We start from the raw sequence: 72,089 nt of genomic DNA on the forward strand, positions 1-72,089 counted from the left end.
GCATAGCTTTGTTTTAACAAAGCCTATACCATTCGACCGGCGGTGATACCAATGAACTTCCCCCGTGCCACATATGACTTATGGTTAATAACCAGTCTTAACATAGGATATGGTAGACCGGCTTATATATGCGAATCTCCGTGGCGTTCAACATTAGACTTTGGATATTTAATAATCTTCCTAATGGCATATAGTCACAACAACAGTTTTAACAGAGGCTTAACCCCACACCATATCCGGCGGTGATATCAAACATTGGCATATGATTTTGTCATATGGTTGTTTCCCACCAAGTTGGAGACTCCGTTATGTCGTTTGGTAGCGCATTAAAACAAATAGTGGGTTTGGCGAGGCCACCGGATGTGGCGCGCTCCACCAACCCTTACCCTATAATACCATATAGCAAACTTTGTATATAATATTACGCCAGTATTTTAATAATGTAATGTTGTGGCTTGTTGGTGTTATTTGGTGGTGTTGTTTCGGGGTCGCAGGTTCGTCCCCTGACTTGGTAGTTTTCCATTTCTGCTTAGTTTGACTGCCACGTGTCTTGATGTTAGACTGCCACATGGCTTGTTCTTGCCTCCTGTTTCTCCAAACTTTCAGAGTGTGGGAGGCCATTTTGAAAACCGGATATACTACTGGAATCAGCGATTTTGAAAACCGTTGGAATCAAGGTGACAAGCTCTTCGAATTAAAATTTCAGAGTGTGGGAGGCTATTTTGAAAACCGGATATACCACTGGAATCAGCGATTTTGAAAACCGTTGGAATCAAGGTGACAAGCTCTTCGAATTAACACTAGTTTCATCGATATACCATTGGAATCAAGGTGACAAGCTCTTCGAATTAACACTAGTTTCATCGATATACCATTGGAATCAAAGTGACAAGCTCTTCCAATTAACACTAATTTCATCTGGATATACCACTAGATTTGAATTAACACTAGTTTCATTCGGATATACCATTGGAATCAAGGTTACAAGCTCTTCGAATTAATACTAGTTTCATCAATATACCATTGAAATCAAGGTGACAAGCTCTTCGAATTAACACTAGTTTTATCCAGATATACCACTGGATTCGAATTAACACTAGTTTCATCCGGATATACCACTGGAATCAGCCTGACAAGCTCTTGAAATTAACACTAGTTTCATGAGAATTTGAAAACAGGATATACCACTGGAATCAGCCATTTTGAAAACCGCATATACATTTCTATTTTGAAAACTGGATATACCACTGGAATCAGCCATTTTGAAAACTGGATATACATTTCCATTTTGAAAACTGGATATACCACTGGAATTAGTGTGACAAGTTCTTCGAATTAACACTAATTTCATCCGGATATACCACTGGAATCAGCGTGACAAACTCTTCAAATTAACACTAGTTTCATGAGAATCTGAGACTGTTGAATTTTGAGCATTTTGAAGATCTTCCTCGCTCAGATATGGTTCATTGTTATACGATGGATGGGCCAAACCATTAGACCATATTCCATGGTGTATCCACAGAGTTGGTCATGCCACAAAGTTGATAATTATTGGTGGCGGTTGAATTATTGATGCAGTGAGAAGCTTTGTTAAAAGATATCTGCCAAAGAGTTTTGGTAATGTTCTGAATACTCGGAAGGAAAAAGAAAGTACAGCTGAAAGTGGCAGAAAAGAATACAGTCAGGAGCGTTTGTATCCCTGAGGGCATAATGATATAATCAATAAGTTGGAAGCCTTTGTTTTGGCCCATGTGGTTGCGTAGATGAGTGCATGGAATATCCACAATCCACGGAGGCATGCCATGATCCATGGGATTGGTGGTTTAATGGATACAAAAATGATTCTGGTGGCTGGTAGTGATCCCCAGTGGGTGGTCCACGCAATATGGTTCAGGCAATTCCATTCAATGATTGTGTTAATGGTTGTCATTGACGGTCAAATCCATGGGTTTTAAGGGAAGTTGGTGATATCCAATCCATGGAGTTAGTTACAGATGCATTCACAGTGAAAAATCATCAGCAGGTGGTTACATGTTGGCTAGGCTAGGTTCACATTGAATGGAGTCCACTCATATCTCAGCTACGGTTCAGGTTCATTGGATCCACGATAAACCAATGGTGGCTATGGCACAATCAACACAACATTCATGTTACGTGTTGGAATCCAATGATGTGGTGGTTATGATATGTAAAATCAGTGGGTGGACATCGTTGTTCAGCATATGGATCAACGGAGTGAAATGAACTCTCTAAAGATTTGTTGATGAAACTGTTGGATGGTATTTTGCGCAAAGGATTAAAGTCTTCAAGGTTCAGGGATAGATTTCAGTTATTCCTGCATGTAGAAGGTTGAAGGCCCATTGAAGAACCATAAGTTAGGTTGAAATTCTCACTTTCAATTTGAGTCAACCATGTCTAGATTTCTCTACGTTTCAGTAACAATTAAACACACAACGAGAATAATGATTATGTTGCACTCAATAAAGAAAGAAACCATAAATTCTGAAGTGAAAAATTCCATCTCGCATGGTGGTGATTTGGTCGCGTGCCCTACACTAAAAAGAAACGTATAAGCATGTGGCAATTACGTGTTCGCCCGGATCTCTTCCATATGTATTACAAACGAGGATAGTTTTCAAGGTCTGTGCGTGGATATGAAACGAGATTATTTACATAATGGATACTTAGTAGAGGTGGTTGACAGGATTCATTTGGATGGTAGCTAACATTGACGCCTGATGTTTGTTGGGTTCAATAATAGTCACTGGATTTCATACTATTTATAATTGTTACCAAAATCCCTAACAGTGGAATGTAGCTGAACAGATTGAAAGAGGTCAGACTTTATTTTATCATGATTCAATTATTGATTGTCTCTATGTACCGTATGGATGTTACAGTTAGCGGAAAAACAATGGTAACACAATCAACGATCCAGCGGAGTTGTGTGGCATCGATATGCAAATGAATAATTGGGCATATTCCGTTGCAGTTTTAAGCAGGTTTCGAGGACAAGAAACGACTGCGAAGCTCCAATATTATACCATGAATTTTTGGAATTCATATTGCCATAGGTAGATTACACCTTTTTTATGGCATTCATATTTACAAAGTGTCCATTGTGCTTGTATGCGAGTGATTGGAGTGATTGGATATCCTCCAGGTCAGTCCAACAATTAAGTGCATCGTCGAACACATGAAAGCCAAATGTCGACGTTGATGATAGCAGTCAAAAGCATTGAGACTAAATGGATGGAAATCCACTTTTTTTTAATGGAGATACGTGGCCACGGATTTTCCCAGCGTCGGTGCATTAAAAAGAAAAACAAAAAGAGACATCGTGCTAGAAGTAAGCAAATAGTTTTATCCACCACTCCAGTACTATTTACTATTTATTACCTTGTTAAATAATCTTCATGATGGAATGAACAAAACTCTGCTATCTATGCTTTCAGTATACTAAATCCATAAAATGAAGTTTAGCTGATGCAATTTTTCATATCGGGTATTGAGATGTTATTCTCTTGACAAAGTGTAAGCTCTTTGTGAGAGATAGCATAGCCAAGTCCTTATGCTTCCATTAAGCTACTAATTCCAACAGCAGGCGCAGACTATAATTATTATATTGGGTCATTTCATTCATATATATGCAGAAAGTTGCAAACAAAGGGCAGAGTTACAGGTCATTATTCGAGCAGTCATAAGTAAGAATAACATATTATTCATCTTTGTAATTAAATTGTATCTAATTATGCAGAAAATCGATGTCTTGGTAGCAGAATCAGTGATTCCTGCATAGGTTGAAATTCTCACTTTCAATTTGAGTCAACCATGTCTAGATTGCTCTATGTTTGAGTAACAATTAAACACACAACGAGAATAATGATTATGTGTGCACTCAACAAAGAAAGAAACCATGAATTCTGAAGTGAAAAGTTTCATCTCGCATGGTGGTGATTTGGTCGCGTGCCCTACACTAAAAGGAAACGTATAAGTATGTGGCAATCACGTGTTCGCCTGGATCTCTTCTATATGCATTACAAACGAGGATAGTTTTCAAGGTGTGTGCGTGGATATGAAACGAGATTATTTACATAAGGGATCCTTAGTAGAGGTGGCTGACAGGATTCATTTGGATGGTAGCTAACATTGACGCCTGATGTTTGTTGGGTTCAATAATAGTCACTGGATTTCATACTATTTATAATAGTTACCAAAATCCCTAACAGTGGAATGTAGCTGAACAGATTGAAAGAGGTCAATTTGACATAAGATTTGTGTTGGTGAGGCATGAGCACTATAAGTCCCATGTTTAGACATCATAGTGGTATTGGAGTAGTTTAATCTTTAACCATGCCACAACTGCCAATACTTTGAAGGGAATCAAACCTAAAATGAGTAAATAATTGAAGATAGAGTAATCAGAAGACCTAAGTTCCATTAATGTGTAGAATCAAGAGGAGAATTGCACTTAAAGAGAAAGGTAAAAATGTTTGGCAATAAAAGGGCATAGAATCTATAAAAGGGCATTGATACCTTTTTGATAGTTATATATTTCTTAAAGAATCACTTTGTTGAACATCAAGACTTCCTTATTATTATCATGGTAGATTGGGATAAGTGAAAAATTCCTCTAACACAATTGGAAGTGAAGGTTGTTTAGCTGGATAATTGGTAACAAGAGAGGTTCACTTAAATAATAGCTTAGTTACATCAAGAGTTGGTAGATAAGGAAGAGGAATTGGACAAATTACAAGAAAGTTTACAAGAGATTGGCAAAGCAAAGAAACATTTCATTGCTATTATAGAAGTTAGAACCATGACTGAAATAATCATGTGAAGGTTGACTTCCTTGGAACTTTCTCAAGAGGACTTGGTTGATTTTAAAATCAACTAGGGGAATTAGTTCTAAGCTATTAAGATAGGTGGGATACAATGGTCAAAGTCTAGGAAAGAGAATTCAAGGCATCATAAGCCCCATTGTGAACCAAGGGTTGAGAATGAAGGCCTAGGTTTTGGAGGCATAAAGGAAAGGTCCATGACCACCAAGATTATTTTGTGAAGGAAAAATATGTTGTGGGTTTTTATTCTCATTAAAAGAAAGTGTAATGATAAATGAATATGGAAACATAAGTTGTCCTTATTTTGGTGGATTGTATAAGTGATTCAAAAACTTAGTATACACAAACACTCAAAATAAGTTGAAAGTAGATCAAATAGAACAATAAGAACAAGAACAATAGGTGTACATCAAGTAAGACATCCCTTGTTTGTCATTGCTACAAGAATAAAAGCCACAAATATATTAACTATTCATATTTTGAAGCATGTTCTATGGAAATAAAGGCCACCTTAAGGCATCTTTCTAGTAGAAGCAAGCAACATGTCATAAGCCTAAATGTTTTATGAGGAAGAATGGATAGAATACTTCCCCAATACAGCAACAAATTCATTTTCACATGGAGAAAAAGGGGTATATTGAGCAAACCATTTAGCATTAATAAAAATTTGAGTGTTGCAAGTTGAGTGGCCATTTGAAAGCCAAGTGTTGGATGCTTCTTCTAAAAATTTACCCAAGACCCACACCATCAAGAGAAGATTTTGGAGTTTGAAGAGTAAAGGGAATGACAATCTCCTTGCATCTCTATTGCAAGAAGTGGAAGTTATCCAAGGAGTTACAATAGCATAAGATGTCATCTTCACCAACAAACTGGATATTGGGTTGATGTTGACATCAAGGGAATCCTTAATCCAAATGTTTTCTTTAATATTGCAATAAAATATTCCTGTCTTGGACATGTACCAAGATTGATGCATGGAAGTTAATGAAACTTGGGGTTCCATGAAACTCCATAACGACCATCAAAGAAAATATAAAATTAAATAACTAATGGAGTACATATGCATTAGGTAAACCATTGTTACAATAGTTTCTCCAAGCCATCTGTAAGCCACTTCTTGCACTTTCCAAATCTTGAGGCATTCCCATATCATAAAAGACTATAAGAATTAACTTAACTGACAACATACATTTGCATGACTTATTATCTATTTTGGGAATGGAAGGTGTTGTGATTACATATGAAGGATGTAATTCAATAGACATTTCCACAAAGATAGAGAGTCATGTAAGCACATGCAAGCAAGATGTATTATTTCCATGTTTGAAATAAATTGATCTTAGCAAAAGAATACAATTCACACCTCCTCTTGTGGATTTATTGTGTGATGCAATATTGATTGTTGTATCTCACTAAATAAGTGAAGACTAGAATTTGACTTAGCTTCCATTAGCTGCCAAGACAGGTTGTCTCTAATTCTGTGAGTGAAATACACACACACAAACACGAAATATGGGGAATGAATAATGATTATAGATCATTTCAAATATGAACACTACTTAGAGTAGAGAATTAATTAGCAGACTTCTATGAAGTTAAAACAAGGGAAGCTAGAAATACAACTAACTTTACATCTAAAATTAGAGCCAAAAGTTATATATGGGGCCAATGTCAAAATTGTATCCAAGAGAGAGAGTTGAGAGCCTTGTTCCAAAGAAGCAAACATGAGGCACATTGAGAAATTAGTTAGATATCCTAGAAGGTTTTAGAGACAAAAATCGTCTCAATGGGGAGGAGTGATATAAAACAAATTTGTAACAAACATGAATGGTTTATAAAAAATGTATTACACACAAGCAATCAATAAATGATTAAGCATTGGAAAAGAAGAAAGGAAGATCTAATAATTAAAAAAAAAAAAAAAAAATTGAGGGAGAGAGAGAAGTAAATGGAAAAAAAATGCAATAAGAGTGAATAAATCATGGAATGATAAATGAAAGGAAAAGGATGAATGGCATTCTATTTTCCCCAACACTACATGTATCTTCTTATAAATTGGCTCACAAATGATCTTTTGTGGGAAAAGTGGAGAGGATGATAAAGAAGAGGACTTGGCTATGTAATTGGCGGATAGCCTAGAGAACCTTGAGCTTGCATTGTAATTATGCAATTGTCAAAATTAAATATTGAGCAACCATTAAAAGTTGTTTTCTATGTTTTAAATGTTTTTTTATTGTGCAACATTGTTATGTGAGCTCATTTTGTGAAATGTGATCAATAATACACTGTAAAATGCATTCAAGGTGAACTGTATATGGATAAAACTTATTGGAGTGAGCCATGGTGAGGGTGGAAATGTGGTCATATGAAAAGTCAACAAAACTCTAAGCCAATACTATTAAAAAATCTAGACCAAAAGTTTTATAAACTCTTACTTGAGAGATGCCGAAAACACAACAACCTTATTAGGTAAAAATGTGGCAAACTTTGATGGTCAAAAGTTTACAATTAAGAGTATATAAAACTCTTACTTGAAATGATTTCTCAACAAGTTTTTGTCAACTAAAGGCTACAAATTTTAAAGATCATCTGTCATGCTTCCGAGTAATGGATTCATTTTCAAATCTAAATTGTATTGATATAATAATTGTGGCTTTTGCTTAAGCCTTGCTATTTATTAGTAATTTTCTACTAAACTTTTTCCCTAAGAATTCATTATCCTAAAAATCACCTAAAATGAAAATTCAATATCACTAAAATCAAAATACCAAAAAAAAGAAAAAACATTGCTTGCTTGATCGTGTTGTTCCCCTCAAGATGATATTTTAGTTTTATTTGTAATAATCATATCAAACAACAATTGGTGCCCAAGAATATGTGTCAATATGACACAAACTTTTCTTATTTTATTTGCATCATCCTCTTCAAAAGGATATTTTATTTTTCTTGGTAATGATCACATGAAAAGTAAAATTTTTGCCCACAAAAATGTTTCAATATGACACTTTTTTTTAATTATATATTGATATATAATAAGAAAAAAATTTGAAAATTTGAAAATCATAGAAAACATTCCAGGCACAATTGTAGTATGTGTAGCTTGTGAGCATATATTTTTTCCCATAAAATGAACAACCACATATAAAAAACTTGACAACCATCTAGGTCACTCATTATCCCTACCTAAAATTTTAAAGCACATCTAGGCAATAAAAAGAAAAATTATCCTAATATGTATCTATAATCATTTTGTTAAAAAAGTACTAAGGTGAAACAATTTTCCACTTATCCAAGTGGATATTGGTGGCCAGCTGCCTATTCCACTTGGACCCCAAACATTGTTTTCCTTTTAGTTTCCTTAATTCTAGCACAACTTTCTATTTCTTTAAGTTTTTTGGGTCCTAAACTTCCATAATCGTTTTGAGGTCTGTTGTCGTCGCTACAACACCCTCCAAAACTTCACTACATTCAAATTTTGGAGCCTACCAAATTGTCACATCAAGTGTCGCTTTAAGTCATTCCACATGTTTTAATTGTTATTTATCATTTCTAAGCGTCATCACATTATTTATAACATCTCTAGTGCACTTCATGGTTATAATACATTTGTTGTTATAAAACGACACTTTTGGTCACAGTTGCACACACTTTTTCTATTATGCTTGGAGAGTGTTTGTAAACTAGCGTTTTGATGTGTATTTCTCATTGGTCAATATTGTCTAAGTCTTATTGATGAGCTGGTATGTGTCACATTTGATTTTATGTCTAAACTCATTGTGTTTTCCCCTTATTTTATCTTTCAAAGTTAGACAATTTTTGGTTGCACAAGTTATCCCACTAAGTCTAGGAAAGTGCATGGCGCACTCTTAAGACTTAATTGAGACCCCTTCCCTATTCGGAGTGTGCCCTACACCCTCTAAGAGTGCATAGTGCACTCCTAAGCATCATCCTCTCCTTCCATTTGATAACTATGCCCTTAAAGTAAGCCTTCCTCTATGTTGAGTGCATGGAGCATCACCAAGCAACATCATTGTCCCATCACCCTTTAGCCTTGTTCCCTGTGACTTTCTTCCAAGCCTCAGTGGCATTTCTCCGCCCTTCATATGTGTGCCTTGCGCCCTCCCTTGAGCTTCCTCTCTCCCAAATGAGCTCACAACACATCCTTAAGCCTTATGCACTCAATATTTCCTCCTTGGTAGTGTGCCCTACACCCAAAAGCATCCTTATTTTTCTCAAGATCACTAATAAGTCATGAACAAAGAGTTTTCATGAAACATGTTAGAATAGGAGATTTTTTAGACTTATGTTTGCTTGCCATGAGTGATCTCAGTTGCAGGTATTCTAGAATAGCATGGCAAAGATGCATGAAGATATATGACAAAGAGGACAATTAAAGGAATCATTCAAGAATGAAGAACACGTGATGTGACAAAATGAAGAACATTGAAATCATGATGATTGAAGCAGCCCAAAATAATCCATATGATCAAAGACCCTTTGGAGGGTGAATACATCAACAACATGGAAGTTGCATGCAAGATTGAAGATACAAGTGGCAGCATTGTCACCTATCAAGAAATTCCATGTCATCAGTCACTATGAGTCCAATTCATCAATATTAGTGACTTGTCATGTTCTCACCACATGATGATGTGGAAATCATGATGTAATTGTGTAATTATTGTAAAGACAAAGAAGTGGAAGTCCAAGAGTCATGTATGGACTAAAGATGCATATATGGAAAATTTTAAGAACCCCCTAAAATTTATATGTATAATAAATGGGTGAATCCCCATGATACATAGGAAAAATGGAAGGTGATTTTATCAATAATATAATATGTATATATAATTCTTTTGGCGAATCTCTTACCAAATTATATTATCTTGTAAAATCATGGCGAATCTTTCACTGAATTATAATATCTTGTAAGATCTTGCTAAATATTTTACTGAATAGTAAAGCAATTTGAAGTCTTGGCGTTTTTTTTGTTAAAGTATGAAACCATATATGATAATAGGAAAACATATTCATTAAACTGTGATATATTAACTTAGATGTTTGGAAAAAAGAAAAAAAAAAATCTCTTCCTATAAACAATGTTGCAAGCTTCAGTGGGCGTGTTTGTCAATGTTCTTATTGTACACTCTTGCATATCCCTCTATTAGTTTTGATAATATTCCACCACAAAGTTCTTGCATATGTTGATCTTGACCACCACTTATGTCAAGGTAGGAGAGATTAATCTTTTCTCTACCACTTCTCTCAAGCTATGAGAGATTAATGTTTGCACAAATCATGGCATAAAAACACCTATTGAGTTTAAATATTTTGTTTACTAACAAGACATAGAGACTTTCTATTGCTGAGAACTTTAGATCATAGATTCACTTAATTTTTTTAATCCAAAAATACAAAAATTCTGGAAGCCTTATTCCAAAATAGAGATGCCTACCAAGATATTCAAGCAATATGAAAATATTAAACATTTAAACATCGTTTATAATTATAATTGAAAGATATATTTAAAGTTAGGGATGCTTCCAATAATCGTGACAATTTGATGAGCAATGAACATAGTTGTACAGGAACCGCTCCTCTTTTTGGTAAGTTGGGAACATGAAGGAAGCATCCCTTTGTTTGGAACTTTTTAGGGAATTTGGAAACTTTGTGAGAGTTACATTGTTAAAGAAATACTTGAAAATAAGTTTATAGTATAAAGAATTTTAAATTAAAATTGTATTTTGGATATTAATAAGTATTAATTTTCAATACTATTAAATTAAAATGTAACTATTTTTATTTAATTATTATAAAACTTAATTTATTACAAATTATTTTATTATATTTTAAAATATTATTATAAAACAAAATTAAGTTATATATAAATATTATTTAAAAATGATTCAAATAAATAGAAAAAATCATGATATTCCTTTTTTTAGTTCTAGATATGAATAAGTTTTAATGATATAGATACATTTTAATGTATGTATGTTTACTTTTATCTAAGTATATCATTCATTTTTATTATATTTTCATATTCAAAAAGTAATCTTATTTAGTTTACGTAACTCTTTTCTAATAAAAACAAAATACTGATTCAAAGATTCAAATTTATAAAAATATTTAAATTTTATACATTAATTTTTTAATATATATAATAATCACAAATTTCTAGTTTATATATTTAATAAAGATTAATATATTATAATACAAATACTATGTATTATAATATAATTATAATATGAAATATAGTTGAATAACATTTAAAATATATTATTATCTTTGTTTATTGTAATCTAAAATAATTTTTAATTTTTTAATATTTAATATAATAAATTTATTATTCTTTTTTATATTTGTATACTATGTACAAATACTAGGTAGCAATTCCAATATGAAGTATAGCTAAATAAAATTTAAAATTCATTATTATCTTTATTATCTTTATACATGGTAATTTAAAATACTTTTTTATTTTTTAAATATTTAATATCATAAATTTATTATTATTATTATTATACTCATGATTTTGATAAAAAATTTTAGTTAACATATATTTGTAGTATTTAGAAAATGTTAGCAAAGTGCTAATATTGTTGTCCTTGTTATTCAAAAGCGTTAATATTGTTTGCTTTTGTGATTCAAATCAATATGAAGTTGTTTTTTTGGGAAATCATACAAAAAATGTTTTGATAACGCCATGACCATTGTAGTGGTATTTGTTTAAATGAGCAATTTACTATCTTAAAACATGTTTTGTACTATACTTTATTAAAAAGGAAATTTCAACTTGAATTTAAGTTTATTGAAACAACTCAATTGAATTTTCTATTTATAAAAATATATTACATATATATTTGTATACTTAATTTTATAGTATTTTTATTTATAGATTTTGGAGTAAGATTTAAAAAAAAAAATTGGTTGGTTAAGAATTTGTTTTCTTTATATATCTAGTTAGTCATTTTGTATAGCTTAATTTTTCTTGAATGATGATGATAAATCAACTCACATTCACGCATAAGAGTTAGTGATCATTGTCCTCAAAGGTGGTTCACAACTGATTTATTATAAGGTTTTCAACCTTAAAAAAGTATTTTTTCTGCATACAAAAAATTACTAAAGAAAACACATATCTAGGATTGCCAAGTTTCTCTAATTCTTTCTAAGCCTCCAATGATGTCAATCATGTTGGGTCATTTTTCGGGGGCTCTTTAGTGCATAAAATCCCAATACTCATAAGTTCAGTAACAAGCCCTGCTTTTATTGGTAGTTCATTTGTGTCATCACTGGGTTTTCTCAATAGACTATTGTAAACAACTTCCATTTTATTTGGAAAATTAATGGTTATCCATTTTGGAAGATTCAATCCCTCCACAAATATGTTGTTGGTTGGTTTCTTCTTTGTTAAAATCTCCAACAATACTATTCCATAACTATATACATCTCTTTTTGATGAAACACTTTCACCCAATCCATATTGGGCAAAATGATTCAAACCATTTTAACAAAAAAAAAAAATCAAATAAGAAATCTATAAATATGACAAAAAGTAAGACATGAATGCATATAACTAGCCAAAAAGTCATACCTGGGGCAATATAACCAATGGATCCTTTAAGTGTATGTGAAAAAGTCATTGAATCTATAGCGTTTGCAAAAATTATTCTTGCAATACCAAATTCTGCTATATAACCTATCATGTCATCTCCTAAAATCACATTACTCGGTTTTAAATCACAATGTACCACTTGCACAAAACATTGGTGGTGTAGATATGCCAAACCTTGAGCTATGTATATGGCGGTGTTATTGGGTAGTGGAAGCCCTGCGCAACAGTTAGGAGGCGCGAAGCCGGACATTTTGGGTAAAGTTAGGATAAAGACTCCACTGAAAGCGCGAAGTGCGAATTATAATAGGTCGAGTCAAAGGGTAGTCTACCAAAAAATAATGTAAATAAATGTAAATAGAGTTGGCCCACACAGGATCGCGAGCCAAGGAAGGGTATAAATAGAGCGAGGCTCTATGGGTAGAGATAGTGAAGTTTGGATAGAAAATCTAGAATATGAAATGTAATGGGTTTCTGAAGAAGATAGTCGGAAAGCATCTGTAAGTCCGAGTCGAGGGTTGGGATAGTAGGTAGAGGCTCTGCAGCTATGTGCGTAGAGGCCTAGAAAGTCCACAGCTGTGTGCGCGGAACCCTGCAGCTGAGTGCGCAAGGCGGATCTGAATGTATTGAGGATAAGTGGAAATAAAGATAAGTTTCTTCTGAAATTCTGTGTTCCTTCCGAGCTGTCGCGAATCTGACTTTCATAATATATGTTTAATTTAATCTACTTATTATATGAATGAATGTAAATCTAGGTTCATTTTAATGTGTGAATCAGTTGTGTTGGTTAAATGTTTGCTTAAAGACCATGTTCATTTGTAACTACATCCTCCCATAGAATAATGTGCTAATAAGGAAGCTATAATCAATCTGGATCTGTGCGAATACCGAGCAGCAGTGCGCAAAACCTCCAGACCACACCAAGACATCCTAGGTTGCAGAAACCTGGTTCCAGCACCCTCCCCTGCTACCTTGGGTGAGACCTCAGTCCGTGCTCCGCGGGCTGTTGCTGAAAGGGCCAATAGCTGTGGAAATTGTTTGTCTAAATAACTCTTCCGAACCTGGGTCAGGCCCATATAAGCCAACAAATGGTTTTGTTGTCGGGACTAGGATCTGCCTAAGGGGTGTCTAATGTGGGAACACTGGAATCCTACGAAGAAATAGCTTTAAGATTAGTGGGATCTAAAGCTTCACGAGTTCACGGTCTAGGAAAACAGAAACTCGTGGATATCAAAGGAACAGTGGTTGGATCGCTATATATTCTCAGATATACACGAGATCTTCTTCGTAACATTTCTGATAGAATTGTGCGAGTGGATCGCAAAGTTAGCTGATAGCGTGGGGAGGTGCAGATTAGACCAGTTGATAGTGTGGACCCCAGAACTGGTGCGCAGGCTAGAAGCCACCGAAGATAGACTTGTGCACACGGTAGACCACTGGTTAGATCGGATCATAGGGGGATTTATCACTGAATTTGTGATAGATACAACCGTAAGTTATAGTGAAGCAGAAAGGCAATTTCTCCAAGGACCGCGGGGTAGGTACATCAAATCATTGAATACTTGGATTAAGATGTTGTTGTGCGAAAAACAGATTCTGCGCGTATATTGATGTCTGGAGTAACGGGAAGGGAAGGGGTTATCAAAGAACAGGAGGAGTAGAGAACAGCCCTTTGATTTCTATCTCGCGGGAGAGTGAGGAGGATCTCACTAGGTTCTCGGCAGGAAGTGTGGTCCAATTGATTAAAGAGTGCTTCCCACTGATACCACCTCCATCTACACCACCACCTGCTTCACCCATGTCAAGTCCATCCACACAAACACCACCTCCACCCCCTCCACCCATGAAAGTTGGGATGGAAACCATGGTCAAGTTACCGACATTTCAGGGTGTAGGGAATGAAGAGCCGAGTCGATTCTGGTTTGTGATAAAATCTGTATAGGAGGCGCAAGGCATAACAGATGAAAACATCAAAAAGGCCACGCTGGTCAGTGCACTACAGGACCGCGTGCTAACATGGTACATAAAGTACTCAACTGACCATCCGAAAGAGGGAATAGCGGTGATCCAAGATGCGCTTAATAAAGAGTTTGGCTGACCAAAGTCTGAAGCCGAGTCGGTCATTAGGTTCAAGGAGATAGCAATGTTGCCTGGCGAAACTCCGTGGGATCTAGACCAAAGGTTAAAGAGTACTATTCGTGAAGCTAACATGACTTTGACAGATGGGCAGCATTGCGTGTGGTTTGTGGCATCATTGACACCCCATCTGAGGATGGCTTTGTCACAACATAAGATCTCAACCCAAGCCGAGGCACTGGAAACAGCAATGAGGTTACACGCGACCCCAATACCGGACCTAGGGTTGGGAGTTCAGCAAATCCACGCGCAACTTCAAAACTTGAGTTTGGAAGTGCAAATCTTGAAGCAAGGAAGAGTGTCCCGACCAGAGGTACGCCCGGAGGTAGGCTGTATTAAATGTAAGAGCCAAGCGCACGACAAGGACCATTGCCCTATCTTCGCGAACTATCTGGTGGGAGGAGACTCGATGCTATTAAAAGTGGAGGTACAAGCAAGGCCGAGTGCCACGCTTGCGCTCTAGTGTGCAATTTTCTAGGTAGGAGGAAAGCATGCCATGAACAGCTGCCACCTATTGCCAAGCTTACGAAAACCTCCTCAACACTTATTTTGTAACTTCTGCAGAACGATGGGTCACGAGGAAAGGGATTGTCGCATGTTGATGGATCGACCACCTACGTATAGGATGCAAATAGAGACACCCGGGTAGGACTCGCTACACCATTCACGTGCGGGGGATTCCCAGTACGTGGATAGGGTCGCGGCGGAATGGGACCTGGGCGGGGATGGGGACAATTATTCTGTTATAATTGTGGAGGGCTAGGGCATTACGCTTGGGATTGTACGAATCCAACCAAAGCCTATCGTTTGTCATGCTACCAGTTTGATCACGATGTAGTCAATTGCCCTACGTGGATTACTCAATTGCAGGAAAAAGGAGTGCTCCCAACTAACCCCAGTCAAAATGTCCAAACGATGAAGGCTGAACCACGCACCGAAGACCCCAACATAAATATGATGCTCAGAAGTGGCGCAACTACAGGGGAAGATAAGGGGAAGAAGCCGGAAGAGGATACGTGGGTTCGTAAGGCTCCCGTAAAACAACCAGAATTTGATTTGGCACAAGCGAAGGAAACCTTTTTGGAGGCTAAGAAAAATTTCACAGAAGCATCGACTTCGAGTAGTAAGGGGCAACTGGAACTAGAACAGGATAGGTCTTTGATAACTACCTTCTTAGAAACTGTATGAAGCTTTTGAGGGATGCTAATGTGATGAAAGGGTTACAAGATTTAATAACTAGATGTGTTGGGGCAGACGAACCGCGCTTGATTCGAAAATTGGGCAAACATGTTTTGCGTACCGGTCAGGAGATGTGACTGACCATCCAGATTGGCAACTATGAGATGGACCAGGTCATTTTAGATCTGGGGTCCGATGCAAATGTCCTACCAAAATAGACTTGGGAATGCATGGGCAGGCCTACACTACAATGGTCCCCGATCCAATTACGGATGGCCAACCAACAAAAGATTCTACCTATGGGAAGGCTGCAAGGGGTTACCATGGACATCGATGGTGCCAGCACACAAACCAATTTTGAAGTCATTGAAATCGTGGATGACAGTAACCCATATCCAGCATTGCTAGGGATAGATTGGGTAACAGACATGAATGGAATCATCAACCTCAAGAAATGGAAAATGATCTTTGAAAAGAATTCTCTTCGAGTAGTGATTCCATTGGATCTAGCTGAAGGAGCATGTTATACTAAACCTATGTGCGATGATGACAGTGATGGGGAACTAGACTGTATCTATCAACTCACAGCGCGAGATCGAGATAGGGTGAATCCAACAGCGGATGGTCGACTCTCATGGGACCACGATAGCTCTTGCACGTCGGATTCAGATGAAGAGGTTGAACGATGGCAGAACCGACTGCATGAAGTAACCACATTAAATTGCAACAAGATGGTCGTGACAGGAGCCGTAGAGCCACCCACGGAGGAAGCCGAAGAACTGGTTGCCTCAATGAAATCGAAACCAAGTGCGCCGATAATATCTACGGTAGCACCCCGAACGACCTTGGCTTCAACAAAAAGGGCAGTCGTAACAAAGCAAAGGAAAAAATGTGGAGGTCGCGGACAGGCATAGGCACAAGTGGCCAGAAAAACTAAGGGAAGCAGCCTGAAGTGACTCTGGTCACCAGTAGTTGACAACAGGATCCACAGGGACTCAAGGGGCAGCACACATCGTGGCCGTCCAATGACACAAACCTCTTGGAAGTTGCAAATACCACGGACTAGATGGGTCTGGAGTAAGCGATGGAAGAGAGCTCAGAGGAAGCCGGGTAGCTGCAGGCCCCATGTTGACAGCACACTCTGGGTACGGTCGGGAGACCAAAGAGCGATATGCGGGAACGGATTCAGCAGAATGTCACACCGTGACACTCACAACAGTGTAGCCCCTCTACACATAAGGCGATTCGGACCGCTTAGGAATACTGCTAAGAACGACCGAGTTGTGACCCTGCTATCATGGCTGTGCACACATCCTCGGAACGAAAAAATGGCTACCCGAGCGATCGAGTGGTGCTCGCAGCCCGGCTGGCAGGGACATTACGACGACACACCAGCGGTGCGAACACCTGACTAGTGGTCAATGCTACAGTCTCAGTGCCCCGAGCAGTTGAAAGAAGGCATGGGACTATAAACAAGTCTACAGGAAGCTGGTCTGGTGAAACACTTCCCTCCCAAATTACTCTGCCCTCTCGATCGCAGCAGCGCCCGATGGACTGTGCTACCACGCAGACCAGTCAAGAGATGACCATTAGCACCACTATTCATGACAAGGATGTTACGGTATGGCAGGAAGGAGCGGGCGGTGAACCTTTAAGGTGAAAGTTTCGAGTCAGATCTGCTAAGATCTGCCAAGGGAACATTAGTACTAAGCTAGAAAAGGAGGGAAGGAAGTTGTTCAAAACTTTTTCTTTATTTTATGACCTAGGCACGACACAGGCATATTGGCACTATACATCAGAGTAGAGCAGCAAGTAGTTGGCTCCCAGACAACCCATGAGTACCATGGCCAGAACCCAAGCACGATTTGTGGAAGAAATGAAGCTGAATCTGAAAGAGCTAGCGGGCAGGAGTCAGGCACCTGGGGTTTTGAAATCCGCATGCAGACTGTGGAAGAAGAAGACTAAGTAGAAGACAAGAATAGTCTGAGCCTCACCACAATTCACCAAGCAATCCGCAGCTGATAAGGGCAAAGCCATTTCCACCGAAACTGACGAGGATGACGATGCTCTCCAAGAGTTGCTTGACCAGATAGATGCACAGGTCGAGGAAGAGGTGGATGCATTCCAACTCCCATCGTTACCTCCATATCTCTCTCCATGGTGAGGGTCAACCAAGCTACCCAAGGACTTAGACATTGCGAAGACTGAGCTTCAAGCCCCGCTTCTTCCAAGATGACATAAGGTTTGAAGGCTTGCCATTGGGGCACATCCCGAGTACCAAGTTTGAAGATTGGGATCTGGTCGACCGTGATAAGTTCCCTGAGCTGGCCAAAGACATGTTATTGCCATGGGTATGGCTACTAGGTGTGGAGAAGGCGGGCATCCTCAACCTCAGATGGCTACCTCACTACCATCGCATGACTATTACCACATTTGTAATCCGGCAACTACTATGTCTGGTACATGATGGATTCCTGTGGTTGGAAGAGCCGATCCCGATCACAACTGAACTAATCCACCAAATAATGCACCTACCATTGAAAGGAAATGACCCTGCTGACACCGCAGGAACCAGCAGCGAGGTAGGACTCGCCGAAACAACAAAAACACGATATCAGCTGGAGAAAGGTAAGCGCGGATATGTCATAGCCAACATCAACAACCGAGCTGTCTGAGTGGCTACCCAACTCCTCGCTTGTAAACTCATGAGGAAGTGCCATGTAGACGAAGTACCCGCTTCTGTCATTGCACTGGCTGGACAGTGTGCCAAAGGGGTCCAGTTCAATTGGGCACAGTTCTTATGCAATGAGTTCCTGACCAACTATCAAGAAGCACAGGAAAAAGGTAAGACATTTCACTATGCATGGTTGCTTTTTTCAATCCTCTTGGTTACAGGTGAACTACCGTAGGATAGCCAGTTCCCCAGCATTATAGATGACCTCCTTGAGGCAGTGCGGTATATGGTGCTATGCGGTACAAGGGATGCGACAAGGGTTTCTGCAATTCGAGCATTTTGGACCTCTATGGAAGGAAAGATAAGGACAAGGATTGCTCGATGACCACGAATGTCTCCCATGATCTATAATAATTTCCAGAGCACGGCCAAGTTTAAAGCCGACATGCATCACTTGTACATCCGGGCGCGGAAGGATCCGGAACAATCCTGGGTCACACTCCCATTCATGGCAACAGATGAGGCAATTTACATAGTTTTGGCAGCGTGGCCACTCAAATGGCACGCCCCAAATAAGGCCGTCCTCGACCAACTTTTTGCACAGCAGCAAAAGAAGGACCGACAGCAGCGGCTCATGCACCTGGCAGAAAAGGCACGTCGGGAACAATAGATGGCCTCGCAGCAAGAGGTGTCCAAGAACCCACCAGCAGAAGAGATCACAGTAGAGCAGGTATTGGAGTCAGACCAGGAAACAGAGACGTAGGACCACGCAAACCAAGTCAAGCAGTCGCGCACATAGGACTCGCCAACTGCCTGGAAAAAGTCCTAAACAGCAAAGACTTTGGAGAAATAATTCATAGAGACTCCTCCCACTACCAGTGCCTTGCCCGCTCTAATTACAAAGCAAACAATTTTGTTGGGGGAGATCAAGATGCAATAGGAGGTAATACAGGCGCACTCTCTGGGTAGGGTCCACCTCCTCAACAATCCAACTGCAACTGAGCAGATGGTGTGTGCGCCCACACCGAACACTGTACCATTGCTAGCTGATGCTATCCTAGTCAAATACACTGGTAACAACCGTAGTTGGGAGTTAGATCTGGCTACCCTACCTAGTGGGTTACTCTACCAACTGCAGGAAGGACTCACTAATGAACTCCAGGCTAGGGAAAGTCACGCCCTTCACACTTTAATGGAGCAAAAAGCCGAGTTAGAACAGGTAAATCTTCAGCACGCTGCCTTGGTTGAACATTATCAGGACGTCGAACAAGCCGTGACAGAAGCATGCAGCACGGTTCTGGTGTTAGCTATCCTCGTGGACCTTCCAACCATTACCAAGGTTCAACACATGGCCACAGGAGCCCGCACGACCCAAGAGGCGGCTGCAAAAGCACAAGGGGAGCTTACTCGACAAATAGTAGAGCTCAGACTCTAAGCGCAGCAACCATTGGCAGATCGTGAACAATGCCGCGTAGAAATTCAAGCAGGCATGGAAACAATGAGGTGTATTGTCCATGAATATTCGGGGCTCTTAGATCAGTCTATTGGTATACTTACATCTCTCCAGGAGGACCCCACCATACAGCGCGTAGAAGTTGAGGCGCGCGCACTGCAACAGGCCTATGATACAGCTCGCGGAGATGCACAAATGGTCGCTCTCACACAACGGCTGGCCAAAATGCGGGAGGCCCAGGCTCTCAAAGCCCAAATGGACATTGCACAACAACAAGAGGCAGAGCTTAAAGAACGCATTCAGCCTTGGCTCAATGAAGCATTTTCTATCTCTACAACGATTGAGGGAAAGTTAGCACATATGCAGGTAGTATGTGATTCCAAGCAGGCAAATCCAACTGACACAGATGCATCAGTGACTTGGGTGGAACAGGTACAATGAATCGCCGCAGAATTTGTTGAGGAAACACATGTTGTGCAGAAGTTGTTAACCGACCTCTATGAGAAGATCGCCGCACCAGCCGAGTGACTCGAGACGAGTCACGATGATTGTGTTGGGGGACTGTTGGGTAGCGGAAGCCCCACGCAACGGTTAGGGGGTGCGAAGCCGGAAATTTTGGGTAAAGTTAGGATAAAGACTACGCTAAAAGCGCGGAGCGCGAATTATAATAGGTCGAGTCAAAGGGTAGTCCACCCAAAAATAATGTAAAGAAATGTAAATAGAGTCGGCTTGCGCAGGGATCGCGGGCCAAGGAAGGGTATAAATAGAGCGAGGCTCTATGGGTAGAGATAGTGAAGTTTGGATAGAAAATCTGGAATATGAAATGTAATGGGTTTCTGAAGAAGATAGTCGGAAAGCGTCTGTAAGTCCAAGTCGATGGTTGGGATAGTAGGTAGAGGCTCTGTAGCTGTGTGCACAGAGGCCTGGAAAATCCACAGCTATGTGTGCGGACCCCTGCAGCTGAGTGCGTAGGGTAGATCTAAATGTATTGAGGATAAGTGGAAATAAAGATAAGTTTCTTATGAAATTCTGTGTTCCTTCTGAGCTGTCGCGAATCTGACTTTCATAATATCTGTTTAATTTAATCTACTTATTATATGAATGAATGTAAATCTGGGTTCATTTTAATGCGCAAATCAGTTGTGTTGGTTAAATGTTTACTTAAAGACCCTGTTCATTTGTAACCACATCCTCCAATAGAATAGCACGCTAATAAGGAAGCTATAATCAATCTGGATCTGTTCGAATACCGAGCAGCAGCGCGCAAAACCTCCAAACCACACCAAGACATCCCTAGGGTGCGGAAACCTGGTTCAAGCACCCTCCCCTGCTACCTCGGGTGAGACCTCAGTCCGCGCTCTGCGGGCTGTTGTTGAAAGGGTCGGTAGCTGCAGGATTTGTTTGGCTAAATAACTCTTCTGAACTTGGGTCAGGCCCATATAAGCCAACAGGTGTGTAGTATTTGATTGAAGCTCAATTGACATACATCTTCACCAAGGTATAACCACTTTTCTAATCTGCCATTTTGCAAATAAGGAAATACTAAAGCTTTGATATCAAGGTTTGAACAATAGGTAATGATTCTGATCAAATTCTGGTGTCTAACTTTTCCCAACTCATTACATTCACTAATATAACTTCAGTGAGCCTCTTCATTTTGCAAATTGAGGACCTTGATTGCAACCAACGTGCCATCGATCAAGACTCCTTTATAGACTGATCTAAAACTACCAACTCCTAACAAGTTCGCACCACTAAGTCGGTTAGTTGTAGAAATAAGTTCCTCCTGTGAAATTCTTGGAGGGCCTGAATTCCAAGGAATAGCTTCTATAATCTCGAGGAAATCTCTCCTCGAACCTGTCCCTTGCCATGTTTCCAAATTAAGAATCCAATGAATAAAATGCATATTACAACAACACAAATTCCAAAAGGAATTATTACCCTTTTCACAAGCCAATGATTATTGTGAATATTGGCAATAGGTGATGGACATGGTGGCAAATGTACCCATTGTTTGCTTAGATCGAAATATTCCATGAATGCTCCGCTCATATGTCTTCGGAAAATCCTGCCTTTAGGAACTTCCCCCATCAACTTATTGAAAGAGAAGTTCATATGGTGATGTATTTTAAGGTTTTCTAGGGACATTTTTATTGTGCCTAATAAAGTGTAGAAAAATAAATCCAAGTCCTCCTGAAAGCCCATTTTCCCAAGTGAATCAAGAATTGGGACATCAAATGAGTTCAACGACAGATTGAGATATTGTACTTTTGTGCAGCTTTCAAGTTGGCTTGGAATAGAACCCGTTAACTGATTGAAAGAAACATTTATTTGTTGAAACATGGTCATTTTGCTAATTTCCAAAGGCAGAGGACCTTCTAATAAATTGTTGGACAAGTTGAAGAAGAATTGAAAATTTGGAAGCCCTGCAACTGTTCGTGGTATATTTCCATGGAACCTGTTGTGAGCCAGGTCCAACATCTCCAATCTCAGGCAATCTCCTATGTTGGGGGATATGTTTCCAAATAATTTGTTTTGATCAAGGTAGAGGTCTCTCAGCTATTTCAGTTGACCCAAAGAGTGAGGAATTTGTCCATAGAACTTGTTTTGGCTTAGAGATAAGAGTCCTAATGTTTGTATCCTACCAATTTTCGTTGGGATCTTTCCTTGTAACTTGTTTTTTCCTAGATACAATCTTTCCAGCTTTTGAAGTCTGCCAAGTGTTGAAGGAATAGATGCATTGAATATATTCCACTCTAAATTAAGGTATGTCAGATTAGCGAGTTTTCCAATCTCTGATGGTATTTTTCCACCTATTTCATTGTGGCTCAAATTGAACACAGACAGTGGGGAAGTTTTTCAATGGAAAAAGGTAGGGTGTCAGTAAGATGGTTTTCTCCTAAGTGTATTTGTTCAAGGAAGGAGAAATTAGTTAGAGCCGTAAGAATAGGTAATGTTGTGCTAATACCACTTACGAGTTGATTTCAAAAAGAGGCATTCCAATCTGAATAACTAATCCAACTGCACAGGAATTTCTAGGATGCACATAAAATATTGGGGCGTGACCAAATAGAGACATTCCAACAATTTTTTGCCTTTGTGTCAGTTTACAGGAATAAAAAATTGGTACAATTGGATACAAAAACTAACCTCCAACTACTTATAAAATAGTTAGATATATGTCCATCTAGCTAAGGTTTAGTGGCAAGTCCAACTGCTTGTTGTGAAGATAGCTCAAGTTCAAATCCCGACAGGTGGGCTCCAGTAAAATTTTCATCTGAGGCTGGAAAAAGTCCCAACAACCTTGACAACAAATGGATGCAGAGAAAAATTAACCAGTGCCCACTATAAGCCCAAACGTTCCTGTTTAAAAAAGAACAATTCAGTTAAAAACTCAATTATTGCAATCATTGGACTGGAAATTGTGGAGAACAAGAACAAGAAAAAAACATAACTTTATAATGAGAATATGATTTAAAAGGGGGATGACTTTCAAGTGAAGTATTTTCCATACCATTCATTCTTTCTTTGCAAATTACACAACTTCTTCAACTTGAGAAATCCTGGGAATAAGATATCTTTCTACATTTGCGCATCTGCCATAAACTAATCCAAGTTGAAGCCTCCATATTTCCAAAACATTCATTGTATCTAAAATTATAGAGTGTATTTGAAATCTACCAACTGCACCAAATGACCACCCAGAATGACACTTGTCTGCTATGTTACTCCCAATGTCTCCAAACTTTCTTGTCGTAACCAAAAAAGAGGACCAAAAAAGTAGAACTAATAGAAAAACTAGTAATTATTTGATTGCAACCCAGTTTTTAATCAAGGAACAAAAGGTCCACAGGATATCATCTGGAATTTGTATCTTCTAACATCAGATATTGGACTGCTCACAATCAGAGTTGGGCTTCTCTGTAGGAAAACAATACTAACAAAATGAAATTAGTTATTGAAAGAATATATCGCAATTCCTATTGTGAACACTGAAACAAGTAGTCTCAGAGATAGTGAGACAGTTAGTAGATGCTTGTTTCTCCATGTTGCATGTTTCTGGTTGGGCTCATTTCATCCTTTACTTTGTGTTTTTAGTTCAATGACGTGATTCATAATAGTTTGTCCAATAGGAAAATTGTAACTCAAAGTAATTTGCATCAACAGATTGTTTAACCCTCCATCTCAAAACACTTTACTCTAGTAACTACTAATTGCAATGACCCTTTGTCAACAAAAGCATGTCTACATGAAAGAATAATTTGCACTGACAAATTATTGATCCTTCCATCTCGAAACACCTTACTCTATCAGCTACTAATTGCAACGACCCTTTGTCAACCAAAGCATGTCTTCATGCTTCTTGCTGTGTAAACTGTTATGTTTATTGTCTTTTAAGAGGGCATCACCAATAATCCCCACATGAGCATACCCCATCTTTGAAATGATGGAAACGATTTTCATGCCTCACAATAATTTCTCGATTAGAAATATTAGCTATAAGCTTTGTTGCAATGTGGTAGTGATGACACACACGAAGGTTTTTTGTGATCCTTATAAGGGTTTCGGGGCTTGTGTGGAATCCCCTCATGGATAAAATCTACAATCTTAATAAATTCATCCTCAAGAAGCCCGTGGGTGGTTAATGTAGGAGTATTCATACTTAAATCCCAGTATTCAGATGTTCTGTAGATGAGCAAGACTTGAATTGATGCACACCACCATGACTACTTATTGGAAAAGTAGATGTGACTACTTTTCTACCATCGCTATTATTTTTTCTAGCTGGATCTATGGAACTCATTGAGCTTGCAAGAATGCCTCTACTCTGGCCAATCAAATGACTGGATAGAGTAGCAGAATAAAAAGGCCATTCTGAAAAGACAGGGTCTGTCAATGAAGAAGGCCTGGATTGACTTGTTGCATTCTGGAAAATGTTCGAGGGAATATATGTAACTACCTCTGCACCCTCTTGATTACATCCACCAACCAGAAATGTAGATCTCCCACTAGATAATAGAGGTATGACATCATCAACTATGGGTGGTGATATCATCTATGTTTTGTTCAACTTGTAGGAATGTCTTAATTTCCTCCATTTCTCTTCTTTGTCTGAGGCATGGCAGTGATCAGTCATGGACTTTCCTTGGCTCCAAGTCAAACATGGCTTGTCACATACATAGTAATGGCACTACACAATTGAATTACATGAGAAGCAATGTCCTAGATAAGTACTCTTCAAATACAATATTATCACAAGAAATATCTATGTACATACCAAGCACATAAAAATACAACATACATCACAAAATCACTTGTATAATTCAAACCAAACTTTAACAAATAATATATTTTCTTCCAAACTTTTTGTACTTAAATGGACTATGCCTCAGTAAGCTTACCAAGGCACACTGTTTCTCATGAGGTGTGTTGTTGAAAGGAAAACTTACGCAACAATGCCTTGAATGAGGATAGTCCTTAAATGCAACCTGATAACGTTTTAAAGAGCAATCAATTATCAACATTATGATATCAAAGTTGAAAATGGAATATTAAGGTGTAAACTTATCTATCACAAAATCCAAATTGAAATGCTAATGCACATAATTGTTCACCATAAAACCCAAGTGCAATACTAATGCACAACATTACCTAGCACATAATTGACCTTCAAAACTTATGTAAAGAGTTCACTAAACATCCATCATGTAGACTCAGGTCTAAAATGGCCATGATAAGATGAGCATTTTAAGAACTGTTCAGCTCAAAGATAGAAAAATAAAAATCACACTTGCCAGAATTTTTTCAGTATTCAAATTATTTTCTGAGAGATGAGCATATTTTACTAAGGAAACATAAAACCCTCAGTTACATTCCTTGAGAGAGAGGATGACAAATATTTCTCAATTGTTATAAATTTCTGATTTGCACTAAACAGTTTTTGCAGCATGGACAAAACCAAGATAAACTAACATTATCATACAGGTTCAAGTGAACTTTTTTTAAATTTGAATTTCACTGCAGAGCTTACTGAAGAGTAGGAATATTTCACAAAAAACATTAGTATTTAGGACCCAACAATACAAGAATAAAAAAAATAAACACAATATGTCCAACTGATGTTTATTGTGTCTTTCTAATGGTCTTCTGATGAGATAATGAAGAATGTATTAAATGTACTAATTAACGAGGTATAACCAATCTGCATAAATGAGATTTGACATGTAGCTTATTTTCCTATATAAAAAAAATGGCAATATGTCCATCATCTGCATGTGTGTGATCATCTGTGTGATTGTGTTGAGAGAGTGAGAGAAAGCTTTGTAAAAATGAAAATGGTTCAAGTTAGTATTCCATGGTTGGTTGCCTTCTTAAGATTCAAGGTACTTTAATACTGAAGTTCAACATGAAAAAGAACTTGGAACTAAACAGCTAACTATAGATCACAAACCTCTCAATCAACGAAGAACGCAACAATGTTAGTCAATGAAATTCCTTCTTTATCACAAAATTTTATAAGTAGATACTCATTGCACTTAGCCAATTCCTTGCTCTCAAAATGGATGATTGGTGAGCTATTTATGCATTTTCCTCTAGAGAATATTCCACACATATTTGTCCATCTATTTTAGTTACTTTAACATATATGTTCCTAGCATCTCATCCTACTTTTTACATTGAAAAAACCCTTTCCCTATGCATAATCTTACACATAATAAACAAAATTGTACAAAGTAACGAAATACACATAAGAGAATATGAGGTGAATGAAAAGAAAAATTTAGTCAATCATAATATTGTGTTGCTTCTTCCATGCCTTAGACCTTTGTTGTTTCTTCTTTTTCTTCATTACCAATTTTGAGGACCTCTACTTGTTCCTCGCGGTCAATCTTCTGAAGTGCATTAATAGTCAATGTGGAATAAAGAAAAGCATAAGCATTGTTGAAGGCTTGAACTTGACTTGTGAACAACTTTGCAAAGCGGTATTATAGTACAAGACTTGAGTTGTTTATCAGTTCTCATAATGTTATCCCATGAAAATGAAGGGGGAATTTAAAGTTTTTACGGGATTTCCTCTCTCACCAAGCATAATTAAAGACCCTTGGAGTTCAGTGGAATTTTGAGAGAAACTTTGTTATGAAACCAACTCACAAAAAGATAGAAAAGAGAGATCAACACCTTAGAATTCAACCTCTTCGAGGGGGAAACCTCCTTTACATTACACAAATGAACAATTCTTGGATGATACAAATGAAAAGACCTCCTTTCTATATATAGGAGTCTAAGGGATCATAACATAATTAGAGCCGACATAACAATGATAATGTAAGGGCACAATAATAACAATAGTGGGCTTCTATGGGGCACAATAGCAACAATATGGGAACTACATGGGTACATCAATATAATAAGTGGGTTGTACTAATAACAATAAGGGGTTACACTATTAGTATAGGGGCCTAACATGCCCCTCTCCTTCAAAAAGTGTTGTCCTCAACGCTTGAGTAGTTCTTTATGCTTCTGTATAAAATTCTTGTCTTCCCATGTGGAATCTTCAGCGGGTAAGTTGTTCCACTTGATGAGATACTCTGAAATTGATCGATTTCATATCTATCGGGTTCTTGTTTCTATAATTGCTTCAGGTTCCAATGTGATTTTTCCTTCCTCTTCAATTTCTGGCAATATTGTTTGAATTGGGATCTTTTGCAACTTTTGAATAAGTGGCCATACTTCTTCATCCTTCTTCCATTCATCCCTTGCTTCATTTATCGAATCTAGTTGGATAATAGAAATAGCACAAAACAATGCTTCCACATCCTCATCCTTTCTGGAGAGTGCATCTGCAACAAAATTTTGCTTCCATTTTCTATAGATGATGTCAAAGTCATAACCCAACATATTTGTGACACATTTTTTCTGTTCTTCTAAAGATAATAGTTGTTCCAAAAAGTATTTAAGACTATCATGATCCATTTTTACCTTGAAGAGTCTTCCCATTCGGTAAGGTCGCCATTTTTTAAGTGCATGTAGTATTTTCAACATTTCCTTCTCATAAATAGCTCGCTTTAGATGTAGCAATAAAAATAGCCAATCACCTACATCAAAACATTTTTCACTACAATGTTGATCTACCTGTTGTTTCATTTGATTTTGCACCAAAGTGGCGTTATCCTTTAAAAGTTGGAGAACTTGTTGTTGATGCTCGATGTGATCTTTCACTTCTTGAACCTTTTTCTTCTTGATATGTCCTTCTATCTCTAGAGTTTGAAGAGTGGTAATTTCTTCCAATCCTTTACAAGATATGGTCGGATTCATTTCTTGATGCTCGATGTGATCTTTCACTTCTTGAACATTTTTCTTCTTGATATGTCCTTCTATCTTGATAGTTTGAGTGGTAATTTCGACCAATGCATTACAAGATATGGTTGGATTCATTTCTTCTTTCTCGATGTGATCTTTCACTTCTTGCACCTTTTTCTTCTTGATATGTCCTTCTATCTTGAGAGTTTGAGGAGTGGTAATTCTTGCGTATATCCTCTTCTTTTGATGTTTATTGATCCTTTTCTTCCTCCTCTTCATATTCTATGTAAAATCATTTCTTCTCACCACACTTATGACCTTTAGTGCATTTTCTATCACAATTGTAACAAATCCCTTTTTCTGTTTTTTCTTCCAATTGTTGTGGTGTAACCCTTATAGGCTGTGGAAGGCTAGGAGAAACAACACTTCCATCTTTATAGTTGTGAGGGGTATGCTTCCTGGTTTCCATAATTTTGCTTTCCACTATGTCACAAATCCCTTTTACTCTTTCCAATTGTTGTGGTGTTGCTCTAAAGAAGGTGTTGCTCTTTGTATCCTCATAAAGTGCTATCATTTCCTCCGTGAAAATTGACCACGTAACAAGTTGTTACGAGAACAAAGCCCTTCATACCATAAAAATTGATCCGGTTCTAAATATGAATATGCAATACATACCTTTTGTAACAGTGGTACACCATGTAAATCAAAATATTGCTCCATCTGAAGTATCCAATTTACCGGATCCTTGCCATCAAACTTCCTCATCTTGCTTTTTCTTGATTTTAGGATCTCGATCTTGAAACGACTGTAACTCTGTACTTTTGGATCTTTAAGTTCTGAAATTGTGACCTGCAGTAGCCCTCTGCGTCCTCTTTCCAATGCCACCAGTTTGATCCAAATTGGATTCTCCAAGAAAGAGTTATGCACAATCTCCCAAGATGACTTGATTATAGACCTTTCCAAAAGAGCGAAATTGTATGAAGTGCCACGTGTCACTGTTTCAACCTTTGGCACTGAAAAATATATAAAAGAAACTACAATCCGTCCTCTTTCTACACCTTCTTACAAAATTTCAGTCCGATGCACAGAGAGAAAGTTATGATGATTTTCCCCAGGTCACTTGGTTGGAATGTAATTCAGGAGTCTGCAAAAAGACCAACTTACTCAGATCATATCTCCGCAAATATAGCGCGAAAAGCTCTGAAATTCGGACCCGAGATTCAACGCGATTTCGCCTCAAATGGGCTTTTTTTTAGCTTCTGAAACGTCACAGAAAAATTTTATAGCGAAAATGCCACGATGACCTGTTTGGAGCAGCGAAACCCTAGAATCCAAAGCTCTGATACCAAATGTTATGAAACCAGCTCACAAAAAGATAGAAAAGAGAGATCAATGCATTAGAATTCAGCCTCTTCGAGGGGGCAACCTCCTTTACATTACACAAATGAACAATTCTTGGATGATACAAATGAAAAGACCCCCTTTCTATATATAGGAGTCTAAGGGGTCATAACATAATCAAAGCCGACATAACAATAATAATGTAAGGGCACAATAATAACAATAGTGGGCTTCTATGGGGCACAATAGTAACAATATGGCCACTACATGGGTACATCAATATAATAAGTGGGTTGTACTAATAACAATAAGGGGTTACACTAGTAGTATAGGGGCCTAACAAACTTGGAGGTTATGCACCTTGTTCTGTCTTTTCCCAAGCACCACTCATTGTTGAGGGAATGGATAGAAGAAGTCTGGTTACCTTGTTGGAGACTTCTTCAAAGGTGCACTTTACCATGAGATTCCATTTGAGCACACTTGACAGATCCAAGGAGCAATTACATGGCTTACATTAGTTTTGTTGCATCATTGACAGAGAGCCTTGTTCTTACATTGAAATCAAGATCAGGGACAACATGGATGGAAGATACAAGCAGGAAATAAATTTTGTAATTTATTTCATAATACTGGGCTTTAAGTCTGAAAAGTACAAAATTACAGAACACCTGAAAATAAATTACATCAAGCCAAGGCAAAGTACTAATAGACAAGAATTTCCGTTCGATGAGCATGGTGAACATCTATGACCATAGATGAGGGGAACGGTAAGGAGTGAATGTCAAACTTAGTCCTATTCCTCTGTTGTGACCCAAAGAGAATGAGGGGCAATGCCCAAAATAAGAAACAAGAAATGAAATCCAAGAATGATCCTTCGGGCATGTCCTGAATCGGTGAAGGTCCTCCGAGGACCGAAGCCAACAAACTATCCATGATGACAAAATTCAAAATCATGAAATTAAGATCAAATATTGAACTCAGAAGTATAATACAAATTGCCACTTTTCAGAAGGCAAAGAATATCGAAAATCAAGCAAATCAGATCACCAAATTAGGAAAATAGAATGCTACCATCATAAATCAAATTTCTATATCACTAAAGAATATCTGGAAAGGATAAGAACTCATTTCACGTACCTCAAGTTTCGGTTCCAAGGTCCTAGTCGTAGCTTGAATTAGGCCTGCCTTATAGAAGAAGGAGGCAGTCTCCATGTGTTGCTCTTATGGGGGCTTAAAAGTTGCATGTAGGTGAAAGGAGGATTCATTAAGGAGAGAAGAGAAGCTTGAAGGTTTGGCTATATTGTTATGTTCTTGAGTGAGTTTCTCTGCTTACGATCTCCCTCTAGGTAGGTCCCTGGCGTTGCTTGAAAGGAGTCACCAATTCAAAAATTAGAAATGGAGGATTCACAAACTGAGGAATCTGAAACTATCAAATTTATACACCCTTTCCATCGATGAAAACCAGATTTGAAAACAGGGAGCCATTCACCGAATCACCCTTGCAAACCATGAAATAAGGATGATTGGGACCAAATCCAACCTCCCAAACCAGAAAATGGGTGATTGTAAACGAATTTAACATTGCAAAGCAGAAAATCGGGCGATTGTAAGGGAATATAACCTCCCAAACCGGGAAAATCGGGCCAAATGAGTCTTTGCATGGTTTGTATGCCCCTTTTTCTTTGGGCGAAAATGAAAAAATAATTATTTTTTAAATAAAAGTTGGGCTAACTATATGAAATGGGTGATTTATAAAAATTTCGCCCCTCTAAAATGCAAAACCCCTTAAATTTCACACTTGGGCTAAAATTCTCCCCAATTTACCATGTTTTTTGTAAAAGAAAATCTTGCCCCAAATACCAACAGCAAAAAAGTGGTTAAGATTACCATGACTGAATTTACTGAAGAGATGATCGGGCATACTACACACTTTCTGCCATTGCTTGATAGACTCATAGAGCTCCCATATACTAATCTTCTTCAAAACTCCAAGCTCCTCGATACCCCCAACAAGAATCAAGGACCCCTCATGCTCCAGTATATGCAGGAAAACCATAAGGGGCATGATAATCTCAACCAAATCACAAGTTCCAGCATCAACATCAAAGACCAGCAAGTGATCAGGACCATGGGTTAGGTAGAACAAAAAACCATCTAAATGAGTAGCATGCCCCAACATAGAAAAACTCCCTTCAAAACTACCACAAATGTTCCATGAATCACTCCTAGAATCATACACCTGTGAAGAAATCCCATCAACAATACTTTTAACTGAAATTTGATACTCATTGTCTCTCTTTGGATACACCACCATTGCTACCACATTGGGAGACTTCATAGATAACACGGGAGGCAAAATCCTATGGGTTTGGATGAACAAATTACATACAACAAGGGATCCCTTTCTATTCTCTGCTACCAATAGACCCCCACCTAATACTATAGGCTTACAAAGCCTTGAACATGTTATAGAACAAGGGCATGAATATAACATGTAGGACATGGGAATAACAACCCACTTGTCATATGTAGGATTATAGGAAACAACAACATTTCTATTACAATTTTCTGCAAACGGAATGAATAAAAGGTCTTGTAGGGGTAGCCTATTATAGGCCATCAGAAATGAATCCAACTGCACACCATTGGATTCCAGGATGTGCAAACTCTCAACATCTTGAACATGTTCGAAATCGGTAATCTATCCAAGATATTCTCCCACAAATTATATGGAATATCAACGGTCTGCAGTCCCTGTATTTCGCTCTATTCCTTCACGACAAGAACCAATCTAAAAAGAAATCAAAAATCCTCTTTCTCCCTTAAAAACTTCGCAAGTCATAAGTTCAAGGTCATTTCCCAACATTATCAATTCATCATTGTCCTTGTTTGAAGAATTGAGATAATAAGTTTTACAATTGTATCCAAGTCTACAATAGCATGCATATGTACACTACCATTGATGAATTATCAAATGCCACTTTTTATTCTCTTGATCAGTAAACCATGCATTTTTATTCAATTTCAATAACTACCTTAATATATATTTCACAATATTCCTGTTGACTAGTTAGTTACCATGTTGTTTGGTCAAATGGGGAATTTCCCATCCTGGAAATGTCCTACTGCAACTGATTTATGTTTATCTTCTAAAAAATAAATCATGAAAATACTACTTTCAGCCAGATTTTGAAAGCAGATTCTGTAGACAATGTGAGACTAAGCATGGACCCACACACAATACATGTGGGACTCCCACGGGTGAAAAATAAAATGATGGGTTTCAAGTACATTTAGAGTAGCTTCTGATTGGATGACACTGAAATTATACCACAATACACAACATTCCCACTTCCATCCCATATTTGTATTTCAATTTTTTTGTGAATTATAATGTCTAACATCAAATAAGTACCCTCATTATATACATAGAGAATATTTTTAAAAAATCCCTTGCATACAAGAGGCCAAAATTATTATTCTGTAGACAATTTGAGAAACTATCAAGGCTTATAGTTTTATAATGAATCGATTTATCATAGCTATCCCCTCTCATATAATTGCCAATGATTTCCATTACAAGAAACACTTCATCTTTGAAATTGTAGCTCTAGAATTTGGAGATATGTATTGGCCATAAAGAAGCTCATTGAACTCCTATGGACATTCAAATACTAGGCAAGCCAATGCAGAAGCAATCTTCTTGGATGATTTGCTCATGAATCTATACACCATCTCAAAATGAGTAAACCACCAAATTTCTCAAGGTCATGATAATCACCTGTTTCACATTTTCTCACTTACATTCCCATGATACCTTACCATAAACAAAAAAAACTAGGTTTTAATAGACAATACGAACATCACAACTATTAAATATATCCTAATCATATATTTATATACAATTACATGTCAAGTTGTTCTAAGACGCACAAAAAAAATCTCCCAAATTAAAGAGAAAAGAAATTCTAGGGTACTGCAATTCCATTCAAACTGCAGCTCCCATTTTAAGAGTAACAAGACTTTGCAAAAGGTAGTGAAATTGGCAGGAAGTGATCGCTGATCTTTGTCTATAGTTTATATGTTCTCTTTTTACTCTTATAATAGCATAGTCCATAGTCGCAGGGGATCAAGCTATATCCATTAATGTTTTGTTCTGTTTCTGCCAGGAGGACCCATTAAAAGGTCTCCTTTTGGAATTTTAGCTCCTAGCTCTTGGTACTTTTTAGGATTTTTAAGAAAATGCACCAACTCCATGATCTCTTGCTTTGCTTCATCACAACGGCTACATCCTTAAATAGTACCTTGATCATAATGCAGGAAACATGTAGCATATGTGACTGAACTTGAAAACTAAAAATCTGGAAGTTGAAATCAAGTGGCACAACGTGAAGAACTTTTATTGTATGAAAACTGCTAAATGTTTAACAGGACCATTACAAAGTGCTGAATTTCTCTATGAAAGAATAATCAAAACATACTGAAGAGAAATAGGTAGTGTGCATATCAATACAAGTATCCAACCCAAAACAGAGAACACTGAGAAAAATTGCAACGTACATTAAGACAACATGTACTGTACCATGAAGTAACAAAAAAAGAGATGGCATTCGAAATTCTAAACAAATGTGGATGAAAATGTAGACAGGCTCAGCAACATACATATAAGAAAATAAATGCATAAAATGTGAAAGAATCTCATAACGATCAGCAAGGGAGAGAAATAACTGATCTTACATCGTAATATGATGCTAAAACATCTAAGCCTTATAAATTCAAAATTTTAAGCTACATCATAGCAGTTGAGGCTTCAATTTGGTGTATTCATGCAACTAGCACCATACTGATACAAGGCCAAATAGAATATACAATATTTTCTATAAGAATATTTTGTTCTGCAACATTGAGATACAGGTCTATAATTAAAAACTTTAGATAAGGAAACAGAAACTCCACAAGAGAAGACATGAATATTTTGAAATACAAACCTTGTCCTTTGAATTTTTATCTAGCTTCATCACATTAGCTTTACCAATGTTTAAGATTCCATGACCACCCTTGCCTCCAGGTCCACCTACACCTAAACCACTTTGCATCCCAACATATGATGTCCTCCTTGCCACAATGCCTACTATACACAAACAAATAAAACTTTACAAAAATGTACACATCTAAGATTTATGAAAAATATTTGCGCATGCAGCCAAACATATCAAAGATGAAAAACTAATCACTAGAAGAGAAATATAAAATAGATATACCAATGGATATGGGAAAACCTGAAAGCACAAAAAAAATGTGTTCCCGCGGGAAATGTGAAATAGTTCAGTTCTAATAAGTGGCGCTTCACAATATCCTATTGAAGATGTGCTTAAACAGGGAGGTCACCCGGTATCTCCTTCTTCTACCTCCCTATGGAAGTAAGGAAGAAGCTTCTTCGTCATACAGACCAAAAAGAAAAACAGAAAGCGGACCAGAATACAGACTTCACCTAATGGATCTAAAAGTAAGAAATTCGATGTAAGTCCGGGTGCAGGTGATCCTTTTCGCAAAACCCAAAGTCTCATCCTAGGTAACAGTTTATCTAGGTCCTAACTAAATGGCCCTCTCCTAGATCTCATCCTGCTTTCGTGAAGGGGCTCTTTGATCCAGAACATCACTCAAACCCTGAGAACCAACCAAACAATTTGTCTAGCCCTTTTGACTAACAAAATGAAGGATTTTCCACAAAAAATTAACACAGTACAATTCGTCCAGCCCTGTTGGCGAGCAAAACAAAGGATTTTCTACAAACAATTAACACAGTACAAAGGCTCACCACTTTGCCTAGAATAAGAGTGCATTAGACAAAGGACACACCCGCACTTTACACTTCACACACGCACATCTTACACTCCCTCATCTCAACAATGGAGACAGTCTAATTGATACAAGTGAATCCCCCGAATTCAACCCTACCCTCGATTTCTTCGAATGGTAGAGGTGATTGTAACCTCAATTTCTTGGAATGGTAGAGACAATTTCAACCTTGATTTCTTGTAATGGTAGAGGCGATTACAACCTTGGAATGGTAGATGCGATTGCAACCAAATAAGACCTGCAAACTAGGGAATTGGGGCGGTTGCAAGCAAATCTAACTTATAAATCAGGCAAATCGGGCCTTTGCAAGGTTTATCCGCTTTATTTTTTATGGCTAAAATATAATAATTATTCTTTTTTTAAATAAATTTTGGACTAACTATAGAAAATGAGTGTAATATAAAAAATTCGCCCTTCCAAAATATTAAACCCCTTAAATTTCGCTCTTGGGCTAAGATTCGCCCCTAAAATTTTCTATAGAGTCATATGAAGAAGTCCAAAAGACATGTAATTCTATTCCAAAAGTAATTTAGAAGTCCAAGAGTTATATAGAAGTCCAAAGATCATTAGAAGTTGAAAAGTCATAAGAGAAACTCAAGAGTCATGGGGATATGAAAGGTAATTCCTCAAGTTATAAAAGGAGCCTCATTACTCAAGCAAAATAATTTTTCATGTTGGATTCTCCCACAAGGCATTAGAGAGATAGAGATAGTACTTTTGGGGAGAAAGTAGTGGCTTTCACTCTCCACTATTAGAGATAGTGATGTTCATTGTACTCATGTATCTTGGACCTTTTTCTTAACACTCGAATCCATTCGTCCAACACATTTTTATGCATGGATCATTTATGTTTTGGGACTATTCTTCTAATGTTTGTGGTTTATGTTGGCTTTCACATGTACTAAAGTAATTGAACTATTTCGATGAATTTGGTGCTAAACCTGTTGTAACAGTGTGGTGATATTAATGATCATTAGCATATATGTGAACTATTTCGCTTGATGTCTAACAATTCTTCCTTGTTTATATGCATTCGTCTTTGCTAGATTAGTACTACTACTTTTATTTTAGAGACTCGCTTTTATTTCTTACAGTGAAAGATCATTGATACATTTACAATTGAACATTCCAAAAGGCACACTCTCTTGCTCATTCGAAATCACATGTGTGGTACTCTCTCATGCTAATTTCTTAAGCCAAGGCAAATCACTAAGTTAATGGAAATCGGCCCATATTTCCTAATGGAACTCCTACACCAAATGTGAGGTCTAATTGGGACTTCTTATCGAGTATATCCCCTGTATTTTGATGGGATCCAGCACCATCAACATTCTGGTGCTAGAAGGAGCGCAGCCACTTTTTTATGGATGATAACTCATCACATCCCAATCATTCATCTTCTGGACAAGTCAATAATATCTCGATTTCCAACCCAATTCGTATTCCTGAGGTAGGAGGTTCTTCTCAACTTGGTTCGGAGTTAGCCTATGAAGTTACCTATGATCAAATCTAGCAAATTTGACCTATTACCCATCAGTTTGGAAAATTTATCAGTTTACTTCCCGCTGCTCATAATCTTCCTCATCACCCAAAGAAGAAAGAAACAACTCGTACTGGTGTATTCATTACATCAGTGGAAGATTCGATTTTTTCCACTCTTAAGGAATTGGTAGATTCTTCAAAAGACACATTCCAATAGGAGTTTCTTCCACCAGTTAATGAAGAATACAAGGAGCCCCAAGGGTTAGCTCAGTTGGTCGAGTTCTCGTTACTAAGTACCTCACAAGTTGGGAGGTCACAGGGTCAAATCTCCTCGACACCCTTGGGGTTAGGCCTTGCTTGACTGGCCGGCAGGTAGATCCCTTCAGGTTGATATGCCTGTATTTTTCCCATGGATGTAGCAGCCACCCTGTTTCCATGAACCAACCCTAAAAAAATTAAGAGTATGGGGAAGATCTTGTTCTCTCTAACGGAGAACAACTGGTAGTTGATTTTGAGTTTAACGGAGACTTGAATAGTCAAGGAGAAGGATCATCTGATTCAGAAAAGGAGGAAGAAAAAGGAGATGAAGACATGGTTGATCAAGACCTGGATTGGATGGCCCAAGGGCCACTCAATCTCCTGGATAATCTTCATATAATTCCTAAACATCCAAAGAAGTAGCTATCAAAGTTTGATCCTGACAAGAAGGTTAAGGCAGATGACCATATTGATTATTCTACATGCATCTACGAATGCTAGAGGTACAATATGCTGATGTTGCTTGTATACTCTTTCCGTTCACTTTAGAAGGTGGAGCAATAGTATGGCATCGTAGTCTACCTGTTAATTAAATCCATGGCTCGAGGGATTTTAAGAAGTTTTTTTTGACTGATGATAGAACTCTCACCATGCTATTAAAATAACTTGGAAATATTAAGATGGGGGAAAAGGAAAAAGTCAAATATTTTAATGAAACGTTTAACCATAAATTGAACAAGTTCCCTTGAAACACACATCCTCATGATTTTATTACTATAGATTATTATATAGATGCCTTGCCAACAAACTTTTATGTTTTTGTTAAGAGATTTACAAAGGAGACATTGGCTTTAAATTTTGTAAAAGTAATCATGATGGAGAAATACTTGCATGCCATTGGAGCTATTACTGATGATGAAGAATATAAAGACTCCAAGGAGACTAGAAAGAAGTCTCAAGCCTCTTCAAATAAGGCTAAAGAAAAGGATTCAATTGACATTGAAAGCTTGACTAAATATTTAAAGTCACTCACTAATGAAGTTTCAGTATTAAAAATAAAGTCAAGCAAGACCTCTACTAATAACAAGTCACATAAGTATTTTTTATTCAGAAATAATAACAACAACCAGCTAGCTAAATCTGCCCAAATCTCAAATTTTGTGTTGAGTGTGGAAAGCATAGGCATTGATAATTACGTCGTAAGGCGTTTCCTTTTGAAATAAACCCCCAAAATGCCTTTCTGTCCTAATAGTAGCTGTCGGATCTATTGTTAGACGATGGAACAGAAATCAGCCGTCTAATTTAAGGTTTTTTTTAATGAATTTAAGGTTTTTTAAGGTTGGAATACTGAACGTCTCTGATCTTCCTTGCCTAATGGGGGTTTCTGTTTCCAGTTAGCTGGGTTGTTTAGGGTGGAAGAAAATTCTTCCACTGCGTACTGTTTTATTTGTTGGCTGATATAGCCATGCATGACTATTCAGGTTTCTCTGGAGGTTCGAGGCCCTCGCCTTGTTTTACTATATGCAAGATTAATATTGTATAACCCTGTGTGGTTATCTCTCTGAGAACCGATCTTCTCGGTGGTTAACATTATACTTTAATAGTTCATGTTTTGGACTTATTTTGAGGATTCGGCCCTGCTATGACTAATTTAATTTAGTCTTCTTAGTCTTTTCATAGTTATTTCAGAGATACCATGAATACTGTGTTATTAATTCTGTGAAGTTATAAAAAAAATTTAAGACTTTTTCCTCTTGATATTTACTTTGAAATGATAGAAAAATATGTATTTTGTCAAGCTGTAATTTACTGATTATTTGTTGTGGGTTTCAACCCTCGCCAAGGGTTTATTGAACTATTTTCCGCAAGGCTTTTCGTGCTTATTTTCAGTGTAAAATGTATGATAGTTACTATTGTTCGCATTAATTCCGATAGCGTTGTATGCACAATGATTAATATATGCTCTAAAGCTGAATAGATTGTTGTTATTTCTCCAAAGTTTACAATCCAAGTTCCTTTCAACTGATGTGGTTAAGGGTTTGTTTGACAACCCAATTGATGTGGTTAAGGGTTTGTTTGACAGCCTAAGTCTGAGGGTTGTTCACACGTTGTTGCTCATTTTTTGTTTGTGCTTTTCCCCTCTTAAGAGGCATCATGAGCAGGTCAGGGCAGCCCCCGGATCTCAAGAAGTAAGTATATAATTCACCCCCAGTTCGGTTAAACTAAACTTGTGTTTGGATCTGTTCTTGTTGCTTCAGTACATACACTGGATGGTTTATGTAAGTAGGCGTTTTGCATGGGTAGTTTACTTTTCAGTGGCATAAGGTTAAGAAATTAAGGTTTAGGGTTTTAGGATCAGTTCTGGGCTTAAACATCATTTCAAGGTTTAGGATCAGTTCAGGGTTTAAACATCATTTCAGGGTTGAGGATCTATTGAGGGTTTGAATATGAGTTCGGGTCTTCAGGATTTAGGGTAGAAGTCTCAGCTTTATGCCGAGGTTTGGATTTCTTGAAGTTAAAAGCTTATTGTTGTTTTGTTTGGTGTTCAGGTAAAATGTGGGACCCCAATTTCAGGGTGTCTGGTCTTCAGGCTCCTAGGATTTCACACAGTCAGTGTAGAAATTGAGGTGTTTTTAAATTTTCAGCAGACTCTAATTGTTTTATAGCATTTTAGCACTACATAAAATACATAAAATAAACAGTGCAACCCTGGTCTTTTGCATCTTTTGTGTTGGGGAATCTCACGATGGTATACGGCCTTAGTATGGAGTATTTACCCTATTTTATAAATATTAACATATGTAAATGTTCAACATTAAAAGCTAAAAGTGGGATACCCATTTCAGGATGTTTGATGATAGTCTCAGACTCATGGGACCTCACAGTGAAACTAACTGAGGTGACTTCAATTATTTTTAGCATTTTAGCACTACATGAAATAAATAGTGCAACTCTGGTCTTTAACATCCCGTGGGTTGGGGTATTCCTGGATATTGTAAGTCCAAAACATAGTAATTCGATTCTTGTATCGGAGAAACAAGAAAAGGCCTACTACACAAGGTTCGGCTTAAGAGCATAGTGTTAAAAACTAGGACCGGTAACTGACCTGGTCCACCTATCATACAGGTTTTTGAACTAGAACAAGGAAAAACTGGACTGGTCAGATCATCAATAGGAGTGACATAAACATCATTTGGCTCAGAGTCTGAGGACTCCTCAGATTCCTCTGCAACCTCAGTAGTAGTAGTAGTTGTCGCAGCAAAACTAGACCTAACAGAAGCACGAGTTGGTCGAGCTGCATGAATAGTGCTTCCCATTGGTGTTTGCCTTAGCTTGATTCAGCTACTGGCTCTAGTTCTACTGGCACTACCAAATCAGGATCACCCCTCACCTCCCCCAACTCCAAATGAGATGTGTGAGGCAAATGAGAGGGGATGTATGATTTTATAGGCTTGGAGGGGCTGTTTTTGGAGGGAAACAACGCCTAGTTTCCCAGAAAACCACTCACACCCACCCAAAAGTGCTCTGTGTGTGTCTGCGGCCGCGCATGTGTGAACTCTCAATGACCCGGTTGGGTTATGATGGAACCAGCTGGTTCATGCCAGTGTGGTACCAAACAGCCGGTTCATGGTCGGTTTGGTGCCAAACTGCGGTCTACCTTAGCCCAAACTGGGGTCATTGGCTGGGTTGACCTCTGTACCTAATGAATTGGCTGGTTTGACGAGGTAGCGGTTCGACCTGGCTGGGTTTTAAAACCATGCTTAAGAGATACATTGTTTGAGTTGGCTACTCAGCGATGTACACTGAATGGTTCAATAGAAAACAATGTATCATGCTGAGTTCCGTTTCACTACTATAGAATCTAGATTTTGATGACATTGGTGCAAACTCATTCACTATTCACAAATCGTTCTTCATGATTGTAGAATTAAACATCAGAGTTTCCCGTTGCTTCTTTAACAGAGGCCTGTTCTGTGAAAAGAGACTCCTCCCTCTAGCTTCTTTTGTGAGGAGACTCTGCAAAGGCCGAGTCGCAGCATCCTCTGTTGTGCCTTCCTAGTAATATCTTGAAATTTCTGAATTTCAACTGTTCATTTAAACCACTTCAACTTTATGTACTTTCTTTTCCATAATGACTTCAAAGCTGAAGAAGGTTAGGCTGCCAACATTGCCAGGTTCTCGTATGGTTACCTTGCATGGGCCTTTGGATAATAGTTAGCACTTACCTCAACAGTTGGGCTAAGGTTTAACTACACTATCATGCCTTTGGATAATAGTTAGCACTTACCTCAACAGTTGGGCTAAGGTTTAACTACACTATCATAAGACACCATATATTTCCACAATGTGGGAACATCATACATTGTCATGGAAACCATGATGTGGCTAAGGTTTCACTACATTATCATAAGCCACCAAATAAATCCCACAACGTGGGCACATCAGACATTGTCATGGAACCATGGTGTCAAATACATTGTGTTTGATTTATTGTATTTTTTGTTTACATTACTTTTCTTCATCATCTTATGGGAAGATAGGCACTTGTGCAGTTTGTCTTAACTAGTCAGCTTTCCAAGCTAGAGTGACCACGTTCCCGTTCTAGCACACCTTCTTGTTTTACAGTGTTTGCAAGTGCAATGGCCCAGTGGAATTTTGGATTGTGATGATTGGTGGCAACCGCTGTCCACTAGTAGTAGATGAAACCTTCGTTCTTAGTTGTTTCTCTTGGTTTTCTAATTTACATCAAACATATGAGATTTTAACTTTTTGTTTGTTTGTGATTTAATAATTTTTGTTGTTTTCTGTGTTTTCTGATCGTTACCTTGCCACCTTTTTCCAGCTGTCGCAAGCTTCAGTACTAAACTTTGAAATAAAAACCTACAGAATAACTGAAGTTTCACTTAGTTTTACTTCATTAGTGGTTGAGCATGCTCTCATAGCAAACTGTAGGTGCAGCAGAGAGTTCCTGAACTTCTGGCCTATAAACCAACACTTAGGTTGCCATTGGCAGAGTAAACAGCTCTTCTCATAGACATAAAGAAAATGACAAGTCATGATATGCATTGGTCTCAGTTGAGTATCTGCAATTTTTAAAGTGCAACGATGTTGAAACAAAACTGCAGTTACTGTAGTCAATATATATCAGAAAACTCTAGAGTATTGAATATTAATAGATCAGATATGTTACTACTGTAGACAACTGCAAGAAAGTGTGAAACGCCCACAAGAGACATTTATAATGATGCAACTATTTTTATGTTAACTTGGAAGTTGATACCAATACCTATTCCCCGAACTGCTGGTAGCTTATCAAATATATTGCATGCAACAGGTCATTTTCTTTAAGGCTGTCCTTTCATGTTGTATGATTTGTCAGTTGTCTTGTTCTCGTTGTTTCGTGCCCACCAAACCCATCTGATTACAGCAGGGATCTACTCTTTAAGTTCTTTACAGTGATTTCCTCATCGGTCCTTTGCAGTTAGGAGTGTGGTGGAAACTGAAGCCTAACTCTGGGCATTGATTGTATTAACTTTCCTGCCTCTAGTCTGTCGGCAATTATTTTTTCTCATTGTTTGAATACAAGATGTTGCTTCACAAGTTCTTGAGATCTTGCTTGAGAAATTAATTCTCTTTATAGCATAGTGTGCCTTTAGTTCCTCCTAAAAAATATATCTTCCTCTAATGTGTTAAGCAAACACTGGTAAAAGCAGAATAGAACTCTCATTCTCTCCTAATAGCTTGTGCATGTTACACTGCACGAACTTGCTTACATACTTCATGTTTACAACATTACTCAATCTTTGCAAACTAACGTTCTCATCTTCTATTGAAATAAACCAGATTGGATAGAGCAACTAGATGATGATAATGAAATCTAACTGCCATGCTCAGCAATATTTCAGTGATTTCCCAATCCTTATAAACTTGGAGTGCAATAAATAGTTCTTTGCCTAGTCAAGATTAAGATATTTTCAATGCCATTAAGATTAAAACCATTTCCAAAGCCTTCATCTTTAGGATTGGTGCCTTTTGAATCTTCCTTGATGCTATTCAAATGTCTTAGGGATTCAGATCTAATGAATATAGGTGCTTGCTAAATTATCCCTTCTCCCTCAGCCAGATGAAAAAGTTGACTTATGACATATTCAGAAGATATGATTTAAGCATATATAATTTCTTTCCCTTGAGAAAGTATATGATGTTACTATAAAATATTTATGATTTCACCCTTTCTGGGTAACTATTACATAGTTTAGAGAACATTTGGCTTTGCAATTTATTTTCCTATTCCATTCTGACTTGATTGATACACGTGGGAATCCCAATAAGCAAATTGTGTTGTCTAATAAACATTTGTGTTAGTGTTTATTAATTTGTAGATAGTTACCTACCGTATATTTTATCCCTTTTGCTTCATTTCCTTTTGCTTGGTTATGGCTGTGATGATGTTTCCTTTTTTGTTTTACTCATAGATTACATTTTCAATGATACCTTAATTTCTTTTGCATGATAATAAGTCTGACATCTAATTCCTATGTTTTTTAGTTGCAAGGAAAGGCATTTTGATCTCTTTAAATTTATGAATTCAATGGCTTGTATATTTTGCCATGATATCTGTACATGACAAATTTTCTTGCCTAAACACAATAGAGGTAGAGAATAAGAGTAGGCAATTATTTTTTAGTTACTGTTTCACTTTTCTAATATATTGAAAATTAATTTCTGAATTCAGTAAAGTTGAACGCCAACAGAGTGGTGGTTGGTACTCTACGAGGATTTGACCAGTTCATGAATTTAGTCCTGGATGGTACTGTCGAAGTAAATGGCAATGAAAGAAATGAGATAGGCATGGTGGTAGGTTTTTCCTCTTTCTCATGTCGTTTTCAAAATTTTCAATGTCATATAAAATTAGTTAAATTCAATTTACTAGGAGATTCATTTGTTTTGTTTCTTATCTGCAGGTCATCAGAGGGAACAGTGTTGTGATGATTGAAGCTTTGGAACCGGTCAATAGGTCATAATAATTTATTTTGAAACCTTTTCATGTTTGGGAGATTCATGGGTACATAACTTTTGTAAGCAATGCACCATTTGTTAAAATATTCCAGTAATGATTTTTCCTATCTATTTTTGCAATGTTTTATTTTGAATGGATGTTATGAGCAAAGTATGGAGAGTATTCTTCCCCCCCTTTTTTATGCTTTTAGGAGTTAGAAGATGGTTGAAATAGTTGCACGGGAAGATGGCAGCAATGTAGACAACCGAATTTCACAATGTAGTTTATTTGCTTGATATAGTAACCACATCCTAACATGTTGCTTAATAGTAACATCAATTCTTATTGGCTGTGAATGCTTTTAGATGGTTGGAACAATTTCCTTATATTAAGGCTTCATAAGTTTGTGTGTGCAATGTTCTCAGCTAGCATTCTGATGATGTTATATAATGTAGGTCCTTCATTTCCATATGGGTTGGATTCATATCAGCCATGCTTTTGCTATAAGGGCCATGCCATGTTTTAGGAGTTAGAAGATGGCTGAAATAGCTGCATGGGAAGATGGCAGCAATGTAGACAACTGAATTTCACAATGTAGTTTATTTGCTTGATATAGTAACCACATCCTAACATGATGCTTAATAGTAACATCAATTCTTATTGGCTGTGAATGCTTTTAGATGGTTGGAACAATTTCCTTATATTAAGGCTTCATAAGTTTGTGTGTGCAATGTTCTCAGCTAGTGTTCTGATGATGTTATATAATGTAGGTCCTTTATTTCCATATGGGTTGGATTCATATCAGCCATGCTTTTGCTATAAGGGCCATGCCATGTTTTAGTGCATGTTGATCACCTTTCTAGCTTTGAACTTAAATGTAGGATCTTTTGCTCCGTTTTTTTTAATAGAAAATATGTTTTAACCTTCGATTACATCTATCAAGCATAGATACGTATCATTGATCAAAGACAATGTGCAAACCTCTCATTGCTAAAAGAATAACTAGTGTGGTCCTGACAATGAACCACACTAGTTGGTTCGAAACGCATCGACAAATGTTTGTCTACATGTGATTTACGCCGAAGTTATTCTTTCAACTATTATGGATCACAGAAGCCTCAATTCAACCTCTCATTGCGCCGAGAGGTGCTCTCCAACCCAATATGGTAGTGATGTTGTAATGTTTAACCTTTTGACTTCCTAGAATGACAAAGATGTTGTAATCTCCTGTCTAACATTTTTGGATTCCAACCCATGGTTTTTCCACATGGTATTGTTCTCTAATGTAACCTATATGAAGGGTAATAATTAAACCAACCTAGATCCATCTCTTCACTCTAAAAAATGTTTGCACCTCAAGGAGAGATTTGATCCCTCTTGGCGCTTGGTAGATCCGGAGCTAAAGATGGATATAGGCTAGTGGTATAAAAGAACGCCCAAGGGTTGAGATGGATCTATGTTAGTTTATTTATTTATTACATCGTAGGCATTCCCTCTGAAATGAACTTCCCTCTCTGCCCACTTGTCATTTTTCTGCACTGTTAGATAATATGTTAGACGATTGAAATAGGTTTATTCGTTCGATCAGAGGATATAATTAGTTAGAAAAAAGAGTTATTATGCCCTAACCGCCTTAACCACCTTACACACAAATTCTATCCCTCCCGAATGGTTTCCGCTTCGCGCAGTGGATTGCAGGCTGTGGGGGCTCACCCACTGCCTATGGGAACCACTATGGATCTCTCTATCATAGAACTCGGACTGCGATTCAGCTTGGTGCAGAACAGTTCCTGTCTGGATACAAACTCCCTCAATACAGTCTACCACAACTAATGGACCATCTGTGATTCTGAGGGTTACTGTGACTTCTGATGATTATGCCATTTTTTGTTTCTTGTACAATTACAAAAATGGATATGCATTGCTAGCAATTGGTATTTTCGAGAGCATGTGCAAGGGAGAATTGTGTTTTTGGATTGTGGGGTAGTTGGCATTGATATGATAATTTTAATAGTTCCTGATTTGCATAAATGCCTAATGCCTAGAGAATTGGCTTGTGTTTTGGATTTGTTGTGTGGGTTAGGTTAATGTTACTACCTTATTTTCAATGACTATTGCTTCGTTGTCGTAAATGTTTGTCCAAAGGCAACTTTTTGACTGGGGTAAGAAAAAATGTTTTCCATGTTACATGGATGTCTACCTGTGATGTTCTGAGCTATTTATCGCTATATAATGCTGAAGAATATACAACAACCTATTTTTCATTAAAAATGTGCCTGCTTGATTGTTAAAATCCGTTTTCCCCCTCCTTCTGTATGTTAGGGGTTTAAGGGTTAGTTGTTTTAGGTGGTTTCAATGTTTATGTAATGTTTTTAGGGTATGCAACCTATAATAAAGGTGAAGAAAACAATATCGAGCCCTATTGCATCTATTACTATGGTGATGAGGCTATGAAATGTTATTGGAACCTTAACAGGAATTGAAAGTTGTCTCCATGGACCATCTTTGTTTCTCAATTCTAAAACATTTTAAACAATAGTGAGTCCATTTGCCTCTCGTTGTGTTTTTGAGATAAGATAAGATAAGATAATTACGCCAGAAAGCGTTTCCCTTTGAAATGAATTGCCCTAGCTATCATTGTGTCCTATTGTTGACCGTGGATTTGTGGTGTTAGATGATTGAATGAATTGTGATCGTTGATCCAACACTGATCCAAAACTGAACGGTTAATGAGGAAGCGGGACGGACGCACCGCCAGCAAGCCATTCGTTTCGCAGTTGACCCGTGCTCTGCGCGCAATGCCAACAAGGGCTCTGCCTGGACTCAAGCTCTGAACCTCCGCCTCATGCGCAAAAAAAAGACCATCACGATGATGAAGTAGAAGAAATCCTCCCTCATAACGCTCGCGAGAAAAATGAAATCGGCATCTTTCCATTGAAAATGTTGTAACTTCTCAGGTAGGAATGGGAGCGACCGAGGCCTTGAAATGCGAAGTTAGAAGTCTTGAATTCCTGCAGCCATGGAAGAACAGGTATTCCAGCTCTATTCCTTCAAGGCTTTTTATGGTTTGTTTTATGTATTTTGGATTTTTTAGGGTTTCCGCGGAAGAACAAGCGAGTTTCTGGAGTGGAGAAGATTTTGGTTTATTGAGCTCTTTCAGATTCATGTCGTTTTATGGTAGTTGTTGTTTTCTTACATTTTTTTGGCCCACAATATCCAGTTTTTATTAAGGAAACCCTTCTTTTTCATCCTGTCTCTCTTCCTATGAAAAACGTGGGATTGGGGCTTAAGCTATTTGCAGCGGTTTTGTTTTGTATGACTCTAGCGCTGATCAAGGTGACATACATTGCAATTACCAGTTATTTCACATTGAACTGCTGTCTGCCCTATTTAGAAAGTGAGAAGGTTACATTGTTTGTGGACAGCATTCTGCATAGTCCCTCGTTCTGGCTATATGCAATAAGGCAAGGATCCAGGGCTTTAGTCATTGGGGCATTCACTCCCTGTTGAGATTCACTTGAAATAGGGATAATGTAGGGATTTGTTTCATTGGCAAAGTTTTGTATGGTGTTTGCTTTTGTGTGGAATGGTTCAATGCATTGATTAATGGCCCAGATTTGATAAGTGTTTACTGGTTAGACCCTCAGTAATCTGGGGTGTAGAATGGCCAAAAGCTATTTTTGGTCCCTTGTTAGTTTGGCTTGTAGGATTCGCGTTAGATTGTTTGGTCCTTATTTGGAAACTTTTGGAAATAACATAAATTAGTAGACAAAGTTTCCATGATGCCAACTTTATTAGGATCTTGTTAATAATAAAAACAAGATATTCCAATGTGTTCATGCCTTAAGCTGGTCTTTTTTTCTCCAGTTGTCTTACGAACGGCCAGCTCAGGATTTGCCCAAGACTTTTAATTTTTTTAAACAATGGGGATTTGAGTTTAGACTTTAGTACTTTTATCAAACAGGGTTCTTGATTTTGTCATGGTTCTTTTGCGTGTTTGGAGTTGCAAGCTCATGTTAAAGCTATTAATCTCAATGCAGGATATGGGTATATATGTAATATTGGGATAGGCTCTCCGATCATCCATTCTATTATTCTATCGCTATGCTCAAGTATTGGTAGATGGGTTTATTTATAAAAAATCAGTTAACCATAACAAGCCCTTTTAATAGAAGCCAAACGCCTTTTTCCAATATTCTATGCCACTCTGAAGCTTGTATTTGTGGGTGAATAGTGAAAACGTTGTTTTTAGTATTGTCATTGTTATCAACTAATGGGACATCTCTGATACAAATTCCTTGTATTGTTTTCATAGATTGAGAGAGCTTTTCTAAAGCAACCAAAAGTCTTTCTCAGGTAATCATATTGCAGTATTATTTGATTTTATTTCATGTTTAGAATCTTTTGATTTGCTTCTCTTTTGATCCTTAATTTATATTGTTGCAGTTCTAAGAAGTCTGGGAAGGGGAAACGTCCTGGAAAAGGTGGCAACAGGTTTTGGAAGAATGTGGATCTTGGCTTCAAGACCCCCAAAGAAGCTATTCAAGGTATGGTGATTAAATTTTGGGCAGATTTGATTATTGCGATATATTTTGTTTGTATATATTATTGTGCATTTAATTGTTGTTTCTATTAAATTATCCATTTGAATGCCAAAATGCTTCCTTGTAGCAAGGTTGCACGAGTAAGAATACACACCAGGTATAGAAATGGTGTAGTTGTTATGAATTCCCAAAATATTGTTTGTTAGTATGGGGGATCCTGGTGCCATTTGAAATGTCTTTGTGCTTGCCAATTTAAATGTAACTTACTTGATCCATGTGTATTGGACTCTGGAGAAAATTCTAACACTGCCTTTTATTTGTTTCCCATAAATACATTTGAGGTTGAAATACATTTTAAGTCTTCATATTTAAGACTGAAAATTGACTCCATCACGATAAAAACACAATTAAACCTGTAAACAAGAGCCCTTTATAATTTAGTATAGACTGGAACAGACTTCTCATGCCCAATACGTGCATCAATCACTTACCAGGCTCACACTATGTTGTATATCTTCAACTATCAATCCATATGAATTAATTGAATGCAGAATCACATTTCTTTCTTATTATTTACCAAAATATATAGTGTCTGTGAAGTCAGGGAAGTAGCTGTTGTGATTCAAAAATAGCTATATGATTAATCATCCAAATTGATACAATAAAAAGCCTTTTTGTAGGATGTTTTGAATTCTTTGAACACACGTTCTGTAGGTCTCTGTAGCTAAAGAGCCCATGTTTAGTAAGAACGATAGTGGTAAAAGTAGCATGCCAGGTATGGAAGTGCTTTTTGAGTACCAAATTCTAATAGCATAAGTAGTGATGCAACAGTCTTGTCTAAAGCTTTTACAATATATCTTGTGTTCTAAGACACCTTTTGAGCATTTTCAAAGAAGATAGGAATTCTCTTCATCATAGCTTTGCCAACAAAACCAACTTGCAACAGTTTTATCTCTTGCATTTACAATATATCTTGTGTTCTAAGACACCTTTTGAGCATTTTCAAAGAAAGTAGGAACTCCCTCCATCATAGGTTTGCCAACAGAACCAACTTCTACTATCTGGTCAATCAGTGCCAAGGCAATTAATTAAATTCACCACCAGCAGGGAACTTAGCAAGAAATCATCATCTGCAAAGATAACCCCATGTTTGCCCTATATTAGATGTGGCCACCAAACAATCATTCCAGATGCAGGAAAATCATTTGCGGGGTTACTATCATAAAAATAATACGGACTTGTTTTTCACTTTTAATTATTTCTTTACAGAGAAAGATGGTATTCTTTACAGACTCGATTTTTGCTTTTAATTATTTCTTTACAGAGAAAGATAGTATTCTTTACAGACTCCGTTTTGCATATCCGATCTTACCTGAAAGATTCAAAGCTTTGGAACTAATTTCAAGAAGCTATGATACTCGGTGCTGAGAGGTAGTTGAATGATCATTGCCCTACTATTTTTATTTTTAATATTATCTATATGCACTGATTAATTTTTTTCTTTTTCCTTCATCGTTAACATATGATAATAAAAGCAAAATTAAGAATCTTAAGAATAATCAAGATGTCATTCTTATGATTAGTTTTCTTTTTTTCTTGATTCTGATACATGAACTAGAAGTTGTGCAATCATCTTGGTTTTATTTATTTATTTATTATTTTGTTTTTATCTATAATTTTTATTTTGGTCTTTCGGTTTCCACTGATTCGTGCAAATATTTTCTGATTGGTGCATATTATTTTATATTGTTGCAGTCTTTCTCAACTAATTTGTCAATACATGTATTTGTCCATTATATGTTTTTGGGTCTTTCTCCACTGGATTGTGTGAACTAGGTTTTCTTGGTTTTTATGTAGGGACCTACATCGACAAGAAGTGCCCATTCACTGGTACTGTTTCAATAAGAGGTCGTATATTAGCTGGAACATGTTACAGTGCTAAAATGACACGGACAATTATTGTCCATAGGGACTATCTCCATTTTGTCAAGAAATATCAGAGGTAACTAGAGAACATTATAGTGAATTGCAATTATATTTCTATACAGTTCCATTTAAGTAGTAATTTTTGAATGCCTGCATACTTAACAGATATGAAAAGAGACATTCGAACATACCAGCCCATATTTCACCCTGTTTCCATGTCAAAGAAGGGGATCATGTTATCATTGGGCAATGCAGGTAAATCTATTTATGGGAATATCCACTAAAACCTGTGACTCTTTTTTGTGTTTTTATTGGTTGTTAACATTTTATATGATTTGCTTGTATCAGGCCCTTGTCCAAGACTGTAAGGTTTAATGTTCTGAAGGTGATTCCTGCGGGTTCTAGCAGTGGTTCTGCAAAGAAAGCCTTCACTACAATATGAATCCGTTTTTTTTTTCTTCCATTAAGTGTGATAGAGTGGGCTTCGACAGAGTTGAGGGTTACTTACTATTTTATCATTTGGTCAAAATTAATTTTGTTAGTTTAATCCTTCTTTTGGTTACTGTGTTGAATTTTGAAAAAGATGTACGGCGCATGTTTACTCTTTGGTAGTTGAAAGTCCACCGTTCTTGGATACTTTTGTTTTGGTTTTAGCATCCAGTAAACCTTTGAAGGCATATTCTTCGAATATATATATATATATATTTCCAATAGCCAAATATGACGATGTCATATTTATTTTATTATATATGGCAAGGAGTTTCGCTTTTAATTATTTCTTTAGGAGGTGGCATTCGTGTGCTTGAAGCTGTTGACTTGGTGATAATAAATATTGCTATCAAATGATCAATACACCTAACTTTCTCAGCATAACTTTGAATTTATGAAGGTGCCTAAGACAATCTAGTTATATGTGATGGTTGCCAATAGTATTTCATGTGAAGATGTTGAAATTTAATTCACACAAGAGGTTTGTAATGTGCGTGGATTTTAAACTATAGGAGCTGCAAAGAAGGATTCTTGCTGAGTTTTTTGTACTGATCGAATATCAAGGGTTCTAGGCGTTGTGAATCCTCGTCATTATTTTGATGCTTATTCCATTTTCTATATCACTGGATGCAACTGTCTAGGCTTATTTTGGGGGCTTATGCGAAGTAAAGTTTACGGGCATTCAAGGGTCAAGGGTCCTTTCGGATTCTTTACTGGGCCACTTTAATACAATAATCTCTTATTCTCGGATGAAAAAAGAAACCATACAAGCAATTTTAGCGAATGCCCAAAAATTTTGAGATGATTAAAAGATGACTGAAAATAATGAAACAGTGATGCCCTGCGATTTTACTATATTTAGTCGATGTGTGTTGATGAGGCGTTGTGCAATTAAATCCAGTTAGTATCAGTATGCATGGCCGTGTGAGAGAATCTTAGAAAGGGGATGGGGGGTTCTGATATCCAAATTTGATGTCTAATAATGTGTTAAATTAGATTATTTCTATAATTACCAAATTAAGATGATTGATATAATTGCAATTATTAAAGCATCGAATATGTCTTATAAAGAAATTATTTCATATTGTTGTGTATAAAGAAACTTTTGTGATTGAAATTCTTTACTTTGTATAGATTATTTTAACTCGTGATTAATCAAAGGGCGAATCGTTTTGGATACTTGTGATGGAATCAAAATATGATTGTATAGTCATTATATTCTAGGCTATTTTGGTCAGAGGGAATTGTTTTGGTAATTTGTTATGGCATCATGTATATATATTATATATGATAATACTCTTTTATTCATTGTTTGCCTCTATACTTAATTATCGACCAGGGAATCATAATAAGTAGAGCTGATGCACTATATGTGCTGACAATAGATAAGTTCTGTTGTCTGCTGCACTATGGTTTAGATAGTGAGTATTACACTTCATTTTACAAACTGTAATTCATTTCGCCACACAATTAATGAAAAACTGGTAATTTGTTATGGCATCATGTATATATACTATATATGATAATACTCTTTTATTGAGTGTTTGCCTCGATACTTAATTATCAACTAGAGAATCATAATAAGTAGAGTTGATGCACTATATGTGCTAACAATAGATAAGTTATGTTGTCTACTGCACTATGGTCTAGATAGTGAGTATTACAAACTAACACTTCATTCTACAATCTGTAATTCATTTTGTCACACAATTAATGAAAAACTGGTAATTTGTTATGGCATCATGTATATATATTATATATGATAATACTCTTTTATTGAGTGTTTGCCTCGATACTTAATTATCAACCTGGGAATCATAATAAGTAGAGTTGATGCACTATATGTGCTGACAATAGATAAGTTGTGTTGTTTGCTGCACTATGGTCTAGATAGTGTGTATTACAAACTAACACTTCATTCTACAAACTGTAATTCATTTTGTCACACAATTAATGAAAAACCAGACAATGCTCAAGTACTGCAATTGAATATTCTAAATCAGGGAACAAGTTCCTCCATTTATAGGCTCATGAAATAACAAGATGGATCTAACTTTGTTTCTTGTTACTCTTGATCAATTCAATGCATTTAAACAAGACAATCAAATCAGTGCAGGAAATATGAGTCTTCACCAGTGGTGCATGTAGGTGAATGGTGAGATCTCAAATTTTATCTGACGTGTACTTCAAACAATTAATCATTAAATCTATAGCACAAATACAATTTGAACTACGAAAGCATCACTCGTAAAATAAAACTAGAAAGACTAAACTATTTAATAACTTAAACAAAGGGAAAACTTGCCTTGATGGCTTCGGTGGGCCCTTGCTAATCTACTAGATAAGCTAAAGACTTACAGCGCTAAGAAGTAAAATAACACATTGATCTTAACAATTGTTGTTCATATTATTAATGAAAAAAAGGATTACAATATCAACATTACAAATCTCCATTTATAGCCTCATGAAATAACAAGATGGATCTAACTTCGTTTCCTGTTACTCTTAATCAATTCAATGCATTTAAACAAGACAATCAAATTTAGTACAGGAAATATGAGTCTTCACTAGTGGCGCATGTAGGTGAATGGTGAGATCTCAAATTTTATCTGACGTGTACTTCAAACAATTAATCATTAAATATATAGCACAAATACAATTTGAACTACGAAAGCATCACTCTTAAAATAAAACTAGAAAGACTAAACTATTTAATAACTTAAACAAAGGGAAAACTTGCCTTGATGGCTTCGGTGGGCCCTTGCCGATCTACTAGGTAAGCTAAAGACTTACAGCGCTAAGCAGTAAAATAACACATTGATCTTAACAATTTCTATCATATTATTAATGAAAAAAAAGGATTACAATATCAGCGTTACAAATCTCCATTTATAGGCTTATGAGATAACAAGATGGATCTAACTTCGTTTCCTTTTACTCTTAATCAATTCAATGCATTTAAACAAGACAATCAAAATTAGTATAGGAAATATAAGTCTTCACTAGTGGTGCATGTAGGTGAATGGTGACATCTCAAATTTTATCTGACGTGTACTTCATCAATTAATCATTAAATCTATAGAACAAATAAAATTTGAACTACGAAAGCATCACTCGTAAAATAAAACTGGAAAGACTAAACTATTTAATAACTTAAACAAAGGGAAAACTTGCCTTGATGGCTTGGGTGGGCCCTTGCCGATCTACTAGGTAATCTAAAGACTTACAGCGTTAAGAAGTAAAATAACACATTGATCTTAACAATTGTTGTTCATATTGTTAATGAAAAAAAGGATTACAATATCAGCATTACAAATCTCAGAGTGCTTTGTTTCCAACCTAATCTCCCTTCTTGGATCTCTCTGAAGACTAAGAGATTAACTATTAACCATTCAAGAAAGATTTTGATTAACCTAATTTTTCGACATACATCTCTTTTATAAAGAAGAGGGTCGTTACCATAATCTGTGTAATGAAACTGAAATTACATTTGTAACTTTGTCCTCATGACACGAAGTGCATGAGGAGGAAGTGGATCTTGGGTAACCAAGTAAATGAGATGTCTTCAACAACTTCATTGGTTCCATAGTGGATAGTTTGCTAAAGCACTAAGTTTGAAGATGAAGTATGGTACTAGAATCAGACAGTAGACAATGGAATACAGGTACCAGCATCGAACAAAGAATATGAGTACTGGAGTTAAAACGATAGAACAATTGGAGCAGTTGGTACCAGAATCAAACTGTGGAGCAATTTGGTTACTAGAATCGAACAATGGAATGGTTGTGATGAGCGCATTAGCCAAAAGCTCAGGTGACGGGTCAAGTGTTGGATGAGTGCACGCGTGGTGAGAAAGATCGTTGAGAACACAACTATTGCTCTAGTACTAGATAGGTGCGTAGGTGGTTGTCGAGTGCAAGATTTTCGAATGAGTATTGAACGAAATATCGGATCGCTAAGCTTCCCGAGTACTAGAACGCTGAACTAGCTGAGTACTAAAATACTGAATTGATAGAGTATCGAAATGCTAAACGAATCTAGAAGAGTAGAAAATCCAAAGATCTATGAGAACCAATCAGAGAAATTAGAGTAAAAGATCAAATAATGATATTTTTACTATAACTTATAGTGCCGCTAATCAATGCCAATGGCATGTCCGTGTTTATTTCAAAATGATTTTATGTATCTAACATCATCTACAATATAATCTGAAAGATAACCCATCGATCATAACAAACAATAGCAGCTAGATTCTTTTAATGTTTTAAAAAAAACCAATGGATGCAACTTTGCGAGAGAAAAATGGCATTGCTACAGTAATATAAATCATAGCAGAGATCTTCATTCATATATATATAATGAGTATGTACTATAGAGATTTATTTATCTCAATGATAACTTGAGATTCTTCCAGTTATGACAAAAGAGTAAAATATTTAAAATAGAGCATGGACTATAGAAAGTAATATAAATCATAGCAGAGATCTTCATTCATATATATATATATATATATATATATATATATATATATATATATATATATATATATATATATATATATATATATATATATATATATATATATATATATATATATATAACGAGTATGTACTATATATATTTATTTATCTCAATGATAACTTGAGATTCTTGAGATTTTTATCCCACGCTGCATACGATTTCAATGTATGTAAATGAAAAATTAATAGATTAATTTAATCTTAATTTTGACAGATTTGATTACCTATTCTTCTCCACTCTCTGCTATTCTTCCCCACTCTATGCCTTACGGCATTTCCTTTGCAACATAAGGTGCAAATGCTAGTTATTGCTCCTTCCATCAGTAATGGCCTTCATAGAAAACTTTCCCACAATGGAACCACAACGTGATCACTCTTGCAGCCCATATTGTTTATACTTTACTAGAAGATGAGCAATTTGAGCAGACAAAAGAAACAAATGAGCCTGGAGCAGTTGAAGAAAGTACAAGTATTGGACACTCAGTTAATACCTTTGATTTCATTTTCAATACTAACAAGAAAAGTGCTAAAGGGCCACCTGAAAGTGAAGCCCCCCTCAAAAACCAACGAGTCATTATAATTTGAGGAGTAAAGGGATCATTTTTTTAACAGGAAGTGACGAAACAAGAGCTAAAGAAGATTTTTTTAAGAAGTACCTCACCACCAATCGATCTTATTCAGAAAGCACAAAACATGTCTAGAAATGTTACTGCTTCTAAGAACACTTCTACTAGCCAACATTTCCATCTTTGAGCTCGCAAAGATAGTAGGTCAGCATGAGCTACTTGTCCAAGCCTTCTCATAACCTTCATCAGGTGACAAAGATTCTACTTCTCAAATGGTGTCTGGTAAGTCTCTTGGAAATCTCAAATTTGTGGTTAATGTTGTAACTTTAGATACTAATACTCTTTGCCCCCCATTTTTGCTAAATTTTGAAATATTTAATTACAATGTTGATAATTGTTTGGTTGATTTGGGTGCATCTGTGAATGTAATGACATTATCTATTTCTAATAAAATCAATGCTAAATGGGGTGAAATTGATACATAAATCATTCAGCTAGACAGATCACTTTTCCAAGCCATTAGTGAGCTCAATAATTTTATTATCCACTTTTCATCAGACCACAAGGTACACCATTGCATAAACATTGTAATCATGGACATCCCTAAGCCTCTGGCTTACTCTTGAGTCAAGACTATCTAGCAAGTTACAGTGGTATTTTGCAATAGATTTGTCACACTTATGTCTTTCATACAAGGGCAGAAACAACCATATTTGAGTGGAAAGTACCCTACACGAAATATATTGTGACACCACTTGAGGGTCATACTATACCTGTCGGCTTTGTAGACATAATCTTTGGAGATTGTTTCTTGGAAACCAATCACTATGTTATCAACCAAAACCATCACCCATCCCACCATATACACAGTTGGAGCTTCTTCCTTGTACTCCAACTGGAGAAAATGAATCTTGTAACATAGATGTACATAGTAATAATAGTGTAGGAACTAGTTTAGTAGCTGACAATATTTTTAATTTGTACTTTGATGGTTCAAAAATTCATGATGGCTCTGGAGCTGGTTTCATTCTCATAGACCCACATAACAATAAGTACATAGTATCATGTTGTTTTGAGTTCGAGTGCACAAACAATACTGTTGAATATGAAGCACTCTTTCTTGGGTTAAAAAAGGTCATCAACCTGAAGGTAAAGCTGCTCACGGTAATTGGTGACTCGTAAGTGGTTACTCACCAGGTACTTAAAATTATCCAGTATGTTTCACCAAGTTTTAAAAACTACCACCAGGAGGCATGGAAACTTATTACTTATTTTAAAGCTTTCAATATTATTTATGTTCCAAGAATTAGAAATGTCACAGCAGACACATTAGTTAATGCAGTTGCTAGAATTTCGCCTTTTAAAAATGGTTTTTCTATAGAGACTATATATAAACCATTTGCATTTGATTAACATAACTAATTTTCGTGTTTTCAATGATGACCAACAAATACTTTATTTTATGGCTAATGCGGACGTGTTCAAATATGCAGCCATCTAAGAACATGAGCACGACAAGGATTTGCAGGAAGCAACTCATACAATGAAATGCAATACTGTAGTGTCCCTAGAAAAATTATATGACATGCAAAACCAATTTAGAGGACCAATTAATACTAAGACTTAGAGCTTGAAGTTTTCATTTGAGAAATTTAATCTGGGAACTCAGGACGATCTTAAATATGTAAACCTTGGTATATGTTTTTCTCCACAAGAACAACGAGAATTTATCCATATTTTCAAAGAATATTGTGATGTGTTTGCATGGGCTTACGATGATTTAAAGACATATTATACTCGTATTGTCCAACATGTCATTCCCATTAAGGAAGGGGTGAATCCATTTCAAGAAAATCTAAGGAAACTTCATCCAATTCTTGAGCCCCTAATCCAAAAGGAATTAAGAAAATTGTTGGATGCTCAAATCATTTTTAAGGTCATACATTCTACTTGGGTTTCAAATTTGGTCCCTGTCAGGAAGAAGCCTGGTAAGATAACTTTATGTGTCGACTTTCACAATCTCAATCGAGCATCAAAAAAAAGATAATTATTTGGTGCCATCAATGGAACAGATCCTCCAAACAATATCTGGGTCTGAGATGTTCTCACTACTAGATGGTTTTTCTTAGTACAATCAGGTACTAATGGAAGAACCAGACCACCTCAAAACCACTTTCAAGACCAAGCGGGAACATTTGTCTTTAAGTATGTGACATTCAGACTTATTAATGTTAGTGCTACATTTCAAAGAGAAATGGACATTGCTTTCCATGGCCTGATTGGCCAAAGTGTAGTAGTTTATCTAGATGATCTAACTGCATTCTCTAAAAGAAGATCAGACCATGTGCGTTATATAAAACAAGTATTTGATTTGTGTCGCAAGTATGGGATCTCTCTCAATCCCAAGAAAATCATCTTTGATGTGTCAAAAGGCACTCTCTTAAGACACATCATTGCCAAGAGTGGAATCAAAGTTGATCCAGAAAGGGTAAAAAATAAAGCTTAGATCATGGTTCCAGTAAACAAGAAGGCTATGCAATATTTCTTGGGAAAGGTTAATTTCATGCGGAGGATCATCTCTGACTATGCTCAGATAGTTAAACCATTGCAAGAGATGATAAAGAAAGATGCAATATATAAATGGGACAAAAGGGAGAAGGATGTTTTTGTTCATATCAAACAAGTTATTGTTGATGTGCATGCATTGTTTAGTCTTGATTATGGAAAGGATTTCTTGCTTTATACTTTCACCTCAGATTCATTTATTGCAGTCGTATTGACGCAAAAAGATGTTGAAGGAAATAAATGGCCAATTTATTTTATGAGAGTTGGCTTACATGGGTGAGAGACAAATTACCCTGTCATTGATAAACAAGCTTATGTTGTATATAATGCAGTCAAACATTTTAGGCCCTATGTCCTTAAATCTCACATGATCATTTATGTGCCTCATCTAGTGGTTATAACACTTTTCATGCAACAAGTGCTGGGTGAGAAAAGGGAAAATTCGATGACCTGTTTGTATGAATATGATATGGAGTTTAAGCTAGTTCATATTATTAAGGGCCATGGACTCTGTTAAATTGCATCATAAGCAAGACATGCTCTAGATCAAGAACTTTCAATATGGGAACGGTTAATAGAGATGTATAACGTTGAAAAAATTCCTCATACAAGCTCGACAATGCCATGGTATTCATATATACGTCATAAATGTTGGCATTATGATACATATGTTGTACTTGATGGCAACCCACTCATCTCAGATGATAAATTATAGTGCAGCAAAGTTCACGCACCTTCATGAAGATAAAAGTTTCTTTCATGTAGAGAAAAGTTCACGCACTTTTATGCAGAGAAAAGTTTATTTCATGTAGAGAAATGTTCACGCACTTTTATGCAGAGAAAAATTTATTTCATGTAGAGAAAAGTTCACGCACTTTTATGCAGAGAAAAGTTTATTTCATGTAGATAAAAGTTCACGCACTTTTATGCAGAGAAAAGTTTATTTCATGTAGAGAAAATTTCACGCACTTTTATGCAGAGAAAATTTTATTTCATGTAGAGAAAAGTTCACGCACTTTTATGCAGAGAAAATTTTATTTCATGGAGAGAAAAGTTCACGCACTTTTATGCAGAGAAAAGTTTATTTCATGTAGAGAAAAAGTTCACGCACTTTCATGCAGAGAAAAGTTCCTTTCATGAAGAGAAAATTTCACGCACTTTCATGGTTGGTTCATGGTATTAGTTCGACAGTTTTTGATCCTATGGTTTTGGCCCGTGGTATTGCATCCAAAAGTGTTGATCTCACGCACTTTCATGGTTGGTTCATGGTATTAGTTCGACAGTTTTTTATCCTATGGTTTTGGCCCGTGGTATTGCATCCAAAAGTGTTGATCTCACGCACTTTCATGGTTGGTTCATGGTATTAGTCCAACAGTTTTTTGATCTATGGTTTTGGACCGTGGTATTGTGGAAGGCCTAAGACTATAAAAGAGGAAGGAGATCATTTGGCAAAGCATCATCGAATGAATTGAATATCTAATAAGTGCTAGATCTGAAATATTTGTGATTGGGTTATGGTGCAGATCTGGATCTGAATGAAGGAGGAACCTTAGCGCATAAAGAAGGATAAGTTCTTTTGATGGGTCATAATCTTTATGCTTGAATAATAGTATGTTTGCATGATTTTGATCTGTTATATGAGGCGCATGCTTGATCTATAAATCTGACAATCTGGGTTAATTAGTGTCTGAATATTTGAAAGAAGGAATTATCCTTTATAGATCTGCACGCAGGTTTCAGGTTGTTGAAGTAGCGTATATCTTTAAATTATGATCTAGTTGCCTCTATCTATTGCTGCAGTATTCTGGGTTTAGAATTTGGTGTGTGGTTACTGTTACTGTGTTCTGGGTACAGCTGTCAGAGAAGTGTTTACTTGATTCAGTGCTAATTGGGAAAAGGAGATTGTTTGATGCAGATATACTTGATGATTGATTGATGTTCATGGATCCAGTCTGAAAATTTATGAAACGTGGTCCCTAGAAGAAAGATAAGGTTGTAGCCTTTAGTAGGCCAGCACCTACGTACTAGTATCTTGGCTAGTACAAGAGCTAAGAGGGGTGTAGCTCTCTGCAGGTTGTAGCCTGCGTACTGGTAAAGGACTGCACCAGTACAAAATCATTGTAAAAGGAGTTTCTAATTGAAAGAAGATAGAGACATATTGGAGCAGGTGGTTTTCACCCACATTGGGTTTCCACCTTATATCTGGTGTTCTTTTGTGTGACTATTTGCTTTTCTTGTTCCTGCTCATTATTTTATGATACTGACATACAAAGTAATGATCAATATTTGAAGAATTATTCAAAGTATAAATAAGGAAGATAGATTGATAAGAATTTGATAATACTGATTCACCCCCCCCCCTCTCAGTATTATTTCCAACAATTGGTATCAGAGCAGGTCCTTCTGAAGAAGCTTGATCGCTTGAAGGAAGATCTAACATCATGAGCAACTACGAGAGGGAAGCATCAATCAGGCCACTGATTTTTGATGGAACAAACTTCGTATATTGGAAGGTAAGAGTTACTGCCTATCTTCAATCTTTTGGTACAGAAGTATGGGACATTATAGAAACAGGGTATACTTTTCCATCAGCTACTCCTACAGATTCAGCTGAGAAGAAGAAATATGAAACACATGCAAAGGCGGTTAATACTCTTCTAGGATGTCTATCTCAATCTGAATTTGTGAAGGTTATGCAATATAAATCCACAAAAGAAATATGGGACAAGATTGTTTTGAGCTACGAAGGAGATGAACAGGTAAAATGTGCAAAACTTCAAACCCTCAGGATTCAGTATGAGAATCTCAGAATGTATAATGATGAAAGTGTGGCTAACTATTTCCTTCGGGTAGACAAGATTGTTAATTGTATGAAAAACTTGGGTGAAGAAATAAAAGAGGTTGTTGTGGTTGAAAAAGTCCTAAGATCATTGTCCCCCAAGTTTGAATCTAAAGTGTCCGCAATAGAAGAAAAGGAAAATCTACGAACTCTTACTATGTCTCAGCTACACGAAATTCTAACTGCTTATGAAATGAGAAAAGGAGGTCCATCAGATAGGAGAGAAGCTGCTTTTAAGGCTTCAGGCAAAGGAGACTACTATGAATCAAGTCACGTGCCAAAAGAAGAAGAAGAATCAAGTTTTGTCAGAAATCTTCAACGGGGTACTGGAAGGTTCAGAGGTAAGCCACCTTTTAAATGTTTTTCTTGTGGAAGAGTAGGTCATTATGCTGCCAAATGTCCTCATAAGGATAAGATTGACAAAGGAAAGGAACCTGCCAGATGGAACAAGAAACAGAATGCAAATAAGAAAAGCTACTACACTCATGAAGACAGTGATGGTCTATCAAATAGTGATGAAGATGAACGAGGTAATGACTATAAACTTTTAATGGCATTTGAAGATGATGATTACATGGATGTTATAGATGTGGATAGTTTTTATGAAGAGATTTCTAGACTTAAGACATGTATAGAAGAAAAGACTATGATCATTGATACTCTACAATATCAAATTGATGAAAAAGAAAAATATCTTGAAAAGTTAGAAGGTGAAATTGTTGGCCTTAGAAAAGAAATTGAGAAAACAAAGGCTATTAATCTTAAGTTTGTCAAAGGATCTGAAACTCTAGATGAGATCATCAATGTACAGCGTTCTCCGCTAAACAAGATAGGTCTGGGGTATAATGGAGAAACATCTCAAGCATCCACCTCAAAGAGTTATCTTCATGCAGCAAGAAGGAATGAGCAAAATCACAATGGAGATCACCAGTTAAAGCAGGGACGAATTACATCAAGAACGAGCAAAGACTATCAGGTAAACCAGGGGCAATCTGTCTTAAGGATGAACAAAAGCTACAACCAGCCACAGGTAAAATCTTCTCAATTTGCTTCAAGAATGGATGACAATAGAAATTACAATCATTTGGCCGGTAGATTTGATAATCGCAGAAGTTTCTTCAATGGGCAATGTTTCTCTTGCCATAACTTTGGTCACAAAGCAGCTCAATGTGTTGCATATAAAACAATCATGACTAGAGAAGCTCAAAAACAAAGAAGTATGATCGGGATTACAAAAAGGACCTATAACAACTTTTCGGCTCTTGAAAATGAAGTTGAATGTTCTATTTGCAATAACTTTGGTCATGAAGATTCTGAATGCAGGAGCAGGTTTCAGCAGACAAAGGAACAAGCCTCAAGCACCAAAACATGGAGAATAAAGGAACCACAAACAGAAAGATGTGGGATAGCCTTTTATGCAGAAGGATAGGAAAATCTATGGTACATCGACAGTGGATGTTCGAAGCATATGACAGGTGATAAAGAAAAACTTGAATCATATTTTGCTTTAGAAAAGGGAAAGAAAGTTTCTTTTGGAAATGATACTCCAGCAGCTATAAAAGGAAAAGGCACAACTCAGTTAAAAGAAAAGGTCAAAGCTGGAAATGTTTTGTATGTTGATGGATTGAAGCATAACCTTCTGAGTGTCAGTCAGATGTGCGATCAAGGAACCGAGGTAATATTTCGATCAAATGGATGTAGCGTTCGTGATCTTGATACAGGGAAAACAGTGATCAAAGGTAGAAGAACTCCAAATAATCTATACATATTTGAAGAAGGACAACAACAATGCTATTTGAGCAAGGATGATGAGCATTGGTTATGGCACCGGAGGTTAGGGCATCTAAGCTTTTCACAAATAAGGAAGGCATGCAAATATCAGGCAGTTCGTGGTCTTCCAGATATCAAAATTCCAGACAACACTATATGCAAATCATGTCAGTTTGGTAAGCAAACCAGAACCAACTTCCCAGAGAAGGAAGGATCAGCCAGCAGGCCTCTTGAACTAGTCCATACAGATGTATGTGGTCCTTTCAGGACGAGGTCACCTCGAGGAGAAGAATACTTGATATTATTCATTGATGATTTCTCCAGGTTTGTTTGGTTAGGACTTTTGAAGCACAAAGACGAAGCATTCGAAAAATTCAAATCCTTCAAAGCCTTGGTTGAAAATGAATCAGGTTACAAAATTAAGTGCCTCAGGTCCGACAGAGGTGGGGAGTTTACCTCAAATGAATTTTTTGATTTCTATGAAGAACATGGGATAAGAAGGGAATTCTCTACAGCTAGAACTCCTCAGCAAAATGGAGTGGTGGAAAGGATGAACAGAACAGTCCAACAAATGGCCCGTGCTATGCTTGATGAGTCCGGAACTCCCGCAACTTTCTGGGGTGAAGCTGCATATGCTGCGGTTGTTATTCTCAATAAAACAAATGTCCGAGTGAACAGCACTCAAACTTCTCATGAACTCTGGTATGGTGATACTCCTTCGGTAAAACACTTCAAAATCTTTGGGAGCAAATGCTATATTAAGAATACTAATGAGCAACTTGGCAAACTTGAACCTAGAGCAGATGAAGGCATTCTTCTTGGTTATTCTCCACACAGCAAAGCATATAAGTGCTACAATAAAAGACTTGGAAGGATTGTTGACAGCATTGATGTAGTGGTTGATGAAAAAGGATACATTCCTAGGCAAGTAAATCATGAAAATATCGAAGAAAATGAAGACTACCCTCAAAGACAGAATGATGAAGAAGAAGAACCTCAAGAAGCACCAGAGGAACAGATAAGGGTAGAAGAGAAGACTCCATCCAGGTACGTTCAGAAGAATCATCCAGAATCTCAGATTTTGGGGCAAAAAGAAGCAGGTGTACAAACAAGAAGAACAATTGCAGAAGCTTCAAGCTATTTGGCATTACTCTCATCCACTGAACCAAAAAATGTAAAAGAGGCATGCAAAGATGAATGTTGGGTCAAAGCAATGGATGAAGAACTTGAGCAGATCGAAAAGAACAACACTTGGGAGTTGGTTCCTAGACCAAAGGATAAGAATGTTAAAGGGACAAAATGGGTCTTCAAAAATGAGTTGATTGAAAATGGGGAAGTAATTAGAAACAAGGCCAGACTTGTTTGTAAAGGGTATGCGCAGCAAGAAGGAATAGATTTTGAAGAAACTTTTGCTCCTGTTGCAAGACTTGAGGCCATCCGAATGTTCCTTGCTCTCTCAAGCTTTCAAAAGTTAAAAGTATTTCAAATGGACGTGAAATCAGCCTTTCTGAATGGAGACTTAGAAGAAGAAGTATACATTGAGCAGCCAGATGGTTTCATTCTTGGAAATAATCCAAATCTTGTATGCAGATTGAAAAAGGCTCTCTATGGTCTTAAACACGCTCCAAGGGCTTGGTACTATCGTTTGGACAAATAGCTTCATCAACAAGGTTTTTCAAAAGGATCAGCAGATAGCAATCTTTATATAAAAATTGAAAATGACAAATTGTTGATACTTGTTGTGTATGTAGATGACATTATCTTTGGAAGCAATGAAGAATCTATGAGTCAAAGCTTTGCCTTGGTGATGCAGAAAGAATTCGAAATGTCCTTGCTTGGAGAATTGACATATTTTCTTGGCCTACAAATCCAACAAAAGGAAGGAGGGATCTTCTTGTCTCAAACCAAGTATCTCAAGCAGATTTTGAAGAAATATGGCATGGAAGATGCAAAACCAGTATGTACACCCATGGTCACAGGATGTAGCCTCAGTGCAAATGATGAATCAGCAGCAGTACATCAACCAACCTACAAATCTATGATTGGAAGTCTACTTTATTTGACAGGTACCCGACCAGACATCATGCATGCAGTGGGAATAGTTGGAAGATTTCAGGCAAATCCAAAGGAAACTCATCTTCAGGCAGTAAAGAGAATCTTCAAATATCTTCAAGGGACTCAAAATTATGGCTTATGGTATCCTAGAGATACAGATCTCACACTTCATGCTTATATTGATGCAGATTGGGCCGGAAGCGTGGATGACAGGAAGAGCACAAGTGGTGATGCATTCTTTATGGGTTCTAGATTAGTATCTTGGTTCAGCAAGAAACAGAGTTCGATTGCCTTGTCTACAGCTGAAGCAGAATATGTTGTTGTTGTGTCTTGCTGCACTCAACTCCTTTGGATGATGCAGACCTTGCAGGATTTTCAAATCACTTGTACACCACCCATCTCCATCTTATGTGATAATACAAGTGCAATCAGCATTTCAAAGAACCCAGTCATGCATTCAAAAACCAAGCACATACCAATCAAGTATCACTTTCTCCGGGAACAAGTGCTTGAACAAAAGGTCAAGTTGGAGTATGTTCCTTCTAAGGAACAGGTTGTTGATATACTCACCAAACCATTGCCCAGGGAGACCTTTAAATACCTCAGGCAAAAGCTGGGGGTTGTTGATGCATCATCTTGTTGATTGAATCTCTTCTGATTGTTGGTTGTAAGCAAGGTTCATCTGAAGTATATGCGTACATGTGCTGGGTTGCGGATTGGTCAAAGATCGAATGGCACAGGTTCAGGGGGAGCATATCATGCATTGTTGGCATTATGGAGGAAGTACAAAAGGAGATCATGGATGTTGGTCTGAATATTGCTGCAATATGTCTCTATCTCTTTCATGGTCATTTATGGTGTTTGATGGATTATGGTTCTTCTTTGCAGATCTGGTTTATAGGGGGAGCATGTTCTTAGGGGGAGCATAACCCTTTGCCCTTGATGTCAAAGGGGGAGAGTGATTGGTTGTTGTTGCCATCAAGTCCAAAGGGGGAGATTGTTGGCATTATGATACATATGTTGTACTTGATGGCAACCCACTCATCTCAGATGATAAATTATAGTGCAGCAAATTTCACGCACCTTCATGAAGATAAAAGTTTCTTTCATGTAGAGAAAAGTTCACGCACTTTTATGCAGAGAAAAGTTTATTTCATGTAGAGAAAAGTTCACGCACTTTTATGCAGAGAAAAGTTTATTTCATGTAGAGAAAAGTTCACGCACTTTTATGCAGAGAAAAGTTTATTTCATGTAGAGAAAAGTTCACGCACTTTTATGCAGAGAAAAGTTTATTTCATGTAGAGAAAAGTTCACGCACTTTTATGCAGAGAAAAGTTTATTTCATGGAGAGAAAAGTTCACGCACTTTTATGCAGAGAAAAGTTTATTTCATGTAGAGAAAAAGTTCACGCACTTTCATGCAGAGAAAAGTTCCTTTCATAAAGAGAAAATTTCACGCACTTTCATGGTTGGTTCATGGTATTAGTTCGACAGTTTTTGATCCTATGGTTTTGGCCCGTGGTATTGCATCCAAAAGTGTTGATCTCACGCACTTTCATGGTTGGTTCATGGTATTAGTTCGACAGTTTTTGATCCTATGGTTTTGGCCCGTGGTATTGCATCCAAAAGTGTTGATCTCACGCACTTTCATGGTTGGTTCATGGTATTAGTCCAACAATTTTTTGATCCTATGGTTTTGGACCGTGGTATTGTGGAAGGCCTAAGACTATGAAAGAGGAAGGAGATCATTTGGCAAAGCATCATCGAATGAATTGAATATCTAATAAGTGCTAGATCTGAAATATTTGTGATTGGGTTATGGTGCAGATCTGGATCTGAATGAAGGAGGAACCTTAGCGCATAAAGAAGGATAAGTTCTTTTGATGGGTCATAATCTTTATGCTTGAATAATAGTATCTTTGCATGATTTTGATCTGTTATATGAGGTGCATGCTTGATCTATAAATCTGACAATCTGGGTTAATTAGTGTCTGAATATTTGAAAGAAGGAATTATCCTTTATAGATCTGCACGCAGGTTTCAGGTTGTTGAAGTAGCGTATATCTTTAAATTATGATCTAGCTACCTCTGTCTATTGTTGCAGTATTATGGGTTCAGAATTTGGTGTGTGGTTATTGTTACTGTGTTCTGGGTACAGCTGTCAGAGAAGTGTTTACTTGATTTAGTGCTAATTGGGAAAAGGAGATTGTTTGATGCAGATATACTTGATGATTGATTGATGTTCATGGATCCAGTCTGAAAATTTATGAAACGTGGTCCCTGGAAGAAAGAGAAGGTTGTAGCCTTTAGTAGGCCAGCACCTACGTACTAGTATCTTGGCTAGTACAAGAGCTAAGAGGGTTGTAGCTCTCTGCAGGTTGTAGCCTGCGTACTGGTAAAGGACTGCACCAGTACAAAATCATTGTAAAAGGAGTTTCTAATTGAAAGAAGATAGAGACATATTGCAGCAGGTGGTTTTCACCCACATTGGATTTCCACCTTATATCTGGTGTTCTTTTGTGTGACTATTTGCTTTTCTTGTTCCTGCTCATTATTTTATGATACTGACATACAAAGTAATGATCAATATTTGAAGAATTATTCAAAGTATAAATAAGGAAGATAGATTGATAAGAATTTGATAATACTGATTCACCCCCCCCCCCTCTCAGTATTATTTCCAACAATAAATTCGTAGAGCACGATACCTTTCCCACACATTTATCGAACAAACAAAAGAAGAAAGTCACCTTAAAGCTTTATCTTATTAGCTCATTCATGGAGTGCTTTTCAAAAATCACCATAATGGTGTATTACTAAGATGCCTAGAGCCTCAAGACATAGAGAAGGTATCAAGAGATTTGTACTACAGACTGGTATGTGAACATTATTCGGGCGATACAATTGCACATAATTAATGAGGGTTGGTTATTATTGGCCTACCTTATTCAAGGATTCTCATTCTTATGCTCGTAAGTTTCGAACTTATCAAATATGTGTCGGTCAAGATCAAAAGTCAGTCGCCCCACTACTACCAGTAGCAGTTGAGGAACCTTTCCAATAGTGAGGACTATATTTTATTAGAGAAATCTTCCCACACTCATCAAAACAACATCGATACATCCTAACAAGAATATATTATTTCATTTGGTGGATCGAAGAAGTTCCTTTAACACAAGTCAACGACTAAGAATTCATCCAATTCCTAAAGTGGAACGTTATAATCAAGTTTGGCATTCCAACATCTCTTGTCTTTGATAATGTGACTTATTTTTCTTCATTAAAAATTTATGAATTTGCATTAAAAAATGGTATCGTATTAAAGCATGCATCAAAGTATTACCCGTCGGGAAATGGTTTAGCAGAATCAGCAAAAAAAAAAATCTCATTCAAATAATCAATAAAAGTATTTTCTGTGAGCAAAGGATCTAGCACATTGCTTTGGTAAATGCATTATGGGTTGACCATGTAACTCCTAAACCCTCCCTCAAAACCTCACCATACTTCCTAGTATATGGTAAAGAAGTTATCTTTCCTCCTAACTTGTAAAAATTGGCATCTAGGGCCAAACTCCATGTGGGTCAGCTTATTTATGGCAGCTGATATTTTTATTGGATCCCTCTTGTCGAGAGGTGTAGGATTGATCTAAAGATCATCCGATTCCGATAAGTATTTATGGAGATATGAATTTATTTTGATTATGGAATTATTATCAAGCTGACCAGCATCTTATGTAGGCTCAAGAAGCCCAAACATCATGTCTATTCAACCTATACGTTTTTAGTATAAATAAGTGTGGACTTGAAGTAATTTATATACACCTCTTCATGTGTAGTCTCCTCCTCTCCACGTTTGGGTTTTTGGTGAAGGAGAGAGACACCATGTGTGATATGTTGGTATTCAAGTGATGCCCTAGCTGTTGTACGTTCCCTAGCCGCAGTAAACCCTAGCCACAGAGATCTAGTCACAGTAAACCCTAGCTGCAGAGATCTGACCGCAGTAAACCCTAGCCACAGAAATCTGGCTGTCATAAAAGAGGTCTCATACGCAGCCAAAGGAAAGGTTCTATCCGCATTGTCGTTGTGGAAGAGCTGCAGTCATAATGTTGTTCATGAGGAGACCACTATACACTACACATACATAAGGATATATATACGCAGGGCAGACAATACAACGCAACAAGATCTGTATATGCAATGATACAGTCACGCAGGCAATTGCATATGTATATATATACGTAGTCAATATAGATATCAACGCACAGCTTTCACACTCAGGCAATGCAATATATATACATGCAGACAATATGCAGATATTTGTGGGTAGTAGGAGTAATCTAGCCACAATCAAGTTTGAAGTTAAGAATCGCAGGCATGTTGGTCGCAATCATGAAGTGAAGTCGTAGGATACGCTGTTCACACAGGTTAAGAACCGTAGGCATGTTGGCTGAAGTCATGAAGTGAAGCTGCAGGCATACCTTGATACATTGTTCACATAACCATAGTCAAGATCTGGTGAGAACAAATCCCGATGGATCTATCTCACAGCAGTCAAGATATATGTATATTCTCACTATAGATATCACACTAATCCTAGAGGCATGATCTTAGTTATAAAGAGGTCAGAAATGTATGAAAACGGATTACTGTAGATGACAGCATGATTGTGTAGTTTGAGACTGTGTGGAGGATTCTGAAACTATAGCCTAGTTTCTTTGCTATGCTGCAAGCTATAGCAAGCAGCTAAGGCTGATATGCATATGGCTATATAATGAAGTAACAAAAGGACAATGTTGCAGTATGATGAAGCAACAAGAAGTTATAACAACAGCATGATGGGCAGCTTGATGCATGGGCAGCATGAAGCATAATGATCATGATGGGTAGCATGATGCATGGCAGCATGATGTATGGGTAGCATAGTATGATGCAGCATGATGGTGCTACATGGTAAGGTGCAACAAATGGATGAGATACAACACTATGATAGGCGAAGAAGTCACCTTAGAGAATCAATTGAAGTAATATGTCTTCAATTGATCTCTGCCGATATCTAAAGTCAAAGGGTTGACATCTATTGTAAATGTACTCTCTCTCTCGCTTTCTCTGCTGAACTTTGAAGAACATAAAAGAAGAATTGATCAAGGGTTTCCCCACAATGGGGTTTGTCCCTGGCTAGCACCACATCTTGTGTCCTCTTATCTTGGCATGTCTTTTGCGATTTATATTTATGTTCTATCTGCAATTTATCTTAATGCTGATGTGATTGCTAACTGTGAAAATTTAAATAAATTGCTCTAGCATAGAACATACCTAAAATTTAACATGGTATCAGAGCTGAGGTGAAGACAATGCCCAAGCAAGAGTGAAAGAGCAATCACCAAAGACAATAGGGACAAGGATCAATGGGTTCCACATCTCTCTTCTAAGTTCACAAAGGGTGAAGTCGAAGCAGAGCATATTATCAGAATGGCGTAGCTGAAGTTTCTAATGGCCCACCTAAAGATCACTTCATTGGGAAGTTCGGATCTAAGGGTGGAAGGAAAGGCATATGCATTGATTGCAATAATTTCTGCCATCATATGAAGGAGTTGGGACATCTTCAATGATCAAAGGAATGACTGGTAACATAGGTCATCAAGGAAATGATCAACTCTTCAAACAAAGCAAGGAACACCATAATCACTTTTATGTACCTGATCGCAAGAAGAACCAGGTGTCCATCTCGGAAATGGAAGTCAAAGGTTTCAAGGTGGCATTCATCGATGGAAAGGTACGTGTTTGGAAATAGAATTTTCAAAGATTTTTTTGAGTTCAGGGTTGTATCAAATTGCAGGAAGTCCACTGGGGACCATGTCCATTGTCACGTAGTACCAAAGGTTTGTGAGTCAGATGGTGATAGGGATGCTTGAATTCAAAAGGAGCATGAAAGTACATGTATGAGATATACCAAAGGAAAATCTTACAAGGGTACCATGCCCCTCATGTAGCAGGTCCACAAGTTTGGAACAACCCGTGGAATTTGAGATTCATGAACAGGAATCTCATGTATACATGTGGAAGAAAGCCCTCTATGGCTTGAAGAAAAACACCTCGGGCGTAGTATGAGAGGATTGATAGTAGTTTGATGAAGTTGAGATTCACTAGGAGTGAAACCAATCCAAACCATTACCCGAAGGTTGTGGATGATAGATCTCTCATACCGGCACCTATGTCTGACAGGTGCAGACCCTCTCACTTGCAGAAGTAAGAGGGAGTTGGATTCCGGATATGAAATGATAAACTGCAAGCCTGTGACTACCTCGAGGATCTTAACTTTCAGAAGTTATACAATAGTAATGTTGGACCAGATATGGGAAAGTTCTTGGTGAATTTCCGTCCGGACATATGTTTCGCAGTTAGCACGAGGAGCTCATATTTGGTTGAGCCTCACTAGATTGGTGCCAAGAATCTTCTTAGATGTCTTCAGGACACAATCTCTCATGGATTGAGATACACTGCCAGAAATATGAAACTGTGTGATTATTTGAATGTTTATTGGGCAGGCAGTGTGGAGGATCACTAGAGCACTTTTCAGTGCTAGTTCTCTTTGGATTCTGCTTCGATGAGTAGGAAGCAAAAGTTAGTTGTTATAAGTACTGCCGAGACTGGATACATAACTACGAGTATGACCTC

The 72,089-nt window shown here is 37.2% G+C and overlaps 2 protein-coding genes and 1 pseudogene across 2 annotated transcripts; 2 read left to right on the plus strand and 1 right to left on the minus strand.

Annotated features, from left to right (window-relative positions):
* Positions 1-21,540: 21,540 nt before the first annotated feature.
* On the minus strand, positions 21,541-33,355 carry LOC149239875 (F-box only protein 6-like; annotated as a pseudogene).
* A 5,129-nt stretch (positions 33,356-38,484) lies between these two features.
* LOC149239876 (putative small nuclear ribonucleoprotein G) lies at positions 38,485-44,231 on the plus strand. Its single transcript, XM_089373566.1, has 3 exons — positions 38,485-38,635; positions 43,879-44,000; positions 44,108-44,231. The coding sequence occupies exons 1-3, from the start codon at positions 38,608-38,610 to the stop codon at positions 44,165-44,167; spliced, it is 210 nt and encodes a 69-aa protein (XP_089229692.1). The 5' UTR covers positions 38,485-38,607; the 3' UTR covers positions 44,168-44,231.
* Positions 44,232-47,161: 2,930 nt separating this feature from the next.
* LOC149239877 (small ribosomal subunit protein uS17z-like) lies at positions 47,162-51,300 on the plus strand. Its single transcript, XM_089369994.1, has 6 exons — positions 47,162-47,173; positions 48,458-48,498; positions 48,589-48,689; positions 50,544-50,688; positions 50,778-50,867; positions 50,961-51,300. The coding sequence occupies exons 1-6, from the start codon at positions 47,162-47,164 to the stop codon at positions 51,052-51,054; spliced, it is 483 nt and encodes a 160-aa protein (XP_089226120.1). The 3' UTR covers positions 51,055-51,300.
* Positions 51,301-72,089: the final 20,789 nt, after the last annotated feature.

The sequence above is a fragment of the Pinus tabuliformis genome, chromosome 8, assembly GCF_031772625.1.
Source record: "Pinus tabuliformis cultivar Carrire ecotype Pingquan chromosome 8, CPIR1, whole genome shotgun sequence".
In the NCBI taxonomy this organism is placed as follows: Eukaryota; Viridiplantae; Streptophyta; class Pinopsida; order Pinales; family Pinaceae; genus Pinus; species Pinus tabuliformis.

Coding starts and splice junctions, on each gene's coding strand:
- LOC149239876 (XM_089373566.1), top strand. CDS start 38,608: ATGCATGACTATTCAGGTTTCTCTGGAG. Junction 38,636..43,878: donor CTATTCAGGTTTCTCTGGAG/GTTCGAGGCCCT, acceptor TTCTGAATTCAG/TAAAGTTGAACGCCAACAGA. Junction 44,001..44,107: donor GAAATGAGATAGGCATGGTG/GTAGGTTTTTCC, acceptor TCTTATCTGCAG/GTCATCAGAGGGAACAGTGT.
- LOC149239877 (XM_089369994.1), top strand. Junction 48,499..48,588: donor CAACCAAAAGTCTTTCTCAG/GTAATCATATTG, acceptor ATATTGTTGCAG/TTCTAAGAAGTCTGGGAAGG. Junction 50,868..50,960: donor GTTATCATTGGGCAATGCAG/GTAAATCTATTT, acceptor TGCTTGTATCAG/GCCCTTGTCCAAGACTGTAA.